Source organism: Peromyscus eremicus, chromosome 16_21, assembly GCF_949786415.1.
Source record: "Peromyscus eremicus chromosome 16_21, PerEre_H2_v1, whole genome shotgun sequence".
NCBI classification, from domain to species: Eukaryota; Metazoa; Chordata; class Mammalia; order Rodentia; family Cricetidae; genus Peromyscus; species Peromyscus eremicus.
This window is the reverse complement of record NC_081432.1, coordinates 55,357,664-55,429,752: the sequence shown is the minus strand read 5'-3', so window position 1 is coordinate 55,429,752 and position 72,089 is coordinate 55,357,664. Positions and strand designations below refer to the sequence as shown.

The following is a 72,089-nucleotide window of genomic DNA, read 5'->3' as shown; positions in this document are numbered from 1 at the left end:
TAAGCTCAGCCTTCTACAGTTTCAGGGCATGGATGAAATATAGACAATTATTTTGCCAGAATGAAACACGAATGACCTCAAGTTCAATTCTCAGTGGTCCTTATTCTACATCAAATTATATGTGAGCAGACTTCAAGTCTCCTCTGTGTACATTTTTATCAGAATTCTGATATTACCAGCTCCCCACAGATAACTTATTATTTCTGCTTGCAGAATTCTAGGGATTCTCTAGACAGCATCTCCAAATTCTCTCAAATACCTCCACAAAACAATAAAAAGCCTAAGGACTAGATGCTCCAATTTATTCACAACAATGGCCCAATTTCTGTGGTATTAGTTTTCTGCAGTAGTGAATTTGGTGCCATTGAACAAATACTTGAGAATAGTAACGAAGGGGAGAAAAAAATCTAACAGGTCTCAGTTTGAGAGGATTCTGATAATCATGATGGGAAGGGTGAAGGAGAGAGATCCACAACAAAATGTTCAAAAAGCACAGACAACAAAACATTCTAACAGTAAGCTGACTTTTTCCTTTTCCTTCCTTCCATGCTTCCAGTCCACAAGAGAGTACCACCCCACTTGATGCAGGTCACTTCTGCTCAGAAAATCCTTCCTGAAAATACATACTCAGAAGTGCGGGTCACCATTCTCCTAACAAAATCCAAACAAGTTCACAATCAAAAGCAAATCTTCACAGACAGTGGGCTGAATAACTAAAAAACCAGTAAGTTCTCTCTACAGTTTTGGTTCAGTTCTTTAACCAGGGACAAAACTGCTGAATTATTATTCTTAAGAATAAAAGCAGCTGTTGGTCTAAATTTCATGAGTTCCCACTAGCTTGATTCAGTTGTCTTTGTAGGTTTCCCCATCATGATCTTGATGCCCCTTGCTCATAGAATCCCTCTTCGTTCTCTTCAACTGGACACCTGGAGCTTGGCCTGATACTTGGCTGTGGATCTCTGCATCTGCTTCCATCAGTTACTGGATGAAGGCTCTATGATGTCACTTAGGGTGTTCATCAATCTGATTATTGGGGAAAGCCAGTTCAGGCATCTTCTCCACTACTGGTTGTAGCCTAAGCTGGGGTCATTCTTGTGGATTCCTGGGAACCTCCCCAGTACCAGGTTTCTCCCTATCCTCATGATGTCTCCCTCTGTCAAGATATCTGTGGAGCCTCCATGGGTCTGGACTAGGCCCTCTGCATAGGTGAGACAGTTGTGTAGCTTGCTCTGCTTAAGGGACCCCTGGCAGTAGGATCAGGATCTGTCTCTGGTGCAACAGCTAGCTTTTTGGAGCACATTACCTATAGTGGAACACCTTGCACAGTCTTGATGCAGGGGGAGGGGCTTGGTCTTGCCTCACCTGAATATACCAGGCTTTGCTTACTCCCCATGGGAGGCCTTACCTTTTCAGAGGAGGAAATGGGGGTGGGTCAGTGGAGGAAGTTTGGGGAGGGGAGTGGAAGGAGGGAAGAAAGGGAGATCTGTGGTTGGTATGTAAAATTAGTAAAAAATTTCTTAATTAAAAAGAGAATAAAATCAGCTTTATTTTCAAAATTGTACAATTATTTGTAGGCAAAAATACTAATTCTGATTGTCCAACCTGATGACTCTTTCCTGTGCATGATATTAAAAACATCACAGTTATTTAAAGCTATTTATCTTCTGATCACACTGCTAATACCCTGTCATCCACACAGCATCGAGAGTAGATTTTTGTCAGAAGTTTATTTAAGGGAAATACTTCAAATTCTCAATAGATTAAAAATTTGAGATATGAATCTTTGAACTTATAGACATATAATTTGCACACTCAAAAAATGGGACACAAAATTACTATGAATACTGAATGGATGAAAATCAGCCATTACCACCATATGTGTTGAAAATAAAGATGGCATCTACAAATCACACAGAACTGTGAACAACTTAGCTGCCCAATTTTCAAAGTAGGAAACTTGCAGAAGGAGAGCAGTTATTAAAACACTGTTGTGTTTCATATGAAATACTTTTTTTAGTAAAGAGCTTTGAAGTTATCATTTCACAGTATTAAGCATAATCTGTCTCAAATTAATAGTAGCAACGCTGCTGTCTATCTTAAATGGTCACCTTGAAGCAGAGTGACTGTCATACCCAACATGCATGTCACAGAAGAACATACTGTTTGAGAGAACTTCAGGATACTAAAGAATGTGTAAGACTAAATTGCCTACCACCCCAGGATTAACCCTCAGAATCAAATAGGGTTGATTCAATAAAATCAAAGTACTATGCTAATCTCTGCATACATAGAAGATTTGGATGCAGTTTTTTAAGTCTTCATTTAAGTATGTATAAATATATCTAGGCATGGGAGGAAATAAATAGAATGAGTGTATCTATCATTAGACATATTTGTTGATCCCAGGAACCTAAACAATTTCTTCTTATAACACTATAGGAAATTAGCACACACACACACACACACACACACACACACACACACACACACACGTTGCATTAACCTTCAATCTCACCTATACTCCAACAGAGACAATACTAAAGTCCTTGAAATTATAAAACAATAGTTAATTAGTAGATTGACCCATAAGTCTTTCTGTTTATCTTTATTATAGTTCTGACCAGTGGTTCTCACCCTTCCTAATGCTGCAACCCTTCAATACAGTTTCTTGTGCTGTGGTGAATCCAACCATAAAATTATTTTCATTGCTACTGTATGAGTATAGTTTTGTTGCTGTTGTGAATTATAATATAAATATATGATTTGCAAGGTATCTGATATGTGACTCCTGTGAAAGGCCATTTGACCCCCCAAAGGGGTTGTAACCCACAGAATTTGAGCTACTAGTCTATACTCTAAGAGGCCAAATCTCCTACATAAATCTCCTTTTTTGTCCCTTATGTAATACTGTTATGACCTAGAAGAAGATGGAGCATGAATCCATGACTGAGTAGCAGTGGTTTCCTCTCCCAGTTTTAGGGGCTGGTAATTTTATTATATAGAGATCATGTGAACTGACCCTGTTAAATGTTCATTTCACCCCTTTCCTTGAATATTTCTTTTCCATCTAACTTAATCTAAAATAAAGATTTGAGTAATTTATCCAAAAACAGAGTCCTGATGTGATGAACAGTATACTATGAGTGAAGTTTTGAAATGTATTTAAATCAAGTTTCTCTGCATGGTAAGCTTGTTGTTTTAGATGTTACTGTTTGGAGAATGGGCTTTCAATCTTCAAGCAGCTAATAAACTGCAATGTATTATCATTATCTTATTTCAATCTACTTTCAAATATAATCCAATTCCAACTTTAGTCCATATTTGATGTTTTAGGATTTATTTATTTTTATTTTATATGTAGGGCATGTTTTGCCTGCATGCATAAGTCTACACCATGAGCATGGCTTGCACCCACAGAGATCAGAGGAGGGTCTCAGAATCCCTGGAACTATAATTAGAGATAGTTGTGAGACAGTACATGGGTACTGGGAGCCAAACCCAGGTCCTCTGCAAAAGTAACAGGTGCTATTAACAGTTGAGCTGCCTCCTTAGTCCTTGATTTTTTTATTTCTGAATATTATGTTCCAGCACAGATACTAAGCTGAATATTAACAGGATATATATGTTTCCCCTTTTAAGCTCACATTCACTTTTATTTTAAGTTAACTTTCAAATTCAGTACTTAGTATTTTAATGTTTAACTTTTCTTAAAGGTACTTAACCAATAGTGCTTCTTTTCCCATAGAAATAATTTTGTTAATATAAACAAACAAACAAATAAAACAGACCAAAAAAAAAACACTGAAAAGGAATGGGAACAGTTGTCTAATAGTCCAGCTGTGTCTGATGAAGGAAAATAATCTGATAATCAAAGAGACTAGTTTCTCTGCTGAAAATTGGCTAATGGCTGACAAAGTGAGACAAGTTTGAACCAAGTATACTGAACTAATTTTTACCATGTTGACAAAGTAAACTTTGACCTCTGTGTGTTAACTGACCCTAAATATTGCTAATGCCATAAAATCCAATAAGTCAACATCTATATGAGTAACAGAATAAATTTTGTTGCTCCTAGTACATTGATTCTCACCATATGAATACCTAGGAGATTACAGACAGTCAGTGAATACCAAAAGAATAAATTGTACAATGTGTTAAATGATTCAAATAATCACTTATGTTTCATTGGATAAAGGAAGTTTATGGACATATTTGAATTTCTGTCACTCTGCAAGATTATTCTTGTCTTTCATGTTTGGAAACATCTAATGTAATAGTCTTTAAATGTACCAATTTATACAAGAACCACGGTAAGTACTGCACAGAGAACCAGATTTTACAATCTGTCATTGTTGAGTCACTGCTTCAGATTTATTTACATAGTACTGCTGTATCTAGCTTTGCTTTGAATAACACATTGTGCCTTGTTCAAAAAATGCAAGAAGACTTTGATAACTGCCTTCATATATATATATACATATGTCACAAATAGTACTATTTTTCCAGACACTTAAGTTTACTGTTTAATATGTACCTTTACAGTAGGAACTCACTGGCATTTCTTTTATATATAATGATTAATGATGTATAACATATAAAAAATTCACATAGATTTCATCAGCTTCTCTGTAAGAAGTTGTGTAATCATGACCAAGTTACTAAACACATCTGCCTTTGTTAGTTGGTATAAAAGCTAACTGTCTTAGTCACTCTTGTGTTACTGTGAGGAGACAACATGACCAAGGCCATCTTTACAAAAGAAAACATTTAATTGGCGGCCTTGCTTACAGTCTTAGGAGCTTAGTCTATTATTATCATGGTGGGGGGGTATGGCAGCAGGCATGGCAGACATGGTGCTGGAGAAGTAATTGAGAGCTACATCCTGATCCATAGGCAGAAAGAGCAAGCCTGGGCCTGGCACCAAAGTCTGAAGCCTCAGAGCCCATCCCCAGTGAAACACTTTCCTCAGAGTCTCCTAATCTTTCTAATCCTTTCAAATAATGCCACTCTCTGGTGACTACGTGTTCAAATATATGAGCCTATGGGGCCATTCTTATTCAAGCTACCACACCAACACAGGTCAGATATCATGAAGCTGCTTGCAAGGACAGATTAATGAATGAATGTACAGGTTTTATAATAGCACCTGTCTTCCTTGCTGTCAGCCCCATTACCCCCATCTCCAGGATTAATGCTGTATTCTTGGTGCCTTCTTGATCCAAGGTAAGTGTCTTGGTATTGAGACAGGCAAATTAAGGGCGTTATTCAATGAACTATGACCCGGGATATGCTGTTTTAGAAGTTTAATATTCCTTTAAATAGCCAAAATTTAGGTCTCAAAAATTTATCCACAGCACAAAGTGGAATAATGTTTTGAAAATAGAAAATAGTTTTGGATAGGGATAATAAGAGATGATAAAACAAGCACCCCATTTGTTTTAATTAAGCAACCACTTGTCATAAAAAAAGATGCATTTTTTTTCTACTTTATGCTATGCCATTTTTGGTATCCTTAAAAACTGAATTTCTAAGCCTTCAATTATATCCTCTCCAATCTGCTCCACCTATCCACACAATGTAAAGAAATCAGTCTCAACAGTCCTCATTTCTCTACATAAATAAGTAGCATAAAAGGTATGCACACCATTTATTTAAGTGAATTGAATGAATCATAGCCTCCCTGTAAATTACCATGTGATGTAGTTAGGGTGGTTCCCATAGCAACCTTATCAAAGAAAAGCTGCTCACCGGAGGGCAGGAAGCTTATTGCAGAATTAAGAAATCTCTGGAATCTTGAAGATAAAAGACTTCATATCCAGGAGTTGTTTCCAGAGAACAGCACATCTCCTGCCAAGACTCTTTTCCTCCAGGCCTTTAGACGCTTCCTGGAATGCATTATGACTCAACACCAGTATGCTGCACTCAGTTGCCTGTTGATTTTCCACAATCCATATTCCTCCCTCAGTATTCCTCTTTGACACTTTTTAAACTCTGCAGTGTTCTAGCCTATGACCCAACATGTGCACTCCTTTCCCCTAGTATCATACAATCTTAAAGTATTCATAGAGAAACCGGCCAAAAACATTTACTATTAGTACATGTACTCAATTTTCAACATATATTTACATCCCTCTCTGAAATAAAAGGGAAGGGCAGTTGCTACCAAGTTTTGTTAATTGAGTTTGATCACCGGAATCCACTGTCATGGAGGGGAATTTAGACATAAAAGGAATTAAATCTTGGTTCTCCTAGTTCCTCCCTTACCAATCTGCAGACACTTAACAGTTAGTAGATAACATCACTGTTACAACTGTCCTCAGGGTTAAGGAGATGAAGCAGTTTTATATCCCTGCACTTCCCATAGCATCTAGGCTCACTCCGCCCTGCCTTGTCAGTCTCTCATGCTTCATCTACCCTCACTCTTCCAAATAAGGTGCTGAAATTTCTGACTCTTGGAGGCCTAACTCCTCTTATTTTGTATTACTATTATATAATCTTCAGTCGTTTTCAATGCCATTCTAATGTAGTCTCAGATGAAAGAGAAGATGAATGTATAAGCTTAAACTATCATTTTGGATAAGCTCTTAAGTAAAATTTGGTACCATATAGATAATTTTAAACTTCCTGAGTCAATAATTTGCATAAATTTAATCTTTTTATCATCCTTGTTTACAGTTATCCTTGTTTATAGTTAAAACTGGATTTTGTATGCTGAGATAATTTGATCTAATAAATTTAACTGAACTAATAAATTTAAAAATAAACACCCAAGCTCACTCTTCATCTTGTAAAGCCCATGATATTTTTGTACTTTCAAATATGTACAGCTTGAAAGAAATGCAAGATTATATCAATACTTAATGAGATGTATATCATATGTCTAACATTACGAACACATTTCTTTTCTTTAATTATATTGCGATTGTTTTTATTTGCTTTGGGTTGCCTATGAGGCTCCCAGCACTAAATCTGCATCAAGTTTCAATCTTCCATTATTTTGCATAATTTCTCTATTTGATGCATTTATCTTCCTCTGTGAAGAAGAAAAATAAAAGCTTTGTTTCTTGAGATATAAGTGGTCAAATTCTCCCCATGTTTCCTTTCCCTGCTGAGGTCTGGCTTGGTCTCTGTGAACACTGAAGAGGTATAGATTCAATCTTCCTGCACTCCTCTGAAGTCTGTGGTTATAATCCCTTTGAGGACTTAAAATGCTCTACCTAAACACCATTTCATGTTGACGATTTGCTAACTTATTTCACAAGCTTTGCTTTTTCTCCCATAAACCCCAAACACTTTTAATCTATGGAATACTGGTTATCTCCCTTTGTTTCTACTAAGATGTTGACAGACATCTAGATATTTAGAAGTGAACATGTTCAAACATTCTATCATTCTAGCCTATGATTCTATTTTAGGTATTTCCTGAATCTGATAAAGCAAAAGACTTTTTCCACTAGCCCAGCTCAAAATTATTTCCTTCTTTCACTGACATATGTTTACTATGGCAGTCAGAAGACTAGCTTCAATTCATGCCCAGGACCATTGGTCATGTTCCTTCTCCTCCATTCATCCTAATTCCAAAGACTATCCTCTCTAGTGATTACATCATCTCTAGTATGAATACATCATTTCTAGTCTGATTACTGAAATAGACACCTGGCTGTCCTGATCCCACCCTTATCTACATAGTCTAGTCTCAAAATATCCTATAATATGGACTGGATTGTGTCACTGACCTCCTTAAGAAAGACCTATCAGTGGTACCTATTTCCTCTTTCTATTTTTATTTGTTTCTTTGTTTTCCTAAACCAGTGTTTTCTTATATAACCCAAACTAGACTCAAACTCATTATGTAGTTCAGACTGAATTCAAACTCATGGAAAAGCTCTTGGGTACTTGGATGGCATTTATGCATCACCATATCTGGTGACACATGTTTCTTTCGAAGTAAAAGTTTAATCCAAGCAATTATGATGATATCACAGATAGACTATTTCCATCCTTTGTGTTGTTTAGCTTTTTTATTGTCAACTTGATACAACCTAGAATCACTTGCCTGGAAAGAGAAATTTTCATTTGGGAAATTGTCCAGATCTGATTGGCCAAGGTCTGTCTCTGCGTGGGATTGTTTTGAGTGGAAAGGGAGTGCTCAGACTGCCATAGAGAGAGCCATACTTAGGCAAATGGCCCTTGCTGTACAAGAAAGCTAGCTGAGCATGAGACAGAGACGGAGCCAGTAACCCTCCGTCCTTCCTGACTCTGGTTCCTGTCTGGAGTTCCTACCCTGACTTGCCTCCAAGATAAATTGTGACCTCAAAGTATAAGCCAAGTAAACCTATTCTGCTCCATATTTCTGGTGGTCAACTTATAATTTTTACAGTCATATGAGGAATCTCAGACAGCATCCTTTCCTCCTGACTCTGCTTTGTCTTTGCTGCTCTTTCATCTTGCTGGTACCGGATGCTTGATACCAATCCTGGAGCTTGACACCCTGTTCTCTCTGCTTGAAATATCATCAAGTCTCTCTGCAGGGCTTACTTCCTTTGCTGTTCTATTTTGATTCATTTCATTGTCCTATTTTAATACCATTTTGTATTTTGCTCTGTTGGAGAGCAAGCTAAGGGCCTTTGAAAAAGTACTCTACCAGTCCCTGCTGCTTACGTTCTTTGCTCAGGCATCACCTTTTCATGATACCTCCTGGTACAGTACATACATGACTCCTCCAACACCATGGTTTTGTGTCATATTTTCTCCAGTGTTTATCTCTCTTTATTGTGCTGTGCCATGACATATTTAGTAGTGAATATTAATTGTATTAAACATTTCATGCATGTAAATAAGATACTTTGGTCATATTCACCCCTTATTTCTCGCTTGTCTCTTCTTCCCTCTCATATGAGCTCCCCTTCCTCCCTTCCCCCAGACTGGCTGCCTGTGCTTTTATATTTTGTAGTTTAAACTTAAAGATTTAAATTCTGGTACTTATCTCCATTTGGCTTATTTGCTTTATTTCCACCCCTTTTCTTGCAAAGGACATAATTTTATTCTTCTTTTCCTTGGGGAGATTGCTGTTGTATACATAGATATGTATATCATGGTTTTCTTTATCCATTCACGTATTGACAGACTCCAAAATTCACATTTTGGTGGTTGTATATCCTCATGAACATAGGTGTCCAGGTATGCTTGCTGCTTGCTAGCTTCAGCAGATATGTAATGGATGATGAGAATTAAGCAGTAAAAAGGGAAGCCTAAGAGCAGAGTGACTCATTACTGAATTCTACCAGACATGTAAAACACTATCATAATGCTGCTGAAATCGTTTCTCTATCCTATGACCCCAAATTATTTTATCTTTACAGAAGCAAGATTCCCCAACCCTTGTGGATATATTCTTGATGCTTCAAACAGGTCCTGGTTTATAGTAGAGTCACAAGAAAATATTATTCATTGAATGTGTGAATTGACAAATAAACACCATGATGTATGTGACTCCTGGGTTTGTGAAAGTGATGAAATAGGGACCCTTATCTGGGCTATGACAATAACTGAAAACAGTAGCTGGAAGTACCTCACATACAGAGGGCAAAATTGTCCCTAAAACATCTGCACCACTCACTTATTCTCCTTAAAATCATTCTAAATATTTGACAATCATGTTGGAAATTGGAAAGGCAAAGTGTGAAATGACAAAGTGAGTACATTTACATGATTAAATTTGTAATATATATTTGCTTTTAACCTCACAATAATAATTTAAAAATTTAGTGCGTTGCAACTTAAAGAACAAATATACTACCCAAAACTCCTAAATAAGTCAACAAGGTCACTGTTCTCTGAAGCTGCTCTTGAGAGAATGCTGCAACCCAAAGCCCTCTGCCCAGTTGGCAGCTTTAGGAAGCACTAGCCTGCCTGATTCTCCTCCCCTCCAGCAAGGTGCTGTGAATTCCTCAATAGCAAAGCTTGCTCTAATGAACACAAACTATACTCCCCCCAAGAGGTTCATTAAGCAGAGCTATTGCTGTTCTCAGCAATTCTCTAAACTTGTATTTTACACTTTAACTCTGAAAAGGAAAAAATGTAAAAGGAGAAAAAACAATAACAAAAATAACTTGGGAGTTTTCAAAAACCAAACACAAAATACCATAGCATTAAAGGGCTCCAGACTTAATTTTCAGAGTTATTTTATAGTCATCAAGACAAATCATGCAACACAGCACTTGGATTCCACACAGTTTCAGAGTTCTTGTTTGTAGTAAGGTTTAGGCAACCATAAAGTGTTCCTGTTTTTAGCTTAACATAACACAGTCTTATTTTTGAAGAGTCCCCTTTTACTATTATCTCTAATTTTTTTCACTCAAGGAGAAACTAGGTGTCTTCATAATACTGCTTGATACTGTTTAAGATATGTCTTGAAAATTACTTATCTTTGACTACAATTCAAAATTCTTTCAAACAAATTTGAAGATGAGTGATGTTAGGGTTTTTTTCTTTTTCTTTTTTGTTTTTTGCTTTCTTCATGAAAACACTGTTATTTAATTGTCATCAAAATTACTTTTTAGTGAAATGGGTGGTGTCTGCAGTGGGGAGTGAGAGGGGAACACATCAAGGTACATTTCAGTGTAAGGAGAGCTAAAGAGAAGGATGGGAAGGAAACAAGAGAAACAATTGCTATGGGATAAAAAATGGGCAGTTGCCAAGCCTACAACTTCTGATGGGATGTTAGAAAGGAGAGTAGAGACGTTAGCTTTCTGGGAAAACATTATACAAGTTTACAAACTAAAATATCTAGTGAAGGTATGAGTAGATAACACTGCTTATGTCTTCAATTGACTTATTTACCTCTTATCTTTTAAAACAAACTTACCTGAAACCAGGCAGATAAGAAAGAAATAATGAAACCAACATTTTAAGAGAGTTAACATCTTTAATAGGATCCTCTATCTAAAAAGTCATAAAATGTAACGCTACTTAGAGTTTTATTTATTTTTTTTTCCGGTTTTTTTCGAGGCAGGGTTTCTCTGTGTAGTTTTGCGCCTTTCCTGGAACTCACTTGGTAGCCCAGGCTGGCCTCGAACTCACAGAGATCCGCCTGGCTCTGCCTCCCGAGTGCTGGGATTAAAGGCGTGCGCCACCACCGCCCGGCTGAGTTTTATTTCTTAAAGCAATCAGTCCAGCCTCGATTCTTTAGCATACAGTATTCATCATTGCTGGAAATTTTAGAAGTCCCTCCCTTTCCCCAGATGGTACTGGGGAAATGTGGGCATTTTCTTATAGCTCTCAGTCTCGGTAACAAAGTTATTTAAGAATGGAATCAAATGGAATATTGAGGACAGTTTTATTAGAATTTAAAAAAAATGGAGAGGGGGCTGTGGCTAGGATGTATCATATGAGAGAAGAATAAATAGAAAAGAAAAAATCCCTGGTCAGCAAAACTCTCAATCCCACCAGATGCTCAGAAGAAGAGAATGGGAGAGAGAAGGTAGAAGAAAACAAAACAAACTAACTAACATAACCTTCAGGTTAAGCCATCCTTGAAATCAGCCAACTGGCAGCAGACAGGCTTGGATTGAGAAGGTGGAGAGTTAGAGAAAAAAAATCAAGAAATGCAAAGTATAGGGGGTTGGAGAGCCCCAGGCTTAGACAGAGCTAGAAATAAGGAAAGGAAAACTTACACTTTTCTGAGAGACACGTGGACAGATTTACGAAGATACATGGCTGTGGCTCATTAAGTCATTGCACTAAGGAAAGGAAAATGTATATTGTGTCATTAAGGAGTCATTTTTCCATTTATGTCTTTAGCATGGCTTGAGGTGAGGTTGCCTTTCCAGGGGTGGCCATGCTTTCCTAGGCAGTGATCCACTGAATCTCTATCTGGAATGTTAGGTTGACTTTTCATCCTCTTCATCAGAAGGAAACCATTTTCCCTTAACTGTTACTTTGTCAACTGGCCATAAATGAAAGATCAAGTTGCAAGTTGTTTGTCTTCATAATGATGACTCTTTATTTATTTTATTTCATTTTGTCTAATGCTTTTTGTGGCCCAAATTGCACTTATGGGCTTACTGAAGGAAAGGATAATACAGGCATAATCTAACAATAAGACCTCATTGCTGCATATTCCTAGAGAATTTATAAGTCAACACCTGCTACTTAACAGCATAGGAAAGAGGCATTTCAACTAAAAAAATGATACTCTCTTTCTCAGACAAGCAGCTTATATCTATAGAAACAGTCTATTAAAAGGGAGGAGAAAGCAATTGAGAAGGAATGATTTATTGGTCTCACTGAATTTGGACACTTGCTGTCGTGTCTACTATTTGCTTCTGCAGGATTGAAGCCTCACTATTTTTGCCCTTCTCCCTTCCTTGTACTGACTTTTTGACTAGGGAGTAGGCTAGCTTCCCTAACTGGTGAACCATTTTAGATAAACTGGACCTTTCTAAGAGACCATGGTCTTTAGCTTTTCTTTCTTGTGAGCTGACTATGTATTGTCCAAGGCATTGATTTCTCATGTGTTGGATTATACTGAAGTACTTTCCTCTGTTCTTAGGAGGAGGGGTTTATCTGAATCAGCATTGCCTTCTGTTGACTGGGAAAACAATTTAACATAAAAGATTCAGGTATAGAATAATCTTGGAAACTCATATGAGGCTTTTATCTGTATTGTATGGAATATTTTTACCAGCTCTATAACAAAAATACACAAGTACATATGAAACAAAAATATATAATGACTGTTGATAGACTTAGGCTGTTGTTGCAGCAACACAATCACAATACAGAATGTTGCATTAATCTCAAAATTCCCATCATGCCCCACAACAATCAGTAGCCTTCCAGTAACTTGGTTTCTGGAAGTGAGAAATCTATTTTTCCTGCTATTACTGGCATTTACAGAACCCAATGAAAGTGAACCATGCTGTACACAGCTATTGCATTTGGTCAACTCTATTTAAAATAAGACTTTTGAGGTAGATCTATGCTGTTGCTTTTATCAATATTTTTCCCCTTCCATTTGTCTGGATGCTAGTTGTTGAATTCTTTGCTGTTTCCAAGACTTAACTTTTGTGAATAAAGTTGCTATGAACAGCCAAGAATACACCTATCTGTAAAAATATGTATTCACTTCTTCTGGGTCAATCTAAACAAATGATATTTTTAAGTGTTCTGGTGGATTTACATTATATTCTATTAGTATCTGGCAAACTTTCTCAAATATTTGTCCCATTTTGCTTTCTCATAAGCTATGCATGAGATTTCATATTTTTATTCACACTTAATCTTAATTTAAAAATATTGATAAACATTTTAATTTTTAGTTCTCTAGTGAATATTGACGTTGAGTCTAGATTCATATAGTTATTCATAATTAGTATTTCCTTTATGAAAGATATACCTACTGAAAATTTCTTTCACCTATTTCATAGTTTCTGTTTTTGTTCTGTGATTGAGTTTTAGTATTTCTTAATACATTTCAAGTATAATTCTGTCTTCATATGTGTTTTCCAAATACTGTCTTTCTTAGTTGCTATTTCTTTCCCATTAGTTAATTAATAGTTAATTTTAAATATCAAGTCATTTTCTCTTTCAGTTAATTTCAGTTTATTGGTATTTTAAATAATTGACATTTTTTGTATTCTAATAACTTCTTGCCTAAGCAAAAGTCATAATGATTTTCCTTTTAGAAGCTTTATCACTACAACTGTTTTATGTACGTCTATGACTCTGTTTATGCTACTTTTATGTCCTAAGAGATGGAGGTGAGATTCTTTTACCCATATGTAATGGTGCACAGGCCACTCACTGAAAAGACACTTTCATCCTATGGAATTACTTCAGTATTTTCACTAAGAAAACAATTAAATGTATAATTATAGATCTATTCATACTATAGTTACAAATATATATTTATTATACATCCCACTGTCTTACTTATTGAAACTGTTTAGTAAATATTGAAAGCAGATAGTGTGTCCCCTAAAAGTTTATTCTTCCTTTTCAAAATTAACTATTACAAGTAGTTTGCACTACTATATATGATTTAAGTTCAGTTTACTACTTATACATTATATACTATAATTTTGTTGGGATTGTATAAAATACATACATATGATTGGGAAGAACTGAATTTTTATAATATTAATTATCCTACAAATGATATGTAACATCTGCGTTCATTACTTACCCATATACTTTCTCTGTTTTCTCCTCAGTACTTTGTAATTTTCAATTGACTGACTATGCACACTCTCCTAGTCAGCCTCAGCTGTCAGCTTGACACAACCCAGAGTTATCTGAGGGAATCTCAACTGGGGGATCTTCTTGATCAGATTTGCTTGTGGCCATGGATGCAAGGCAGCTTCTTACTTGCTAGTTGATGTAGGTAGGCCCAGTCTACTCTGGGCTGTGCCACCCTAGACAGATAGGCCTGGGCTGCATAAGAAAGGTAGATGAGCAAGCCAGAAAGAGCAAGCCAGTCAGCAGTATTAGTCCTTGGTCTCTGCTTCAGTTCCTACCCTGTTGGAGTTCTTGCTCTGATCTCTTATTCATGGATTGTGCCCTCTAATTAAAATAACTCCCCTCCTGCCAAGTTGCTTTTGGTGATAGTATTTATAATGGCAACAGAAAGCAAAACAGGACACACATATGTAGCTAGAGTTTTCCCATCTTGCCCACAGTCAGGACAAATCATGGTCACCCGCCAGTCCCACAGTCAGACCCAACCAAGTAAACACAGAGACTTATATTGCTTACAAACTGTATGGCCGTGGCAGGCTTCTTGCTAACTGTTCTTATAGCTTAAATTAATCCATTTCCACAAATCTATACCCTGCCACGCGCCTCGTGGCTTACTGGCATCTTCATATGCTGCTTGTCCTGGTGGCAGCTGGTAGTGACTCCTTCCTGTTCTTTCTTTTCTCCTCTCTGTTAGTCCCGCCTATACTTTCTGCCTAGCCACTGGCCAATCAGTGTTTTATTTATTGACCAATCAGAGCAACACATTTGCCATACAGAACATCCCACAGCACACATATATCCCAAAATTTAATGATAACTATTTTATTTTCAGCCATAATTAGGATGATTCTTTAAAAGTCAAGTTCCATATACTTTTATGGCTAATCTATCAAAATGCATATAATTGTTTTTATTTACAAACAGGCCAATATGATGTGCTAATGTGCTTTTGTAAATTTCTTTAAATTTTTTTGTCAACAATCATATAATCTGTGAATGAAAACACTTATTTTATTATCAAGAGTATGTATTCTAAATTACATTATCTTATTTAAATATTCAGGACACAAAGATAACGAATAACAAGCATGAAATCCAAATTCCTATTACATTGGAAAAATTTTTTTTTTCAATTAGAAGTTTGATGATATGTTCCACCTGAAGAGTTGATAGGATTTAGCTAATGCCTTTTCCATATTGACTAAGATAGTTACAAGTTAATCCTTTTACACTGTATTTATTTGTTTGTTTAGAGACAGGGTCTCCTGTAGGGAACTCCCAGTCTTCCTACCTCTACTTCCTGAGTGCTGGTATTGCTGGTATGCACCATTGCATCTGTATTTAGCCTCTGATATTTTGTTAACATTGAAAATTGTATTTCTTGGTATTTTGAAAGGCAAACATTTTTAATTTCATGAAATAACTCCACTTGTTTGTATCACATCTGTTTTACATATAGTTGATTCAATTTGCTAAAAATTAGTGTACATTTAGGATATTCTGTCTATGACAGGTATGGGATGATTGTTTTTAATTCTTTTTATATATTTTTTATTTGTTCTTTGAAAATTTCATACGTGTATATAACGTGCTTTGCTCAAACCTACTCCTGAGTCCCTTTTCTCCAATTCCTCCTGTATACTCTATCACATGTCCCACTCATCTTTATATACTTTTCCTTTTCCATGAGTGAGTCCAGTTGCTATTGCTTGTACATACATGGCTGTCAGGCCGTACAGTAGAGCATGGGCAATCTACCTGGGGCAATATCTCTAAACAAAACCTTGGTCTCTCCCCCTTGGCAGCTATCAACTACCAAGACCATCTCAGCTAGGGGTGGGGCTTTGTGAGCCCTCCCTTCTCTCTAGCGGAATTTTGGCCGACTTGATCGTGTGCATGTAGTCACAGCTGCCGAGAGTTCATGTGTGCATCAGGCCCATCATGTCCCAAACCCACAGTTTTGCAGTCCTTTGCAACCTCTGGGTCATAGTCTGTTGACCCCTCTACTGCAATGATTGCTGAGCCTTGAAAAGAGTGTGTTACAGATGTACTATTAGAAAGTTTAATTGGTGCTTCCTATTCTTACAGTATCTTTGAATATTTTTTATACTAGAGTAATGGTAGTTGCATAAGAAGAAAAAAGGGATAGTGTTCTGGTATTGTTTCTTCCTTAAATATTTGCATGATTCTTCAGTGAACCTGTCTGGTAATGTTTTCAACTAAGAATTATATTATAGTTATATAACTACCAAGATATCTATTACTTTTATAACAGTATATTAGACTGGTTAGTTTTTATTAATTTGACAGAGTTCTAGACATATCTTGGAAGAAGGAATTCAATTAAAGAATTTCCTCTCTCAGACTGTTCTGTGGGCAAGTTTGTGGGTCATTTTCTTGATTGATGGTTGATATTGGGCAGGAGGAGTTGTCCCAGCCTACTCTGTGTGGTGCTGTTCTTAGGCAAGTGGTCCTTGGTTGTGTAAGAAAGCAGGCTAAGCAAGCCAGTAAGCAGTGTACCTTGATTTAGTTCCTAATTTAGTTCCTAATTTAGGTCTCCATTTTAGATCTCTGAGGTTCCTGCTTGATTTCCTGCCAAGACTTCCCTCCGTGATGGACTGTAACATAGAAATGTAACACAAATAAGCCCTTTCTCCCCAAGTTGGTATTGGTTAGTGTTTTATTAGAGAATCAAACTGATAACAGCTAACTGTTGTTTTACAAGGAGCTTGTCTTTTTCTCCCAAGTTTCTCAACTCATTGGCAAACAGTTGCAGTACTATTTGTTCCCTACATTTGGGGGATCAAAAATTGCTTCCCCTTTTTCTTGCACTCACTTTTTTCTCCCTTTGTTCAGCCTCACTAAAAATTTTTTCTGCTTTAGTCATCTAAAAGAGTCAGTTTTGAGTTTACTTTTGCTCTTTTTTGTGAGTAAGCTTCGTGAATGTAACAAAATAACTAAAATCATAAACATATAAAGACAAAAAAAGAAAATAACTGTAGTTCACAGTTGGAGCCAATGATTGATGGCCACCATACTTTCAGTGTTGGTGAGTCAGCACATCATGGTAGGAGTGTGTCAGCACAAAATTATTCACCTCATAGCTCAGAAGCAATAGAGGAGTAAGAACGGACTGTCTCACGATCTTTGTTATGAGGATGCTCCCAGTGAACTGAGGACTGTCAGCTAGTCTCCATCTTTTCAAGCTTCTACCTCCTCCTACAAGTGCTATGTAATCTGCAAGCCTGTGGGGAACATCCAGTATCCAATGTTAAAAAAAAAAAAAGCACCAACAATGTTTCTTTTGTTTGTTATGCTTTCTTCATTATCCTGTCCTATCTGCTTTTATGATAGGCGGATATGCTTATCTTCAGTAAAAGCGCAGATTCTTGATTGGTCACCTTGATTTTTGTTTAACGCACATTCTGAACTTAGAATTCTTCAAGTTAGCTGTCCACCCAGCCTACCTGCTTACTTTCTATATTAAAATTATGAATTTTCAGTAGGAAATACAATTTGTGTCTGGAAAGTCTTCCATTTCTTTCTTCACGGTGTTTGTGAAGTTCTCTGCTGTGAGCATGCGGGACATGTTTATCCATGTTCTTCAGCTTCTCTTGTATACTTGTGTTTTATTTCTACAATAGTTTATGTTGGCTCTTCTTTTTCTGCTTTCTATAGGTCATATTTTCCTGAATTACTGAAAATTTGTTCATTGAAGACTAGATGCTAATCTTAGAAAATTCAGTTTTCTGTTGTTAGACTTCGTGTTGGAATGCTGTTAAATCACTTACACACTTGTAGTTCATTTTCATTTTTAGTTATATGTGTATGTGTGTAGGAGTGCACATGAGTGCAGGCGCCTGTGGAAGTCACAGGTGTCAGATCCCTGTGGAGCTAGAATCAGGCAGATGTGAGCCATCTGCCATGAATGCTGGGAACACATCTCAGATATCCATCAAAAATTCTTGTAATCTATGAGGCATCTCTCCAGCCTCCATTTTTTTTTATCAGTGATCCAGAGAAGCCTCTTATCTAAGATTAATAAATCATGCTATTTGAACAACAAAATTCTGTAGATCGTACTGGATATACCAGATATTCTAGTTATTTTCTTAGCTGTCTGAGGGAAAGATAAACTCTTCTCACTATTTTTAAAGCCGGTGGATTGTTTCTGCTTCCTTCTAAGGATGTTTGGTTGACATTTCTGATTGCAATTAGCTACTTTTCATGTATGCTCAGGTCAGTACTCAGCTTCTAATCTGCAGTAGCCATCCTATTTAGAGCTCTGTATTTCAGCTCTTCTCTAATTTCTGGTACTCCATTTTAAAACCTCAGTTTCCTCCAATTCTGATCTCTTTGTCTTCCCTTTAATGAGACTGCAAGGCTCAACCTTTGCTTCAACTTTGAAGCCTACTCATGAAAGCATGTGGTGACTTTGGAAAGTCCACTTCGTTTACTTCTCTTCTCCTAAGAACTGTATCCTAACTTCCTTCTACTCTGTAATGGGTATTTGTTCCTCCTGTGGCCTTGGGGTACCAGCTCCTAGGGTGTGGTCTCTTGGCTAGCTTAAGACCTGAGGAGCCCACACCCCTTCTCTCTCTCTGGCTCTCACTCTTGCTCTTGGACGGTGGAGACCAAATCAGGCTGCGTGAAGCAGCATGGGACAGGTTCTCAGTCTTCCAAGACTCTGAGATTGAATCTGCCTTACCCTGTATAATGTGTTGTTCCCCCCAATATAATCCTTTAATAAATAGTCCTTTTATCAGTAATACGGGTATTTCCTGCATTACTACTCAGTGTCAGAAAAATGTTATTTCACGTATTTTCCAAGTATATTTTAAATGTTTAAAACAAGAGTTTAGGTCTTGCTCTGGTATTCATTTGTTCAGGAGCAACAACTTACAAAATAGAGCCATCTCCCTGATCCTTTCTCCTCACTATCATAGCAAACCTTTCAGAAGTAGGTGACAGGCACCGTGCTAGTTTGTGATCCTATTCAAAGAACCTAATGATGTCTGCTTAATTAAAAAGTACATTAAATGTTTCAACAAATTTCTACCATAGTGTTAGCTAAAACTTTCCAGGCCTTAATCATGAGTGTCAATCTGTGATAACTGAACTCCTGGGATGAGGAATATAGTGGTTGTTTTTCACTGGGAAACTGTCTTTTAATGGAAAGCATTGTCTTGATTTTCTTTCTTCAGAAACATGCTCTGTGCCTCCAAATACTTTGGATTGAGGCAAATATTCTGGATAAATATGAAAGTGTGTAAGTTAACATATAAGATTTTAAATGTGTGAACACATTTCCGGCATTGACTTGTATTAAATCCACTGATGTTCCTTTGATCAAAAAGATAAATAATTTTTTTTAAAAAAGAAAAACAAAGGATATCTTAACACTTGCTAGAATAACGCAGTTATTTTGTGCTCATTTTCATAATCTCTACATTCTTTTTCTTGCAGTTCTTTATTGGCCTCCATCTTCTTCAGAAGGAAGACAAAGTTCCTTTGCATAACATCCAAGGCTGTCTGCCAGTGTTACTGACAATTAATCTCTCACGCAGGGACCAGACTCTAGATCATTTTCATATAAATCATAACTGAAGGAAGAAGGGTGATATTAGGAACACTCTTTTCAAAGAGATTACATTTAGGCTTAAAGTGCTGTCACTCATAAAACTGGCAACTTTATCAACACTTTCAGAGTTCAGGATGTCATTTAGCTGTATTCACTAGTCTTAAGTCTCAGACACTTTATATCTGGAAGATATATAAAATCTGATGTTTCAGAAAATTATTTCCGCAGATGCCTAATTGCTTCTAAATCTATCCCTGTATCCTGTGGAGTTGTCCTAAAATGAACGATGAATATTAACAATCCAAAAATAAAGTTTTTCTCTGCAAACCACTGCTACAATTATCTGACTATTCATAGTGTATTAAGCATTGTGTTAAATACACATTTTGCTTTAGTTCACCCATGTTCATAACAGGCATGAAGTCTGAACATTGTATTTCCGATTTACACATGAAGAAAAAGATTAGAGATGGCCATTGTTTTCATGTTGTCACCCTCCTGCCCCCATCAGGTGGCACTATTTGGAGGTGCTGGGGGCCTTAATGAGGTGGAGCCTCATGGAGGAAATTTAGACACCAGGGAGTTATATCCACCCCAAAGAGTACTTGTTACCCTGGTCGATTCTTGTCTTTTATCATTTTGTGGGTCCAATGTGGGGATTGGCTCCTTTTAGCTGATGGCTCCACTGAAATATAATGTGTTCCACAGGACCAAAGCCACAGGGCCAAGTGATCATGCACTAAATCCTCGTGACAGTCAGGCCCAATAGTCTTTTTCCATTATTATGGTGATTATTTTGCCTAGCTATGGGAAGCTAACAGAGAGGTCCTTGAATCACCCTGGGGGATTTCCCCTGGTCCTTCTTTTTCCTCCTTTCCTTCCTGGCTTTACTGTGAGGACTTTTCTCTTTACCAGGCAGCACCCTCACTAACTTCTGACAGCAACAAGTGTTCTGTCCACTCGTGGCCACAACCACGAGGACTGTGAGCCAAGCAAAGCCTTTTCTCACTATAAGTTAATATCAGGTGTTTTGCTATTGTCACCAAAAATTGGATAATACAGAAATAATAACTAAATGAAGTGCTCCCTATGATGGACCCTAGATCTCTTCTTATAGTCCAAATTGCCAGTTTGGGCTCCTTAAATCATATTGCTTTTGTATTTCTATATATAACAAATTGTTGTAACTGTTTTCTTGGCTTAGATGCCTTGGCACAATTTAGAAAAGCCCTCTGTTCATGGTCTCATGAAATTACAGACCAACAATTGACAAAAATATGGTATCATCTGTAGTTAAAGGTGCCCACTCAAAGCTTTATGGGCTGTGGAAGGTTTTGACATTTTAATCTGAGATTACCAATCTCTCGCTGGCTGTCAGCTTTCAGAAGCAAAAGATGCTCCGCTCTTCCCACGTTCTTCCTTAGTCTGTGACTCACGTGAAGCAGGATAACTTGCAACCTTCCAGGCTAGCACGACTTCAGAAGTCTCATTGTTTTTGGAAAACTGTAGCTGTTTGTGTCAGGATAATTCTACAGGATAAACTCCTCTGGTTAACTCAGAGCTGATCTACTAGGGCTGATAATTATGTCTGTAAAAGCTTTTTGGTCCTATTCTTAAAATATAAGAGAATAAATTCATTATTTTTACAGTTTCCTCTCAGAGTCCCTGATACAGAACTAGAAAAGAACATTTATCACTGTGGGTCATCTTAACACTCTTCGCTCCACATGGGTCATCTGTCTTCAAGCACAACTGATGATGCATATCAGTAAAAGGCACCTACCACTGGTTATCTGTGGGGATGAATGAAATCTGCTGTCTTTTTCTGATCCTTTCTTTGTTTTACATCAGTGTAAACGCACATCTATCTTTGTAATGACCATTTAGATGGGAGAGTGGATCTGGAGGAGAGAAGAGATAGCAGAGGAATATGGGAGAAATAGAGGGAAGGAAAACTGTGGTTAGGATGTATTACATGAGAGATGAATTTATTTTCAATTTAAAAAAGTTTCACAATAGTAGCTTTTCTCAGTATAAAGAATATTGGCCTGGAGAGATGGCCCAGTGGTTAAGAGCACTGGCTGCTCTTCCAGAGGACCTGGGTTCACTTCAGAGCACCCACATGGTAGCTCACAAGCATCTGTAACTCCAGTTCTAGTAGATGCACGTTCTCTTCTGGCCTCCCTGGGCACTGTGCACACATGGAGCACAGACACACATGCAGACAAAATATCCACGCTTATATGATAAAAATAAAAATCTGAAAAATAATTAAAATATGAAAGAATAAATGGAATGCGTAATGGGAAAATTCTAAGGAAAAAAAATGACCACATCTGGGATAAAATATTTGGAGATTAGACAGCACATTCCACACAAAGGAAACCTTTAATCTAGGATCATTAGTTTGAAGTTATAATTTTAAAAATTATCAATAGAAATGATACATACTATGCAAAAGAGTAATCCTTTATAGATTAGTGTACCAGTGTACTTCTTATGATCAAATTTCTGAGGAAAACAAAAACTTAAGAGAGGAAAAATTCATCTTGGTTCATGATTTCAAAGACTTCAGGCATAGTTGCTTGAATCTATTATTTATGAGCTTGTGGTCAGGCAGAGCCTCATGGCAGAGAGAACAGAGTGGGGCTGAACTTCTCACCACACAATAGACAGCAAGCAAACAATTTCAAAAGAAATGAAGAGGAATTAAAGCTAGGAAGGACCAGGGACAGCACATACCTGCCCAGACCATGCCCCTGGTTGCCTTCTAGCCTGACTTTCTTTTCCACCAGCAGCACAAAATAACAACACAGAGACTTATTACTAATCATGGAAATCCAGCCTTAGCTTAGGCTTGTCCTACAGCCCTTAACTTAAATTAACCCATTTATATTAATCTATATTTTTGCCTTGTGGCTTTTTATTTTTCTTTCATTCTGTATGTCCGACTCCCTCTGTGTCTTGTTGGCATCTCTCTTGCACTCCTCGCATTATCCCTAGTTCCTCTCTCCCCTCCCCCTCCCCCCAGAAGTCCTGCCTATCTTTCCTGCCTAGCTACTTGCCATTCAGCTTCATATTATACCAGTCACAGCAACACATCTTCACACAGTGTACAAATACCCCACAACATTCCCTATTTCCTATAAATAAACTACATTCATAGTTCTCCACTAGCCACCATAATGCTATTATTTTATGAATGTATGAAGGAATTATTCCATTAATTAGCTAGAGCTCTCAGAATCCACTTGCTTCCCCCAAATCTACAAGGTTGAGATTTCAGATTCAAATCATAATTAGTCTATAAATGTATTAAATCCCTACAAAATTGACAAGGTAACTTTTACTCAAGAAAACTAATTTTAACTGTTACATACAAATCCTGATAAGAAGGAAGGAATGTCCTTTTAACCAATTCTAAAGTGCACGGTAAACTTAAGCAATTAAAATACTCTGAATGTGTGACTAATATACAGCTCCTGGACTCATAAAGACCAAAACATAAAAATATACAAGTGGTACATTAATAAATCATAAAATTGATTTTAGTCACAAAAAAAACTACATGAAATGGAGTTTCTTGTGGGTATAAAGGTGTAGATATATACATGTAGAGTTCAGAGACAACCCTGAGCTTTGTTCCCTAAGCACTTACCCCCTTTTTAAAAAAGGGCTCCGTTCCTTACCAACTGACTAGGGTGGCTAATGAGCCCCAGAGAATGTCTGTCTCTACCTCCTAGTGTCCTATTGTTGGGATTACAAATGTTGATCAACAAGCTTGATTTAAAACAGAACAAAACAAGATAAACCTGGACTCCAACTCAGGTTCTTGTGTTTCAAAAGACAAACACTTCACTACTGAACTATTGCTCCAGCCCAGTGGATAGCTTAGATTTTTCTGGATCATCAGTCTGGATGGCAATGAGAAAAGTTACTAATTTCACTGCTGAAAACCTGAGATAGACAAAGACAGACAGACTGATAGATGGATGAATGATAGATGATAGACAGAGAGAGAGATAGATAGATGATAGATAGATAGATAGATAGATAGATAGATAGATAGAGAGAGAGAGAGAGAGAGAGTTAAATCCAAAAGTTAAACAATAATGTAAAACTAGACAAAATACTAACACATGCACCTCAATATAAAACATTTTATTTAGTTTTATATTTTATTATTCTGATTATATGGATGTTTTGCCTATGTGTATATCTGTGCATCACATCCTTACCTGGTACTCACAGAGTCCAGAAGACAGCATCATATCCCCTGGAAGTGAAATTAAATGTAGTTGTGAGCTGCCTTCCATGTGGGTGCTGGGAATCAAAACCTGGTCCTTGGGAAGAACAGCCAGTGCTCTTAATAATTGAGCTATCATCCTGGTTTTCTATGATTATATCAAGAAGTCTCAGAGACTAAAAATTGTGGTAAACGGTTATGGTAAATTATTGTTTACTGTTTTAAAATATATCATAGCTAAAGATAAGATTAAATAAACAAAGTAGGAGCTATGTTATCTAGAATAGACAAAGCATTAGAAAATATATCATTAATATTTATAAAAAATAATAAAAATGGGAAACATGAACTTGAAGCAAACAAATTCAGATGTTAACAAACTCTAGAAAAAATATTCCACTGGTAATACATAATTACATAAATAAATAGTAAGGCCATATTGATAAATGAACTTTGATACTCAATTGGGAAATTCTATTTACTTTTTGTAATAATGGTTTGGGAAAAATCAGATGGACAGTTTCAAACACAGAATATAGAAATTTAACAGGCTGGGCGGTGGTGGCGCATGCCTTTAATCCCAGCACTCGGAGGCAGAGCCAGGTGGATCTCTTTGAGTTTGAGGCCAGCCTGGGCTACAGAGTAAGTTCCAGGACAGGCGCAAAGCTACACAGAGAAACCCTGTCTCGAAAAACCAAAAAAATAAAAAATAAAAAATAAAAAAATAAAAAAAAGAAAGAAAGAAATTTAACAGAAAACAATTGCTGGGGAGGCAAATTATGCCAATGCACAGAATTGTTTGGTTTTAGAAAGTCATAGGTCCCAGCATGGTCAAGTTAACAGTGATATGATTGGCTAGCCAGAATGAGACTGTGAAGTAGCCAGCACAAATACCATTCCTCTAAGTTCTGCACAGGCCTGTTCTTCAGATGGTTTTAGAAAATATAGTTTGGGTGGGGCTGGGCTTGAAAGATGGCTCAGGGGTAAGGAATACATGACAGTGTTGCAGAATACCCTAGTTCAGTTCCCAGACCCCATGTCAGGTACACACATGCCAAGTGGTTCACAACTGATTTTTAACTCCAGCTTTAGGGATCTGACCCCTTTCTGACCATCATGGGAATATATTCACATGGACACACATATAAATACATATTTTTGAATTTTAAATACATGATGAGGTTATGGACATTTGATATGAATATAACTACATTTTCCAAAGATGATTTGGCAATGCATCTCTATCAATGAACTTTTGTCTTCTAATAAACTTTCCTATAATTATTATCATATATATCCATAGATATAACACAATACTTTCTTACAACAATACTGAACATGGCACAGCCTGGAAATAACCTAAAGGTAGCTAGCAAAGTACTGCTCAAATCATTTATTATGTATTACTCTAATAGAATATAATATATAACTGTTAAAATAGCTGAGTGGATCAATATATGGTAGCATGGAAACATCACTACAAATTATAAAATTTTAACTAGGAAAGAAAGACTTGTAAATCAATGTTTCTCATATAAGGACCTTTGAAAGCTTATATACATTAAGACAATAATGATGTGTTAATGTAATAATGTATTAACAAGTACAGCACCTTGTATTGAAACTCTGAACAAGAAACTGTTAAGACATTTTTTTTTCCTGTGGAGGTGACTCAGAATCAGGAGTAGGAGGGACATTTACATTTTGTCAGGTATCCTTTGAATTCCTTAGATACTTTTTAACAAGTGCATTTGTTACTTTCTATTTGAAACAAAAATTGTCAGCCCATGTCAAAATATACATACAAGTAACATTGTGTGAACTGAGCAGGTTGTATTAAGTATTTGTGTATGTGTGTGTGTGTGTGTGTGTGTGTGTGTGTGTGAGTAAAACAACAATTAATGAAAAGAGAGACCATTTGAATTTGAGAGAAAGCAAAGAGAGTTATGTAGGAGGCTTTGGAGGGAGGAAAAAGAGAAATGATATAGTTATAATCTCAAAAAGTACATATTAAAACCTTATTATTATAATATTAACTTTTAAAATAATATATTACAGAATTTTTGCAGAGACAAAAGAAAAGAAAATGTATTTTGAAAAGATTAATGTGTATGTGGCTAGAACAGCCAGTGATGAACATAGTACTGTACAGGCAGAAGAATATTAATATTTCTATAATTAGTTTGGTTAATGTTCTAGACAGAAGAAGCTATCACGAGAGGATCAGAATGGCTTCTGAAGGTGGCTTTCAAGACAGTCTTTGAGAGATAAGGGACACAGGGGCAGAGATCAAGGTCAGGGTACTGGACTCCAGGCCTGCACAGACCACTCCCTCTCACAAGCTTCAGTTTTTATCTAAAACAATTCATTTTGTGATTTTTGTATTAGGTGGTTGAGAGATCTATAGACAAGGAGAAATTTGAAAACTTTGCAATCTATTGTGTTCATCTAAAGATTCTTCTCCGACAAACAAGCCCAGTTGTTAAACACAGTTCAGATCTGGGGCACAACGTGGGTCCTGGAGTGTGATGTGATTGCCAAGCACAGGAGAAGAATGCTGAGTGGAGAGATGCGAGCCACCAGTAGTGAAATTGTTTTTAAATTACACTCTTGCCTGGAGAGCACCTGGTGTTCCGAGTTCAATTAGCCTTCTTTGTTTTGAGATTATACTATAATTACAACACTTCTCTGTTCTCTTTCAATCCTCCAAGCCCCCCTCACCCCCTTCATCAAAGAAATTTCTCTTTGCAAGAGACAGTAGTTTTACTAGGGAAAACTACAACCAATCAGCATGTAGAATGGTGGTACCAAAGGCTACATCTACAAAAGGCTCCCACACCTAAGGCTTAGAAAGCATTGCAGAAGAAGAAAAATTGTAAGAACCAGAGGATCAGGGAGTTTGAGTGAGGTGTGTTTCCTAATAGTGTCCATTTAACCTTTTGAACCACTTGGTTAGTGGTGCCACAGCTAGGTCTCTGAGGACAGTACGTTGAAGTTCAAGGGAAATTCTGGCCCTCCTCTATGGAAACTACAAGTAAAACTCTGCTTTCCTCTTAATTGCACAGTCAGAGAACATTGGCAATCAGTATGAATGCCCCATGGCTCCCCGTGCAGTCATTTCTTCCTCAGCACCTGAGGGACTGCTGATACTGTGACTGTTATCTTTGCTCAAGTTGTGCTTTAGGGAGCACTAAGGTAAACACAGGAGCTTCTGGGCTTCATTAGGTCCAAGTAAGCACACAGACGCTGAGCACATTCCTATGTGAGATTGGGGAAATGCAAGGCTGTGCCTCCAACTTCCTCTTAGTGTTACAAATAGAATCAAATGCAATGGGAAACCCAAGAGGAGCCTACTATTAAGATTCGCTTCATCAACAATTGACTGCAAAATTGTAGGAACAAGCAAATTCTACTATAGTGGTTTGCTGAAAGATTTTAAAAGTAATGCTCAATGGATTCAAATATGTATTCACAAACAAACGTCCTTAAAACATGAGGCCATGCTGAGATGTAGATGTGACAAAATTCTTTATAGAATAACTTGCAGCTATTGGTTTATCTGAATTGATTTTATATAGCAAATATTATCAAAATAAGTATCCCAGTCTTTGATAATAATAATGCAAGAGTATAAAGCTGGCTATCAAGCCACATTCCAAAGTCTTAGAGCAGTGAGACAAAACTGGCAGTGTCTGTCTCTTTGAAAAGTTTTATTGTTTCAATATTTGAAAATGATTTGCTCCTGACACCAGATTGTAAACTAAGATATAGTTTCCTGTCTTTTAAAGGGAGAGGTCTTAATACAGTAATGTAGCACCACATTCAGTACGAGCTTCACAGCTTCCATAAAAAACTCTTCCAAACATTTATTTAAATTCAAGATTAATCTTCACAGCTGCAATTGGTTAAAGATGGCCTAAATATTTTGTACTTTCTGCAGTAAGAATCAGTCTAATTCCTTCTCCTTAGTGTTAGACTAGTAATAACTTACAGTCTGTAGCCGAGGTGACATTGTGATGTTTCCAAGGCTGTCTTAAGAAGCTCACAAATTCCACACAAGCACACAGGGCTCCTAAGACCCCTGGGAGCCATGCAAGAGACCTAGGAACTTTTACAGAGGGACCCCATTGAGAGAGAGCCCCATTGAGGCTCTTCCATTAACAATTACAGTTCCACCTAACTTTGTAGTCATTTCTACCAGGCACCTGACATCTGTGTGAAGCCATGGTGTGTCTCCAAGTCACCCTGTATATCAGTTTCATACATCTGTGTATCTTTACCTAATGCACTTGTATCTTGCCTGACTTTCCAGGTCATGAGATCTTGTGATACAACACATGAATTGTTTTTAAACATCGAAGTCTGAGATATTTAGATTCACAGCAACAAATAATTTGGACAATGTCTATAACATAATGTGTGTCATCATGGTTATCAATTTAATTGTGAAATTTATATGACTGATCAGGTAACTAAGGAAAATGGAAAGTAAATACAACTTAGCTGTGTTGTGTGTGTGTGTGTGTGTGTGTGTGTGTGTGTGTGTGTGTGTGTGTTTCTGCCTGTGTTTGCCTCTGTGTGTTTGTATGTGTGTGCATCTGTACATCTCCCTGCTAGAGCAGGGAGAAAGAAAGAGTATGTTTTCTGAAGAGACATAAAGAGGGACAATGGCTGTGTTGATCTCATTTTCTAATGTCCATATCTTCTAAGATGCAGGATGTGACTCACCTGCTCACATCTCTGATGCTACCTATTCCATAAAATATAAAAAAAAAATCAGGCTATTTCTGTAAGAGGCACTCACCTTTTGAGATAAAATTTGATCTGTGAATAGAACTCACTGTTTTCCAAAAAGGAAATATTATTGCCAAAAAAGAAATTTTTATGCAATCATCGACTCTGTATTTATGAGAAAACTTGGTAGTTGCATTTCTTGGGAAATTTATTCAATTTTATATGACCATGCCCCTCCTCAAGCTGTACCCCTTTTCTTTTCTTTATAATTCTTTTATTTTTGTTGGTTCCATTTTCAGATTTGTTTTAAGTCTTTCCAGCTAGAGACCTTTGTTTGACAGTAACACAAACAAATCATAAGCAGCATGTTCAGAAACAAGTAGAAGCCAAGCAAACTGCCCCACTGTGTAAGAGGAAACATCGAGTCCTCCTTGGAATTGACTTTTGGAGCTCCCTGGATGACCCGTGTGTTTTTCTTTGGTCTTCCCCTGCGCAACCTCCTTGATCAGTTCGTGGAGTCCAGAATAGTAAGTTCATACCTATTCAGCAGTCTATCAAAAAGTAGTGTTTGGTTTCCATAGAGACCTTCATCTCTTCCTATTGAATCTCAAATTATTCTCTAGCAGCAGGGGTTAGTGCTGTCCCTGTGATCTACAATATTTGAGAAATGCATGATAGTAGAAAATCTCAAGGATGATGCTCAAACAATTGGGGATCAGTGTTAGGGTAAATGCTATGATTTCCCATTCATCGTGTGAACAACTCTAAGTGCTGTCCTGTGACAGGCTCACATTCTCCTGTCTGTCTGTCTCCGTCTCTTACTGCCGTTTTAGCCTTTTCTTCTCTTCTTTTTTTCTTATATATTTATTTATTGCACATATATGTAATGTGTGTGTGTGTGTGTGTGTGTGTGTGTGTGTGTGTGTAATATATATGCACCACATGTGGGCAATACCCAAAGAGGCCAGATTGCTTTGGAACTCCTGTAACTGGAGTCATAGATGGTTGTAAGCCACCATGTGGGAACTGGACACTGAACCTGTGTCCTCCGCAAGAGAAACAAATGCCCTTAACCACTGCAATTGGTTTCTCTAATTTCTTAATTTTGGATTTCTCCTCTTGTTTCATAGACTTCATCCAAAATAATGTTTCTGGGCCTAATTATTATTATTATTATTATCCGCCTGCCTCTGCCTCCCGAGTGCTGGGATTAAAGGCATGCGCCACCACCGCCCGGCTCTGAGCCTAATTCTTACCTATCAGCTTTATTTTAGGAAAACAAAACCTATAAGGTATCATTGAATGACCTCATTTGGAAGATATTCTATATGGTAAATGATAATACCTAGTTATTATACTAATTTAGTATTCAGAGATTAGTTCCTTTTAAGATAAAAAGAATGATTTTCATTTGGTTTTAAATAATTCTCTTATTTCTAATAAGGAGGAGACAGCTGCATTTTGAACTTATAACTTAGGTTAAGAACAGTATTATGTACATTTAGACTTTAGTGGAATAAATATATCAGCCTTATAAATACTTTATTGCAAATACTGTCCTAAAAAGCTTGATATAAATACACTGTTAAGGTTCAAGATGTAGTCTTTTTTTAATAGGGCCATTGCTGAATCTGGTATCGATCAAATGGCAATGCTTTTCAAATGTCATTAGGGACTCAAGCTCTAGTGACAGAAGATGATATTCCAAAACTGAATTAAAAATAATGAGCCAACCTTGCAAAGCCTTGATGCAGAGGAGAGGGGCTTGGACCTGTCTCTACTGAATGTACCAGGCTCTGCTGCCTCCCCATGTGAGGCCTTACCTTTTTGGAGGGAACTGGAGGAGGGGTTGAGGGGAATGCTGCGGGGGCAGGAAGAGGGAAAAGAGGGGGATCTATGGTTGGTATGTAAAATGAATACAAAATTCCTTAATAAAAAAATAAAATTAAAAAAATAATGAGCCAATAATGAAATGTTTCATAATTACATCTGGCACCAAAAATATCAATACCGAGCCCTAATATATTCAATTTTAAATGTTTCTCTCTTCAGCCAAGGAATGAATTGTGTGCTATTTAGTCAGACCAAATTAAATCCACCTACTCAATTACAGTCACTGTCCCAAATTAATGATAAAGAAAAACAACAATTACAATACAACAAAATATTAGCTAAACAAATGGCAAAATGTGTAGCACTAATAAACTTTATGAAAATAAGAAAAATGGTGAAATATTACTCTTTATGATTTGTATGGTTAATGCCTAATAACCAAGAAGTAGAGGATATTCTACAATTCTCAACAGGTAGAAAAATGCCTTAGGGTTTACATGTTCATACTAAAGTATGAGGGAAACTTCTGGAATGTAAATAAATACATTCTAGATAGTGCCATAAGTACAATGAAACCGTTGCTCTAAGTTAGGGTCAGTGGTGATATTGTTTATCTTTGAAAGTTTTACTCATTGGACACACAGGTTGAACCAGCTTGATGGATGACTTCCCAAGAACTTCTTAACAAAGAGCTGTTGAAACAAACTCACATAAAAATTCTACTGCCCTTTGGATATACACCTGATATTTGAGTTTGTGGATTACATGTTAGTTATATTTTTAATTTTCTGAAGAGTATCCATACTATTTTTATAATGCCTATGAATGTAATTCTCACCATCAACGGTTTATGTGAATCATTTTCTTAATACATTTATAAATAGCAGTTTTCTTTTGCTTATTTTGATAATATCTATTTTAACAGATATGTGGTATTCACTGCAGTCATTACTCAGGGTTCTCTAGATAAAGAACCAACTTATCTAGACATGAATTTTTAAAATGTGGTCTATATATAAAATGCAGCGTCATTTGGCTATACAGAAATGAAAAGTCTGCCTTTTGAGACATAAACAAGCTTTCAGGATATTATATTAAGTGAAATAAGCCTTGTGTGCAAAGAAGCATCACGTGATCTAGTGTATATATTGAATATAAATATGTTGGTTCCAATAGAAGCAGAGAGCAGGACGGCAGTAACTAGAGACTGGTAGAGTTTGGGGAGTGAGTGTGGAGAGATATAGATCAAGCAATCAAGACTCTCTGTAGGAGGAAGTTATTTATACCTCATGGCGACTGTAGTTGATAGAAATTTGCTGTGTTTTGAAAAACAGTGCTGGTAGAGTGGATGCTAAGTATTATCATCATGAAAAATAGCTCTGTAAGGTGGCACGATAGCTATCCACATTTAGTTAGTTCTTTCTCTCTCTGACTGCCTGTCTTTCTCTCTCTCTCTCTCTCCACATATTACGTATATATAAATATACTATGTGTATGTGTATGTGTATGTATATATTCTTGAAAATGGCACATTTGTCATTTGTACAAAATAAACATAGTTCTCCATGGTGTGTAATCATGTGTATATGACTATGTGTATATTGTACACATGTGCCCTGTGCCTGGAGAACAGAGATCAGCCTTACATATTGCCTAGGAAGCCATCTGCATTGCTGCCTTGTCTTATGAGAAAGAGACTCCATTGTCATGGTGATCAACAGATTCAATGGGACTTATACATAACAACAACCACAGATTAGATATAGTATAGAAATACTGCTTAACTTCAAATACTCTTCTAACTGTAGTGTCTACATTCTTAGTAGTTCAACACATTGCCTCTGCTGCATTAAGGCAAATCTCTTTCGACATGCCAGACAGTTTTAGCTGCAGAGTGTCATTTATACAGTACAAATATTTATAGCTGAACATTATCTATACTCTAAGGAAGTATGTGGGAAAGTAAACTGGGAAGAGAGTAAATAGTGTTTTTTCCTTTTTATTCCTACAGTGTTCCATTCACATCTGTCTGATGAAGCAACCTAGGAAGGAGAAAGTGGAGCAAACTAGAAATAAGTGAGAAGATCTGAGGGAGGAGGGCAGGAGGGGATCCGGCCTGTATGGTCTTCCTTATGATTGAATTTTAAGTTCCTGGCTGTCTCTGGGGAACTGACATTGTACTCAACAAGTAATCCCTCTGTTCTTAATTGCAGATAATAGAGAGCATTTGCTTGCAAGGGGATTGATCCTCCAAGGAAAACTTTCTGTTACAGTAAGAGAGGGAAGGCTCAGTTTTTCCTCCTGTTTCTCCTTCAAAGCTTTGCATTTGCCATGTGACCTGTAAATATTCATGCAGTTCATTTACATATGACCTTTACCAACACTGATCTATGTTCTTCTCTATTGTTCTCTTAGCTTGACATTGAAAATATGATTCTAATTTCTGTTTTGCAGCCTTTTACTAGTCAAGTTTTGTTACTTATCTGTAATTAGTAACAGCTTTATTGTCTCTCTTGTTGCTGTGATTAAATTCCAGCAAAGTAGGAACTTAAGAGATAAGGGTGTATTTGGCTAAAAATTTAAGATGCCATCATGTTAGGGAAGTTATGGCAATCAAAAGCATCAATGGGCTGACTACATTGGCTCAATAATCAGGAAGCAGAGAGATGAAATCCGGTGGTCCACTTGCTTTCTCTCTGTAAGGTTGACTTTAACGTATGGAATTGTGGCCCCCACTATTTAGGGTAGATTTTATTTCTCTAAGTTAAAGTTTATTTCTCTAAAGTTAAGCCTTTCTGGAATTGCCCTCATAGACTTACTCAAAGGTGTATTTCCATGGTAATTCTAAATCTCCTCAAGCTGTCCATCAAGTTTTACTGTCACCACAGCTGACTAGCTGCTTAGCATTTCAAATACACCATGCTCTGGTTTCTGGGTCATCAGCATGTCCACTGCTTCACTTGGCCCTGTACTCTGACAGAGTTGCAGTTGAACTGTTACAGGCCTGATGTCTCATTTGGAGACCCAACAATTCACATAGGACTTGGTAGAATTTGGTTCATCACAGAATGAACTAAGGATGCCAGTTCAGTTCTTACTTGGCTCTTATTTCAAAGCTGACCCAAGAATGTTCCACATAGGACTATCCAGCAGAACAGTGGCTTTGTGACTGTGGAAGTAGAGAAAAACCTAGACAGAGTCTGTTAGGAAGATGGCAATTCAAGATAAGTGATGATTGAACATAGACAGAATCTGTTAGGAAGATGGCATTTCAAGATGGGTGATGATTGACCACACACAGAATCTGTTAAGATGGCAATTCAAGATGGGTGATGACTGACCATACACAGAATCTGTTAAGATGGCAATACAAGATGGCTGATGATTGTATTAGTTACATATATTGTTGCTGCAATAAAGTAGTGACAAAAGCAGTTGGAGGAAGAAAGAATTAATTTTGGCTTATGGCTCAAAGTTATAGTCTGTCATGTGGAAAAGTCATGGTAGCAGAAAAATGAAGAAATTTATTATGTTGTATTTGTAATCAAGTAGCAAAGAGTGGTAAATGCTGGTGCTCAGTTCACTTCTTTTTATTCAGTCTAAGACCCCAACCCATGAATGAAATGGCATAACTTCATTTATGACTGCTCACTCCACTTCAACTAACACTATTTAAGCACTACCTCACAGACATTCCCAGAGGTTTGTCTCCTCAGGAATTAAAGGTCCTATCATAACCAATATTAACCACCACTATGGTAATACAAACTATGTAGTAGTTGTCCACATACTATATGATCACAGTGCCAAAACAAAAGAGCTCACAAGAGTTTGGGCATTCAGAGAATGTTTTCAATTGCATTTGGGACTTTAATCTGACAATGAAAAACATAACCAGGTACAATGATGAAAAAGACTATAATCTCTGCACTTGGGAAGTACAAACAAGAGATTTGAAAGTTCAAGGTCATTTTAAAATAAATGTACAAACAAGAGATTTGAAAGTTCAAGGCCATGATGGGGTATATAAAACTGCTTAAAAAAAGCAAAATAAAAAAAAACCACATATAACCAAGTAGAAGGGGGAAATACATACACTAACACTGTGTTGGAGGAAGAAGCAAAGGCAAAATTATGTGTATTAATTCAGAAGGATGCAGGGAGTGCTGGACTACTGGAAAAAGGTGCTTATTTTGGGAGCCAGTAATAATTGTTTATACACAGAGAGCTTTCCACACGCAGTAGAGTACTCCAAATATTTTGTGTATATCAACATATTGGTATTTATTACTTTTCTAATTCTTGGGACCAAATATATGATAAGCAACTTAAAAAGGAAAGTTTGTTTACTCTCCAGGGACAGAATCCATTTTGGGAAGAAAAAGCATAACAGCAAGAACATCTAAGGTCAGGAGACAATGAGAACTTGCTCAAGTGTGGCTGAATCAGGAAGCAGAGAGAGCTTTATGCTCAAGCTCAGTGTGTTTTCTCATTTTCCCCCATTTTCTGGGACTTTAGCCAATAGTATGGTGCTACCCATATTCAAGATAGGTCTTTACTCCCCATTTAAACATCTCTGGAAATGCCCTCACAGACACAACTAGAATTGTGCCTCCTGTTTACTTCCAATCCAGTCAAATTTACAATGAGGAAAAAACACAACTCCACTTCTTTTTACCCAAGCATTTTACATTATAACATTCAAACCATGGTTCCCATAGTCACATAATCATCTTGTAGGACAAAATGCACCCAGTCTGGATTAAAAATTTGTCACAATCTTAGCAGTTTCCTCACTGTTCAACATTCAAAGTCTCAAGACTTTGATTCAAGGCCATCTTTTATTCATGAGTTACTATAAAGTAAAAAGTAAGCAGTATACTTCCAACACACAGTAGCACAGAATGATTCTCATTCCAAATAGGAGGGATGGTTGACTAGCTATGAAAATTTTCTCAAAAAGAAGTCCAAAATCTAGGATGGCAATATCAAATCTTATAATTCCATGCTTAGCATTTGAGAATCATGATTGTATCATCTGGGCTCTAACAGACTTAGGTAGCTCTGCTCCACTGATTCTGTCTCTTACAGCACATATGGCCTCTCTTTTTAGATTGAATCTACTTTCTGTGTGCAGGTTCCTCAGTAGATCTTCCCATAGCACCAGTATCTCTAATATGCTGCTGTCTCCATTGTAACTTAGGCTTCCCCTTGACAGTTTCGCACATGATTCCTATTGACTGGATGCACCAGCCTTTTGCAACCTTGATTCAGTCCCCACAACTCTTTCTTCATTCATGCCTGCAAACCCACAGTATGTGAAAATCTTCAATTTTGAACTCATTATCCTTTGTCTACCAAATTGCACATTTTCTTTTCATAACTTTTGCTTTCCCTCACTGTAGATTTGACTAGAAACAGTGAGTGATATATGTCAGTCTCAGTGTTACAGTCTTGAATTTTTCTGTTAAAAGACCTTGTTAGTTGCTTTTGAATTTAGCCTCACTCAAAAATTTCAGGTTAGAGACAGAATAACGACAAATTCTTGATCAGTGTATGACATGAATAGCCTTGATTCCAGATAACAATAGACTCCTCATTCTCCTCAGAAATCTCATGGTTTCATTTTACTAAACTACATTTGTATTTATATTCTGATTTGCTGAATTCACGATCAGAATGACCCATAATATTCTGATCATAGCATTCTAGAAATTCAATAGCCTATATATCTCCAAACTCTTCAGCATTCCTTCCGACAAACAGTCCAGAAGACCTAATAACCACAGCCAGCTTTCTCTTAGCAGGGATATCATTTCTTAGCAGCACATCTCTGTACTTAATGCTTTTCTTATTGGTGAGTCTCAATACTTTACAGGAAATGGGTTGAGGAATGAAAGATTCACCTCAATTTACAGTTCAGGGAATGTTACTGCAGGGAAGACATTTTGTGGCTGCGGAAATTTGCTTGTATCTGAGTGTACCAGAAAGAGAGAGGAGTAATAGTTCTTAGTTTGATTTCTCCTTTTTTTCAGTCTAAGATCTCATACAGTGGAGGGGGGTTGTTATGCATATTAGATGAGTCTTCTTTCCTTAGCTAAATCTTTCTTTAAATAACCCCTTCTCCAATTTTCACAGGGTTGAATCCTCTAAATTATTCTAAATCTGCCTAAATAGGTAATGAAGATTAACCTTGACAATGCATACTCCTTAAAGTAGATTTTAGAAAAAGACAATATTATTCAGTCTCACTCACAAAAAATAAAAGTTAGCTCTGGTTATATAACTTTCAAATTAGTAGGCTAGTAAATGTTAGAAATTGAATTCAGTTCCAATATTCTGGAACCACAACTCATCGTCGTAAGCTAGGGTAAAGCACACACACACACACACACACACACACACACACACACACACACACACCAGGTTTCTCTGTAAAGTCCTGGTTATACTGAAACTCACTCTGTAGACCAAACTTGTCTAGAACTCAGAGATCCAACTGCATCTACCTCCTGAGTGCTAGGACTGAAGGTGTGTGCTACTACCACCCAGCTGCATGTATATATTTTAAGGAATGAAACTTCCTGCAATTTGCACACACACACACACACACACACACACACACACACACACAGCATCTGCTGGTTATAATCCTATAATCTCAGAGAAGCCATAGAACCTATATGCATTCACTTACCGTCTTTAGCATAAGAATGAGATAGTCCTTAACCTGTGATTGTGTGCTTACTCACGTGTGGGAGTATGGCCATGCTGATGCTACAGACCACAGGTAGAGGTCAGAGAACAAATCCCAGGATATGATAAACCTCATGTCCTTTTTATTCAGGAAAGAGAACATGCATTGGCCACCATGAATGATGTGTATAAAAACCACCCAGTTCATTTCAGCAGCACCACATTGCCAACATATGGTAGGTAACTTAGTGATGTTTTTCATTTTACTTTTCTTGATAGATTTCAGTATCATATAGATAGGAGTGGATAATTCAAGAATGAGACTATCTTAGGTTTTGCTAATTCATTTATTAATGAATAGTGAAGAAGTTAATATTTCCATATCAGATACTAGGTAACAAAGGCAAAAAGCAACAACCATAAGAAAATGCTATCTTCTTTTAGACAGAATTTAGATCATAACCTAAATGTTATCTGATAGAAGAAAGATTGGTTTTTACACTATTCAATACTAAATTAAACTATAGATTACTGAAGATATCTAAGTGACCCAAATTCAAGTTCATTGCAATTGCTGCATCAAACATAATGATGCCTCATATGGTAAAAGAATTTAATTAAGTCAACAAAATATAATGACTTACACTCATGCTTTGTAAACTCAAAAAACAGACATTGTTTTTAAAAATAGATTTTGTTGTGTAGCCAAATTGAAAAGAATGCACAGAGATGTGCCGTATATTCTTCTCACCCACACATGCATAATCTTCCCCAATTTCAAAATTCTGTACCATTGTAGCATTTTTTTAATGTTGAGCCTAGATTTTCATACTATTTCCCCTCTGAAGTTGATAATTTACATCAAGGTTCATTCTTAGTGTTATATGCTAAGTCTGGACCAATGTATACTGATATGGATTTATGACTTACATAATCAAGAGTAATTTACTACCCTAAACATATTCTGTGGTCAACTATTTATTACTTTCTTTTTTCCTTCTCTAAAGATCACTTATGTTTTAACTGTCAATACTATTTTGCTATTTTCAGCGTCTTATTGTGAGAATAATACAGTAGGTAGCTTTTTTCAGTAAGCAATATGGGTGATTTCTGTAAGCAATATGCCTTTAATTTCCCCCTTTGTTTGTATATGGCAACTCATTTGTTTTCAAGACTGGAATAACATTCCATCCTCTAGACACAGCAAACTTTATTTATCCATTCACCTACTGAAGAACATCTTGGTTGATTCCCAGTTTTTGTAGCAATGAATAAAGCTGCTATAAACATCTATGTGAAGGTTTTTATGTAGACATATGTTTTTAACTCCTTTGGGTAAATTCCAATGAACATGATAGCTGGTTTGTACAGTAAGTATATATTTAGCTCTGTGAGAAACTGTTGAACTGTCTTCCAGAGTGACTACACCATTTTGGATTCCCACTCACAGCGGATGACAGTCCCTGTTACTCTATATCCTCACCATCATTTGGTGTTTACAGGGTTCTGAACTTTGGAAGTTCTAATAGATGTGTAGTGTGGGCTGATTTTTTTTTTTTTCTTCTTTTACTTTCCCACATCATGGTGTTGCTTTTAAATTGATTCTATACTTCCTGGCAAATTTTCATCTGGCATTCTTAGAAAATCAGAAGAGGAATGACAAAGGTAGACTAATGAACACTGACAGCATTTGATCATTTTTTTTTTCAAATTTGTGCTTGCCTTCCCTGCTTGTACATCGATCTCTCTACAGTTCTATTATCAGGTGTCCACATTTTCTAGTCCCTTCACTTCCAGGATTTTGGAGAAATTTCACATCTGACCCAGTGCTCAAAAGGGTCATTACATCAGACTCTGATGAAAGCAGCAGTAGCTGACGCCTTGTGAATGCAGGGCTCTGGGAAGCCCTGGCTTAATAAACTGGTTTTCTTTTATGGTCTCACATCTACTTTAGATGTACTTGTAGGAAGCTTCATGAACCAATGTATCTAACAGCTTACCACATGGGCTGATTGGGCATTCAGATGTGCATAAAACACCTATCCTGAATCAACTCATTCATTTTTTTTTTTCTCCTGAATTGCTTGTTCTTTGGTATTCCCATCTCGGTTATGACACAGCCTCTACTTAGTTACCTCAAACAAGTATTTAATCATCATGGAATTTTCCTTCTAGTTACTCAGTATGTAACCAGTGATTTAACCATGTCATCAAAAATGTGCTGCTAAGTCTTTTCTTTTTGCATAGATGTATCCTCTGGGTTGGGTATGAGCATTGCTCCGTTAAGTGAGAGCAATGTCTACCTGTGAGACCTTCATGAGATCTGGTCCATTTTTTTTTCTTTTAGGAGAGAAGACAGGTTCATGGGGCTCAGAAACCTCAGGGTTTCACCAGCCACCAAAAGATCCCCATAAGGCCCTTCCCATCCCTGAAGTTATAGAAGAGTGAAAAATTTAATGAAAGGACAGGTTTGTAGTGTTGGTCCTTGTAAATTAACAGAGAACTCTTAACTGGTGTAGCTTTTTGTGAGTCATTCATGCTGCAGCTGGGATTTTTCAGTGGCACTCCTACAAATTAATTAACTAGTTAATTAATTAATTTTAGATTCCAGCTGCAGTTGCCCTTCCCTTGTCTCCTCCTATTCCCTTCCCCCAAGCCCTTTCTGTTCCAACCCCCAAAGTCCATTCCTCTTCTTCCCTTCTGATCAGGAAAGGACAGGTCTCCATGGATATCCACAAAACATGGCATATTAAGTTGCAAGAAGACTAAGTACCTCCCCATGTATTAAGGCTGGGCAAGGTGACACAGTGTGAAGAGTAGGGTCACAAAAACCAGTAAAAAATCAGAGACAGCCCCTTCTCCCACTTTTAGGAGTCCCACAGAAGACTAAGCTACAAAACTGTAGTATATGTGCAGAGTGCCTAGATTTGTCCCATGCAGGCTCCCTGGCTGTTGGTTCAGTCTCTGTCAGTCCCTATGAGTCTATTAGTTGACTGTATGAGTGTTCTTATGGTGTCATTGACCCCTCTGACTCCTACAAGACTTTATCCTCCCCTTCTGCAGGATTCCCTGAGCTTCTTCTCTGGGTCTCTACATCTGTTTCCATCAGTTGCTGGATGAAGCAAGCCTCTCTGATGACAACTGGGGTAAGCACTAATCTATAAGTAGAGCAGAATATCATTAGGCATCATTACATTGACATTTATTTTTCCTCCAATCATGTTTGGTTCTATCTCTGGGTCATCCAGCCTTTGGGTCCTGGTGCTTCAAGCAGCGTCAGGTGTTGGCTTACTTTCCTGGCATGAGTTTAAGGCTAGACTAGTCATTGGTTAGACACTCCCTCAATCTGTAGACCACTTTTACCTCTTGGGCATAGATACCCAAAGGGTGCTCAATCATAGCATAAGGACATGTGCTCAACTATGCTCATAGCAGCTTTATTTGAAATAGCCAGAATCTGAAAACAACCTAGTTGTCCCTCAACCAAGGAATGAATAAAGAAAATGTGGAGTATTACTTAGCTGTTAAAAAAAAATGACATCATGAAATTTTAGGGCAAATGGATGGAACTAGAAAATATCATCCTGAGTAAGGTAACCCAGGCCGAGAAAGACAAACATGGTATGTCCTTTCTCATAAGTGGATATTAGCTGTAAAATAAAAGATAAGTATGCTACAATCCATATACCCAGAGAGTCTAGGTAACAAAGAGTGATCATGGAGTGGGGAGGGGATGCCTGGATCTCCCTGGAAGAGAAAATAAAGAGATTTCATGAGTAGACTGTGGGCAGGTCTACTAATTTCCAGTCTACTACTGGAAAGTGAAGGGCGGGGGGGGGGGGCAATTTGGGGTCAGGTAAAAACCTGGCACAAGAGAATCTCCTAGGAATCTACAATGGTGGCCCCAGCCAAGATTCATAGCAATATCAGATAAGTAGCCTGAACTAGCTATCTTCTGTGACCAGGCAAGAATTCAAGTGGAGGGAATGTAACATCAACCCAGTCATATAACCTTCAACCTACAGTCTGGCCTGCCTATGCCATGTGCTGGTGCCCTACTCATAAGTTATCTATTGGGCTTCCTGGTAATGTAACTGCCTTAGAGCCAGCCGTGTGCCTGTAAATCACCTCCAATAAACTCACTGATCAACTGGACTGGACTTAGACTAAATCTCTTCTCTGTCTTTTCAATAGCCCCACTATGTAAGGTGAATGGGCAGTTTTAATTTTCATGTCTCTCCAGAGCATGTCACATGACTACTCAAACATATTAAGATCCTATTTCATTGTCGTATTCCTGCTGTGATACAAGTTGCTATTGCTATTATTCTTGGGCTGATCTTAGATTCTGTGGCCTTCCTCTAGGCTTCCCCTCTAGTTCTCTTACAGTTCAGTTGTTGAAACACCACAAACACACACACACACACACACACACACATACACACACCCATACACACACACACCCATGTAATTTCTTAGAGCATACATCAATAATCGTCAAAGCTTACAGAAAAAAATACAAACACTTCAATATTAGCATTGAGACTCTATAAACTGGCTCTTGTTCAGCTTCTTTAAGAAATTTTCATGTGGTTCCTTTCAGTATCCAGTCTTGAAAGGTCCTCTGTGTGAAATAAAATGCAAGGTGGAAAGATCTTGTAAGAATGGAGGGGGTCCCATTTATTAATTGCTGTTCTCAGTGTCTGTGCTACTGGTGTTATATTTAGGAAGTGGTCTCCTGTGTCAATGAGTTCAAGACTACTTCCTTCTTTCTCTTCTATCAGGTTCAGTGTAACTGGTTTTATATTGAGGTCTTTGATCCACTTGGACTTGAGTTTTGTGCATGGTGATAAATAGGGATCTATTTGCAGTCTTCTACACATTGACATCCAGTTGTACCAGCACCATTTGTTGAAGATGCTTTCTTTTTTCCATTGTACAGTTTTGGCTTCTTTGTCAAAAATCAGGTGTTCATAGGTGTGTAGGTTAACATCAGGGTCTTCAATTCAATTCCATTGGTCCATGCTGTGGGATGTTCTGTATGGCAAATGTGTTGCTAATTAGTCAATAAATAAAACACTGATTGGCCATTGGCTAGGCAGGAAGTGTAGGTGGGACAAGGAGGAGAATAAAGCTGGGAAGTGGAAGGCTGAGTCAGAGAGACACTGCCAGCCGCCATGATGACAAACAGCATGTGAAGATGCCGGTAAGCCACAAGCCATGTGGCAAGGTATAGATTAATGGAAATGGATTAATTTAAGCTGTAAGAAGAGTTAGCAAAAAGCCTGCCACGGCCATACAGTTTGTAACCAATATAAGTCTCTGTGTTTACTTGGTTGGGTCTGAGTGGCTGTGGGACTGGCAGGTGATAGAGATTTGTCCTGACTGTGGGCCAGGCAGGAAAGCTCAAGCTACAGGTCCACATGTTTTTATGGTAAAATGGGACTTCCTGAAACTGATAAGCTTCTGTAAGGCAAAGGACACAGAAAATAAGACAAAACGACAGCCTACAGAATGGGAAAAGATTTTTCATGAACCCCACATCTGACAGAGGGCTGATCTCTAAAATATATAAAAAACTCAAGAAACTAGACATCAAAATAGCAAATAATCAAATTAAAAAATATGCTATAGAGCTAAACAGAGAATTCTCAAAGGAAGAATTTCAAATGGCTGAAAGACATTTAAGGAATTGTTCATCATACTTAATTATCAGGGAGATGCAAATCAAAATGACTCTGAGAAACCATCTTACACATGTCAGAATGAATAAGATCAAAAGCACTGCAGAAAGCTTATGTTGGAGAGGATGTGGAACAAGGGGAACACTCCTTCACTGTTGGTGGGAGTGCAAACTGGTGCAGCCACTTTGGAAATCAGTATGGCAATTTCTCAGAAAATTGGGAATCAATCTACCTCAAGACCCAGCTTTACCACTCTTGGGCATATACCCAAGGAATGGTCAATCATACCACATGGACACATGCTCAACTATGTTCATAGCAGCATTATACATAATAGCCAGAACCTGGAAACAACCTAGATGCCCCTCAACTGAAGAATGGATTAAGAAAATGTGGTACATATACACAATAGAGTACTACTCAGCAGAGAAAAATAATGACATCATGAGGTTTGCAGGCAAACAAATGGAACTAGAAAATATCATCCTGAGTGAGGTAACCCAAATTCAGAAGGACAAACATGGTATGGAGCCACTCATAAGTGGATTCTAGATATAAAGCAAAGGGTAATCAGGCAACAACCCACAACTCTGGAGAAGCTAACAGGGAAGACCCAAAGAGGGATGCATGAACTGCCCTGGGAAAAGGAAATAGATGAAATCTCTATGAGTAAACTGGGGAGGAGGGGTGGACAATGGAGGGTAGGGGATAAGGGATGAGAACATAAGGGAATGGGATAGCTGAGCTGGAACAGAGAGGGATGGGAGAAGCAATGAAAGAAATACCATGATAGAGAGATATCATGAGGATAGAGAGAAACCTGGTGCTAGGGAAGTTGCCAGGAATCCCCAAGGATGACCCCAGCCTGTATTGCTAGCAATAGTGGAGAGGGTGCCTGAACTGAACTGGTTTGCCCAGAGATCAGACCTGTGAATACCCTAAGAGTCAGCACAGAGCTTTTCTCCACTGACTGATGGAAGCAGATGCAGAGATCCACAGCCAATCACTAGACAGAGCTCAAACAGTCCAGTCAAAGAAAGAGAAGAGGGATTCTACGAGCAAGTGCATCAGGATCAGGATGGGGAAACCTGCAGGGACAACCAAACCAAACTAGAGGGAACTCATGAAAGTTGGATCAATGGCTGTGGAGCCTACACCCTTTGCATGTTGAGACAGTTGTGTAGCTTGATCTGCTTGGGGGGACTCCCGGTGGTAGGATCAGAATCTATCTCTAGTGCATGAGTGGGCTTTTTGGTGCCCACTACCTATGATGGGACACCTTGTGCAGTCTTGAGGCACGAGGAAGGGCTTGGACTTGCGTCTACTGGATGTGCCTCACCATGGGAGGCCTTGCCTTCTTGTGAGAGGGAATGGGGGTTGGGTTGGGAAGGAGAGGCTGGGGGGCAGGAGGATGGAAGAGTGGGATCTTTGATTGGTGTATAAAATGAATGAAAATTTTTTCTTAATAAAAAATTAATTAAATAAATAAATTTAAAGAAAAGAATGAAGAAGAATCCCAAATAAGGATATTTTTTACCTAAAATTTTATGATTTATATTGTTTTGAATATATAGCATTTTATTTTTGTGATAGCATATGAATATTTTCTGTCAATAAGCATATAAAGAAATGTTCCAAAGAAAATTAGTCTCATAACTTAAGAGCCAAGGTCTTTTGGCTATACGGAAATCACAAATGTGTTTTTTGTGTTCTTTCTGTGCTTAGTTTGGGTTGCCAACATAACTTTATTTGTATCTTGGCTTTGTGGAGTCAATTACCTTTGATTCTGATTTAAATAGTGGCTCAAGCTACTTATCAGCCAAAAGACCTTGGGGAATGTGCTCAGTCTTTCTGGTTTCTGCTTATTTGTGGAAAAGTTTCCTCATATGTATGCAAACTTCCTAAATGGGGCTCCTTGTGATGTTTTGAAGAATAGAGTCTGGTTCACAGCAGGTGCCTGATAATTATTTACTGAATAGACAGAAATGAAATATAAGCTTAACTTAGGCTTGAAAAGGCATTTGTAGTTCAACAACAATACATGAGTCTTGCCATGCTGAATACCTCCAAATTTCCTTTGGTCTCTCTATTCAGAGGGAACATTTCAGTTACTACACAGGGTCTAAAGTTCATGGGTACCTGCTCAAATCTCACTAGATGTTTGATATTACTGCTTTTACAGAAGGAAGATGCTACACTTTCTAAAGTCAGCACTGCCGATTAGTGAGGTGAGTGGAAATGCCTTTGTAGTAGGAATGTTTTTGAGGGCTCTAGTTAGTTCTCCATCAAAAGGCATGAGAGAACTCCTCAAAGGGAGGAATTAAAGGGCTCTTGATTTCATATTTTTAATGTCACCACGTTGGTACAGGCACAGCAGAGAAGAGCAGGTTACAGGATGACTATCAGAGAGAAAAGACAGAAAGTCTGAACCTCTCTTCTTTTCTTTTTCAGTATTTTGTGAACCCAAGGGATGACACTTTTGGTATTTAGGGCTTGCCTTCCCCTTAAGTGACTTTCTCTGAACGTGTCCCCACAAATAAACCAGAAATGTGCTTTACTAATCTCTTAGATACTTCTTAATTCAATCATGTTGAAAATCTAGCGAAACTGTCATATCTATTGGGTATATTTCCAATTGTGTGTGTGTGTGTGTGTGTGTGTGTGTGTGTGTGTGTGTGTGTGTCTGTGTGTCCAACAATAGATCAGGAGTGTGCTCTTTGGTTATCCCCGACTACTGCTTTTCTTTTTGTTCTCTCATTCATTTGTTAGAATCACTGTGTTCACAGACAAATCTGCCTAAGAGTTTTGGACAACTCTCTTTGAATCTGGTGTAAAGCCTCGGAGTTTGGTCTCCAGCAATGTACTTTTCCCAGACTCCTCTCTGAAGAGCACTAAGAACTGAGGCTGATACCTCTCCTTTTCTCTCTGAATGCTCTCTGGAGTCAGCCATGGACAGACAGTGAGTTCTACATTCTAAGATATCCAGGGACAGTTTGACTGCGCCAGTGGTCCAGAAGGCCCTGGAACCACATGAGATAGGTTAAATGGAATTTCAAAAACACTGCAAGAGGTAAACATATAAAAATAAATTAGGCACACACAAAGCCCATAATGGTAATGAGTCAACAGTTTCTTTAAGACACGAAGGGGAAAAAAAGAATAAGAAAAAAAAAAAAAAGGACATGCAGTCTCCTACTATTTCCAAAATGTTTTGAAAATCTAACAGATACTGCATGTTCTCAGCCATCTGCTACATTTTCATAAACATAAACATACCCATTAATAGGTCTCCATGGGACTTTAAAATTTATTCTCCTAGAGTCTAAAATTCTGTCTTTCACTTTTATGCTACTACATTAACTTATCCTCTAGCTTTTGTATTTTAGGTTTTTAGTTTTTCATTCTAGCGTGAGTGTTTAGTTTGCTGTGTTATTTGTTCTTCTGGATATGAGAATAAAACTGAACATGCTTATCTTTTGAAGACATATTTGTTCTGCTATATTCTGTCCCGGCAAAGAAAAGATAGTGTCATACACAGCTGCAATCCATAGAAATGCTCAAAATTTATACCAAAAAAAAATTGTAGTATTGCCCTTCTGCTGGCAAAGAAGAGCCACCAGGAAAGAAGAGACAAGTCAAAAAGGAGCCACGTTGTGCTTGCCTGATATACATGCTGACACACTAAACAATTAATCCCTCCTCAGTAATTTTAAGGTGGGAGCAAAGACAACAAATCCCACCATGACACATTGCTTTCCTTAGAAACTATTTGGGGATCATTTCTGAGGACAATTGCTGGTTTTCACTATCCCAGAAGGAGATTATCTAGTATAATTGTGAATGAGTCAAATTGGCTGCAACATGGAATTAAGGGTTCGAGAGAGAAGGCTTTCTGTTCTTTCTTGGGAAAGCTAAGGAAGAAATCTATCAGAGCAAGAACAGTTAAAAAAACAATGTTGCTTATCGAAAAGCTTTTTGTTCCAGCCCCACCACCCCATTCCCCCATGCTCCCATCCCCCATACTCTACCCTCCATTGCCCCCCCTCACCCCCAGTTTACTCAGGAGATCTCATGAATAGGGACAGAGTAGGAGAGCAATGAAGGAGATATCTTGATAGAGGGAGACATCATGGGGATAGGGAGAAACCTGGTATGAGGGAAGTTCCCAGGAATCCACAGAGATGACCCCAGCTTAGACTACCAGCAGTGGTGGAGGGGGTGCCTGAGCTGGCCTACCTTGGTGATCAGATTGGTGAATGCCCTGTCATCATAGAGCCTTTATCCAGTAACTGTTGGAAGCAGATGCAGAGCCATGGCCAAGCACCAGGCCGAGCTCTGGAAGTCCAGTCAAAGAGAGGGAAGAGGGAGTCTATGAGCAAGGGACATCAAGACCATGATGGGGAAATTTACAGATACACCCAAACCAAGCTAGTGGGAACTCACGAACTTTGGACAGACAGCTGCGGAGCCTGGGTGGGACTAGGCTGGGCCCTCTGTGTGGTCGAGAGTTGTGTAGCCTGGTCTGTTTGAGGGGCCCCTGACAGTGGGAATAGGATCTATCCTTGGTGCATGAACTGGCTTTTTGAGCCCATTGCCTATAGTGGGACACCTTATACAGCCTTGATGCAGGGGGAGGGGCTTGGATCTGCCTCAACTGAATGTACAGGGGTTTGCTGACTCCCCATGGGAGTCCATACCTTTTTGGAGGAGGGAACTGGGGTTGGGTGAGTGGGGGGCTGTGGGGGAGAAGGCTGTGGGAAACAGGAAGAGGGATGAGGGGAGATCTGTGGTTGGAATGAATAAAAAAATTCTTAATAAAAGTAAGTAAATAAAAGCTCTCTGAATGCCTGACTGGGAAGGCATTTGTAAAGTAATGTAGTTCAGCTGAAACAATGCATGAATGGTGCAAGGAGAACTCTCAGCCTTGAGGCCCCTGGGTTCCCTACTTCATATTCATACTGTTCCCTGAGGCCTTTAACAACATGGAGGGTCTTTCCTCCCCATGTAACTACTGAGTTCATATGTTACTCTTTCACTTTTTAAAAATCACTTTTATCTTCACCTTTACCTAGGAAATGCTAATTCCTAAGGCTTTGCTTAGTGTTCTACATTCCTCCAGTTTGTGACTACAGGAGGAAATTCTCTCTCTCTCTCTCTCTCTCTCTCTCTCTCTCTCTCTCTCTCTCTCTCTCTCTCTCTCTCTCATACAGGCTTATATTGTTTTTATGTGGAGGCCAGAAGTCAGTGCTAGGCATTGTCCCTAATTGCTCTCACTTTTTGAGGCAGAGTCTCTCACTGAAAACAGAACTCACTGATTGTTTTGACTAGGTGGTCAATGAGTTCCAGGGATTCCCCCACCTCTGCATCAAGCCCTCTGCCCTGGGGTTACATATCCTTGTCACTTCACCCAGCTCTTAAGACAGGGATATGAACTAAGGTCCTAGGGTACTTCACAGGCTGAGTCTTTCCCCTGACTCCACTAAATACTCATATTCCCACATTTCTTCTCATTGTCTGTACATATAACATGTAGGAGCCCATTTTCAGGTTCCTAGTGGCTTTACTCAGCAGATCTGCATAGAGGGGATGATTGGACCACAGGCCTGAGTACAGGTGTTTGAGATGGTCTGCACTTGGCTGTGCTGGGGGGAGATCTTTTGCTCCATCCCTTGGTATTTCTATAAATACCTTAGGGCAGAGACAGTCAGGGCCTGTTGGAATAGGTTCCAGGCCCACTCCAGGCTATCCTGTATTTTCTGTTTATCTCCACAATCTAAATCCTTCTATATAGTCTTTCCTGCTGTTCTCACTCAAGAAAACTCTGGGGAAGTGTAGGGTTGGTGGGCAAATGCCCCGCAATAACATACAACTGTCTTTATAGTTGATGACATTTAGAGTTTGAGGGTAATTTTTCACAGAATTTCTTTGTAAGCTGCTGTTTGGTTTTACTTTTATCACTCATTTTTCAAAACAAGTCATGAACTACTCAAGAGGCTAAGTATAGGTTTCTGAGTACCAAATCACCTGCTTCAATCCTGTGCATGTCAAGGTCAGTAAACAGATGTTTATTTTTAAACTGTTTGTGTGGTTTGTCTCTTGGAAGGAAAATAAAGGTAAGGTAGATACACTTTTAATTCCTCACGACTCCCTCTATAGGAAAGTTACTTAATACCTGTTAGTCTTAGCTAGAAATAATACGCATTCCTAGTCATTTAATATTTGTTTCATAGTATTTAGAAAACTGCCTCAGAGTTTTCACATAATTCAATGATTAACTTTCATTTTTATTCATCATTTGATAGTATGAAAAGTTATATGAAAACATGGCTCTGATATAATATTAGTATAGCAAAAAAATCTCAGTTTATTGAATGTTGTTTTTCTCTTATAATTGTAGGGGGTGGTACAATTATAGTCTGGCTTTTTTGAAAAGTAATTTTGCATCCAATTACATAAATTACATATTGATTTCAATCATTGAAGATCTAGAAACAAAATAATAAAAATAGGCCATACTCAGCTGTCTCATAACTTAAGATTCATTATATACACAAGCATAAAATGGCACCTGCTCCTTCTGCCATGGCATGAGGCTGAAGCAGAAGAAGCAGTGTCCAAACAGGCCCATTAGCTTAGCCTCATCTCATCTGTCACCACAAGAACACCCACTGGAATATCTCCTCTAATGTAATGAGGAGGTGAGTCAGCACTGCTACACGAAGGGAGATGGCCTGGGCCTACTTTTCTTGTTGATTTACTGTCAGCTTCTATTTGAATTGTGCTGAATACAAAATGCAAAATGAACCTAATTCATCCCCGTAATGATCATTTCGAGCATCCTTGGCAGGCTATTCACCGCTCAGGGCAAGAGAAGAGAGAAGAAATGGATAAACAGCAGAAAGAGTGCTGTACACACATGTACATACCCCAGACCATGCACCCCCCCCCACACACACACATTCCCTACAGATTCCAGAGTGCACTGAACTCTTTTAAAGAGTATAAGTACAACAGAACTTCATGATATAGGAATAGGAAGAGAACTCTGCCAAAGTGGTTCCAGTTTAAGAAACCCAGCAGCTGAATGTGTGTGTGTGTGTGTGTGTGTGTGTGTGTGTGTGTGTGTGTGTGTTAACTTACTCACTATTCTTCTCATACAGGGAAGTAAAATCAAACTAGATGGACCAAACTTGATTTTCAAAGGTTACCATATGGTCACAGGAATATTTCTAGTCCTGCATGCTTTTCTGTGCCAGTGCCCTGTAGTTTCTGCCTTGTACTCAATTGTTTCCCTCATTAATACACAACTGAAATAACTGTGTCCACCTTTTAAACCCAGAACCTGAGCCTAAGATAGAATAGAACTTCAGAATTTCAGACTCTCTCCCTCTCCCTGCCCTTCTCTCTATATACATTTATAGTTTGGCCGTCACAGGATAAAGAATAGTAAAATGATGCCGGGCAGTGGCGGCACACGCCTTTAATCCCAGCACTTGGGAGGCAGAGCCAGGCAGATCTCTGTGAGTTTGAGGCCAGCCTGGTCTACAAAGCAAGTTCCAGGAAAGGCACAAAGCTACACAGAGAAACCCTGTCTTGAAAAAAAAATAGTAAAATGTCCCACATGGAGGGTAACTGAGGTGTATCACCCATAGAAGTGAGAAAGGAACCTTCTGAGGATTTTCACCCCCAACCCTACTATCTTCCAGCTTACCTCACAGATAATGAGCAACCAGAAAAACTGCTCCTGCTGAATTCTATTCAATCTCATGATCATCAGAAATAAGAGCACAATAAAGGACCATGCCACTCCATTACACTTGCGAATAATTTATACAGTCAAAGGAAACAGATGTTGGTCCCTAAAAATAAATGACTAAAGTCAAAAAACCTGAAATGGCTCTTTGGGAGCACGTGATGAGCAGAACTAGAGTGAAAAGATTGCTAGTGGGTGCCTGAAGGCCTCTGCTATGGATAAAGGTTTCAGTCTGCTCTCCAAAGTCTCACTGTGGAATTCTTAGCTCCTATAATGGTGGTTGAGGAGGTCAGAGCTTTGGGGTGTAATTAGGTCATAAAAGCAGAGTCCTCAATAGTGGGATGGTGCAACTTAAGGACACAACCAGAGGGTGGCAGAAAACAGTGCCACCCCAGTCACTGGATCTGGCTTGACTTTCTAGTCTCCAAACTATGGGAAAGTAATGTATCCTACTCCTAACTGATACAGTTCATTTTGAGGCAGCTGCAAAGTTGGCTAAAGAGACACCAGAACTGTTGACAGAAGTCATGAGATTCTACACTGAATCATGCCACTATAGCACAAGATACAGGGAAACAGAGGAGGATGGCCATTGTTCTTCACAGAACGAGAACTCATCTGTTTGTAGCTTCATGTGAATCAGAAGCCCCCAGTGAGCTCCTGAGTCCACGGCAGGAGGTTTTCAAGCAGAATTTGGATGTCTTTGGCTTTTCCCAATGACTAGGCAAAGCGTAAACAGAGTACAGCTAGAGAACAGCCTCTGTCTTCAAAATGATTTTGTAAGTCATACAGAGGACGCAGAACTGACTGGGTTTGATGAGAAATTTTTCTTATTCTTTCTCTTCAATGTTCTCAAGGTATGAAAGACTTCATAGTGAAGATAAAATTTATAATATGGCTCTCACATGTTTGCTACACTCTCAGAAAAACATAAATGTGTGGCTTTGCGGCACTCAGTTAGACACAGGCCAGCCCTCTGAGGCTCTTCAGGCATCCTCTCGGCCTTCAAGGGTTGAGAGGGCAGAGCCTCTAAGGAGGTCTTTAAGAGGCTAGAAGCTGCATTCTTTCATGTAACACTGTCAAGAAACTAATGAAAACAATCACATTGAATTATAATCTTCAGTTTTTTCATGTTTTAAACTTGATTTTTATTATAATTTTTCTTTATTCTTGAGAATTTTCATGCGTGCATACTATAGAATATGATAATATTCACACTCCCAGTTCCCTCCTCCAACTGTTCCTGAATTCCTTCCAACATGTCTACCTTCTGACTGTGTGACTTCTTTTTCTTCTTCTTATTATTAATTATTATTATTTGACAATCCAATAACTCTAACTAATACTTCCCATATGTCATGGGTATGAGGGAATCTGCTGGAGGAAAGTCCATCTGCTAGAACAAAGTTCTTCTTCCAAATCAAGTTTTAACTGGTAATGACATATAGAATCACATGATAAGAGATTCTAAATGAGGGATTGCCTAGGTTATGTCAGACATCAACATGTCTGTGGGATCTGACTTGATTGTTAATTGAGGTCTTAGGACTCACTGTGAGTGGGCCTGGCATGATTTCATGGGATGGACCCTAAACAACATAAAATGAAGAAAACCAGCTCTGCATAAAAATAAATGAGAGAGCAAGATGCATGGGCTTATTCTCTATTTGCTCTTGACTGTGAAACTGATATCTTAAGTTCCTGCCTTAACTTCCCTTCAATAATTTACCCAAAATTGTAAGAAAAATAAATACTTTCTTCCCTAAGTTGCTTATTGTCAGGGTATTTGTTATAGACACAGAAATGAAAATAGAACACTAAGATAACAGAAATATCTGATTATAATTATTATTAGGCATTCATACCATTAGTTAAGCACTGAATTAATACAATCCATTTAATTTAAATAATATGTCAATAGAATGAGTTCTTAAAATCTAAATCCTAAAAAGTGTGCTTGAGTTACCTAAACGTTTATAACTTTCACGCTTATGCCAAACCACTAATAATTCACAAAAATATCAGTGACAACACTCTCATCACAAACTTTTCTTTGTGACATGTTAATGTAGCAAATTAAAGTTTTCTATATGAGTGGAAAAATAATGTAGTAATGAGAGTCAGGCTGAAGGAGTTCATGGCTTCCTGCTCAATAACATTAAAAGGTTATGTAGAGGGTGAATTAAAAGTAAAAATACTTTTTTTTCTTACAAAGAGATCTTTAATTATACTTCAAGTGAAATATGGAAATTAGCAAGTACTTTTTCCAAATGTATAATCTTAAAATCATCTTTCTGTTTAATGATCTAAATTCTCTTTCTTGAGGAGTTATAAAAAGGCAAACCAGGAGAGAAAATAATTTAGCTTATTTGCATAAAAAATTTCCATATTTCTGAGCATTTACCTAATGTCCTTGACCAATATGAACTTAATCAGATCCTCCTTGCTATTGGCTGCCCTTAGCTGGCCTGAGATTACTTGGTTGCCACCCAGGTACTGCGTAGGCTCTTCTTGAAGACAAGAGGGCATCTTTATATTGGGTAAAAATTAAGCTTTACCTTTCTGTCACCACCAAGTGACATTGCCAAAAGCAAGTTACATGTATTTAGCTAAAAAGTCACTGTAACCTTTATATGGTTTCTCACTTTGTGATTTTCCTCCTTGGACGAGGCAAAAATAAGATTCAAATTAGTTATTACCTGGTCCCAGCATATGTGGTTAGTAACAAAGGCGGCCAAGGACCAAAACTGATCTCATATAACTTTAAGATGCAGGTGCTTTGCCCTACAGTGGTTTTAGTAAAATGCATTGTACATTAACAAATATAATGGCTGGAAAGAGAGTACAGTTGGTAAAATATTTGCTGTGCAACTACATGGACATAAATTCAAATCCCAGCACTCAAGTCAACAAACAAATTCATGAAGCAGGTACTGTGCTTTGCATTTGCAATATCAATATCAGGGAGGCAGAAACAAGAGAATCTTTATGAATTGGGGTTGCCACTCTAGTCAAGTCAGTGAGTTCCAGGTTGATGGCAGAATTTGCCTCAAAAAAAGATGGAAGTTACTGAGAGGGAAGTAAAAGCTGCTGCCCTCACAGACCATCTGGGCATGGGCAGCTTTATTCATGCTGCATCTCCTTTAAATGTCCTGATTTTCTTTTCTCCAAACCACAACTAAATCCTATGTGCCAATATAAACAGTTCTCAGCAGTGTCGGTTGTACTCTTCAGTACTCTGACCAGCTTCATCATTCTGTCTTTCTACCCTCCGATCTCCCATTAAGAGCAACTGGTTGGCTGAAATTTTGCCTTATTCTATGGGTGTTTAAAAGTATGTTTATTTTAATGTGGGCAGTATCAGAGTGTTCATCAAACTAGGGGATCACTGGTGCATCCTTACTTCACTTACCAGTGTCATAGGCTGTTTATATGTATCAGTAGAGTTAATCAATAAAACACTTCATTTGACAATTCATTCATTCATTCTTTCATTCATTCTTTCATTCATTCATTCAGTACTGTAGCAAGTACATGGTCCTTTGTGCAAAACAGTAGTCAAAGAAGTAATGTATTTTAATTGTTGAGAGAAAAAACAAACAAACCGTGAAGTTGAGGCAAGAGGACTGCTAATGTAAGACCAGCCTGTGATGCAGAGGAAAATCCTGACTCAAAACCCAGAAAACAAACAAACAAATCACAAAACTATGCAAAGAAAAGAAATGTCTTATGGCATAAAGAATATTACTATGTGCTTAAATGACCAAAAGAAGTGAATGAGTTACAGTGGTAAGGGGTTTAATACCCCATGATTTTTATCATGTTATTCCTGTTGAAAAATGATTAACAATTTATTTTCCTTCATTTTTGGAAGTTAAACTAATTAGCATGAGAATAAATCAGCCCACATCATTTCTGTGTATGTTCAATACATATTTCAGAGTTTACAGTCCAAATGCTGTGCCTGTGCTTCTTTCCTTAGATGCAGAATTGCTCCAAGTGAAGGATAAATTGGACATCAATAGAGTTTAAGAGACCTGTGGAAATAGGACCTTTGGAAGAAAGAGTCTTTTGGCGGCGGATACAATATTGGAAATACTGTTAGAAATCTGTATTCTCTTCATTACCAATTTCTACCCATTGCAAACTTTAGAAATTTTTGGTCTCCCACATTCTAAACTGCAAACAACCTTAAAATATTAAACATTCAAGATTACATGGTAAAACTGAACCTATCTGCATGAAAATTAGTAATAATAAAATTAATAATTGCTTTAATTTCATTTTTTATTAATGATAAAGCTGTTCCATTTTGTGTATCTCCTTTTCTCCCTTTATTCTGCACATCTTTTGGTCAAGAAACTGATACAAGTTACAAAACTATAAAAATAATCTTGGAATTATTAATATGATAGTTTCTTATGTCATAATTTAGGGAAAAAAGTATACTCTGGTAGTTTACTTTTAAAATTTCTTTTTGTCCAAAAAATGTGAAGAAAACATACTCTAAATACAATTTATAAATTTGTGTACACGGTAAAATAAAATTTGTGCTGAAATAGCATTTCATTCCCATTCTTTCCATTTTTCTATATTGTCCTTTGCCATGTGAATATCTGTATTTCTCTAAACATCAAAAAGGCTTTTTATTTTACCTTATTATTTTTATTCTGTGAGAATGATTTTATTGGACACTCAGAAAAATAATGTTTTAGTACTTCTAACTTGCACACATTTTTCACATTGGGACATTTTGTCCAGTATAATACTTAGAATTACGAACTGGACATGGCACCACCTCATGTTTGAATCACATGTTGGCCATTATTTCTTTCCTAATGGCTGGAATTTAAGCCCTTCTGTCCCTAGAATTTGGAGAAGAGGGAAAAAGACAAGGATAAACGTGCCCTGCAGAAAATGAAGTCCACAAATGGCTCCCTTACCCAACAATGCTTTTGAGACTGCAGTAGCTCTCTTGATTTGGGTGGAAGTGGCTGAAAGAAGCCACTTCAATACTGGAAAGTCATTTGGGAACTTCCCCAGGCCCAGGTTTTACTTATATTTCTTGTTGCTCATGTCTCTCTGTGGTTTTACAGGTGTCAGAAGTGATCACACATTGCCTTTCCTTCTAGATGACTAATAACGGGCAACTTGCAACCACTTTGATCCTATGATCTTGTTTTGCAGATCAGTCCCAACCCTCCAGTGTATCCATTGCATGAAATATGAACCAATGGCTGAGGGGTCACCAACTGGATCAGGCCCTCTGAGTGGGTGAGACAGTTGATTGGCCTGATCTGTTTGGGAGGCATCCAGGCAGTGGCACCGGGTCCTGTGCTCATTGCATGAGTCGGCTGTTTGAAACCTGGGGCCTATGCAGGGTCCCTTGGCTCGGCCTGGGAGGAGGGGACTGGACCTACCTGGACTGAGTCCACCAGGTTGATCTCAGTCTGTGGGGAAGGCTTTGCCCTGGAGGAGATTGGAATGGGGGGCGGACTGGGGGGAAGGTGAGGGGGGCGGGAGGGGGAAGAACAAGGGAATCTATGGCTGATATGTAGAACTGAATTGTATTGCAAAATAAAAATTAAAAAAAAAGTGAGGAGAGACTAGCTTTTCATTTAAACACCGAAGATGTGCTTCAGGTCAGGCTCTGAAAGTGGCAGAACTAGTCTTTACTTCAATTCCAAAGCTGTGTTTTCTTCTCAGTTGATGAGAACATTTTCCCGTGATTTTTCTCATGAGATAATTTGATTTCATCTTTGTTTAGATTGGTTTCTGAATAAGACATCATTATTTTAAAATATCAAATCAAGCTCTCTTTGATTTTGTGATTGTGTCTTCTGAGGAAGTCATTGACATTCAGACTACACAAACTCTCCACTGTTCTAAATTTTTTTCTCAAAAAGTTTTATTTCTTTATTCCTGAGAAAAAAAAAGCACAGTCTTGTGGTCCATTAGCTTGTCCTCTTCTCCAGCATCTCTGCTATCTGACCATCTGACCTGAATGAATGCAAGTTGGGGTCCCCTGATATCCTACTTGAGGCTTGCTTTCATCCCTAGAGGTGAAGATGACCTCATTACTATAAATCCAGTTGTAGCTACATATAGACAAGGATCAATTTCCTAACTACACTGTAGAGTATTATCATGGCTTCTCTAAACACACTTATTTTTTCTATATAATAATTGGTCAGCCAAATCATATATCTAGAATTTGAACAATGACACCTCTGTCCTACCTACTGCTCCAGTGTCTGCTTTTTAAAAAATAATAGAACAAACTGTTTGAGTCTGGAGTGCTTGAGTTTGTGTTTGAGTCCATGCTTACTCCTAGTCTCTGAATTCAGTCCATCACCCAGCATTAACTTCTTTGTCTGGCTATATCTTGAGTCCATTGATTTCTTTGCAATCTCAATATCAGTCTAACCACTATTTATAATGTTACTATTGTACCAGCTTCTAGTTCAAATGATCTTAACATGGTCATTCTATCATCTTCAACCTAATATTCTACACTAATGTGAGACATTTCAAAGAAATTAAAAATATTTTCTTTGTACAAAAGTCTCCATTTACCTTCCCTTTTCATTAGAACAAAGCTTATTCACCATGAGATGATAGAGCCAATGGGATGCCAATTTGCTCTCTTATTCCAACCCTTCGTAACATACATTCTGCCTGTGCTTACCCATCTTCCTTCTCTTTTGTTTATTTTTTTCTTTTTCCCAAGTATTTGGCTACTCTACTGTTTGTTGTAAACCACACATTGCTAGCATCTTCATACATACTCAAGCATTACAACTTATCTACTTTGTCTGCTAAGGTTACATCTGTGTATTATCCTCAGGAAAAGCTTCTGTACCTCAAACACCTTTGATCTTACTACCAATGATGGAAATCTTCCCACTCTTCTCATTCCTGTCACTATCTTAAATGCGCAGATAATTCTGATTTCAAGGAAATAGACCATGTTCACCCCACTCATCACTAATAGGTCCAACATGTAAGCAGTGCTCCACATGATATCTAAATATATACGGTAAAATCACAGATTTTACAAGAGTATAATTCAAAGCCCAGAGCCTTGACTAGGCAAGGTAGTAAACAAACAAGTAAATAAAACTAGTATTTGATGCAGTTCCTCATTAGAGGACTATATAAATGTTTCCACATGAGAGTTTAAAGTTCTTCTTATTTTATTCCAGGTGACATGTGGCATTTGGAAACTAGAAAAACACAAGAATACTGTATCATCTTGTCTATATAAGACAACTACTCACCTCACATCATCATATTTCACAGCTCCTATTGTGTTTATTTCATTGATTACTACCAACCAGCTAGAGAAATAAAGAAGAAACACGAAGGAAAAGAATATAGTATTGCTAGATGGACCTCCCTCTCAGGTGGTAGAAAGAAGTTGCGGAGAGTTTGTTGCTTACACTTTAAAAAAAAAAAAACATATTTATAACTCACGTAATATTATAATCGTAAAATATCACTTCAGTAATAAAGTTACCCTATCAGAAGGCTGATAGACACATATATTTAATTATTCTACAATTCATTAAATGTGTTAGGTCCTTGCATAGGCTTAATTTTATCATTTTTATTTTGAATTTAAAGTTTCAGACATTTATCCCTAAAGGAATCCTAGTAACAACATAAGAAATTGAGGTATTTATTTTTCTTCTGATGCTTTTATGATCTGGAAAAATCAGAATTTGCTATACTGACATGCATTAGGAGGGAAGCTTGGCAATATTATCTGTCAGAGACCATGATCCCCAAAAGAGAGTCTGTGAAACCATACCAATGGTTTCCTATTTATTGTGGCCCATTTCTTGCTGTAGTATGGACCACTGAGTCACACAACTTACCCTTTAGTCCATTCATCTTTACTTGCAAGTTATCATCGCCACAAATCATTGGTCTGGTTCCCGGCCTCTGCCTTCTGCTATGACACTGATAATGGGCTCTCACTGGGGCTCCTCTTGGATATCCTATTGTTGCTCTCTGTCATAGAGATCCTGAGTTTTGGATCTGTAGGTTCATCCCCTTCACCTGCTCCAAGAGTTCACAGATGAGGTGGATCTTGGAGTGAATGAACTCATAGCCCTAGCTCTGGGCCCGAGTAGTAGCTGGGTTGGTCAGCCCACCAGGTTACCCTCGTTATCACTACCAGTGCAAGCTCTCTCCAATACTGCCTAAGCTAGCTCACCCAAGGCATCCTGCAACAAGGGCCAGTTCTCCTGCTCTCAGGTTGTCATATCCAGGTCACCCACACTCACACCACCAGGCCAGGTCTACTGTTTTGCCCTGGCGAGATGCAGGGCCCTCTCTCCGGATTGCTGTAGGGGAAACATGGGGGGAAGGGGTTAGCTCTTTGCTCTTTTTTTTTTTTCTTTTTTGTTTGTTTTTTTGTTTTTCAAGACAGGGTTTCTCTGTGTAGCTTTGCGCCTTTCCTGGAACTCACTTGGTAGTCCAGGCTGGCCTCGAACTCACAGACATCCACCTGCCTCTGCCTCCCAAGTGCTGGGATTAAAGGCGTGCGCCACCACCGCCCGGCCCAGCTCTTCTGCTCTTCTGCCCTCAGAGTTGGTTCATCTATGCACCCAACAATAGGGTCAGCTCTTGTGTGCTGTCCAGGCTAGGGTGTAGTGCCTGCTCTCCTGGTGCTGCAGCAGGTGAGGGGCAGTGCTAGTTCTCTCACTCTGGTGACCCTGGGGCCAGCTCTCATGCCTGCTGCAGCTAGCAAGGGATGGAGAGGGAAGGACATGGCCCTCCACAGCAGCCCTGGCCAGGCCCCAGGTGGCAGTGCAGGCCACTCAGATTGGCATGGCCCCTGCGGCACCATGGGCTAGGCAGGTTTTGTAACATAACTTGTTGTTTCCATCAGCAATCAAATTGATTACAGAACAAAAATCAGTTCTTTAATTTTGATATTCAGAAACTCTATGTGGCTAAATTACACACATATATTACTTATCTGAAAAAATATAGAGTATAAGTAAATAGAATTCTTACCAGATTAGTATACACTGTATATTAATACAGACAATGCTAGAAAAATTAGAAAGGACAGCAAATACTTCACAGACTAAAAAGTTACCGAATTGTGATCCACAGTTTAGGTCATCTAGTCAATTAGTTTCAAATAATACTATTTCTACTACCAATATAGTCTGCAACATGAATTAAACATAACCAGCTTCAAATCTTCATAATGTTCAATTCCACTTCCCAGTAAAGAAGAAACAACAGCAGAAAATGAGAGCACACAGTGTAATGACTGCAGAGATAGCCCAGTGGTTGAGAGTGCTTGCTGCTCCTGAGGAGAACCTGAATTCAGTAACTGGCCCATGATTTGTGGCTCGCAGCAGCCTATGATTCCTTCTTCTGGTTTCTGCAAGAGCTTATGTGCACATCACAGGCACACAGACACATGCTTAATATGTGGATGTAAGTAAATAAAATGTTTAAGAAGTAAATAAATAGGATAAATGCTCTTTCAGACTAAGTATAATTTATGAGTATCTTATAAAATACTTCATTAATATTTATTTATGTTTTATTTTATATGTATGAGCATTTTCCTACATGCAGGTCTGTGCACCATGTGTATACATGTTGCCTGCAGACACCAAAAGAGAATACCAGATTCCCTGGAATTGGAGTTTCAGAAGAAAGTATATTCTTTTGTGTTAGGGTGGAATAGTCTGTAGATATCTACTAAGTCCATTTGAGTCATAATGTCTTTTAGTTCCCTTATTTCTCTGTTAAGGTTCTGTCTGGCAGACCTGTCCATTGGTGAGAGTGGGGTGTTGAAGTCTGTCACTATTCTTGTATGGGGTTTGATGGGCAATTTAAGCTTTAGTATTATTTCTTTAACATATGTGGATACACTTATATTTGGGGCATAAATGTTCAGAATTGAGACTGGATCTTGATGGGTTTTCTCTGTGATAAATATGTAATGTCCTTCCTGATCTCTTTCAATTGATTTTAGTTTGAAGTGTATTTTATTAGATATTAGGATAGCTACACCAGCTTGCTTCTTAAGTCCATTTGATTGGAAATTCTTTTCCCAGCCTTTTACTCTGAGGTAGTGTCTGTCTTTGAAGTTGAGGTGTGTTTCTTGTATGCGGCAGAAGGATGGATCCTGTTTTCATATCCATTCTGTTAGCTTGTGTCTTTTTATAGGAGAATTGAGACCATTGATATTGATGGATATTAATGAACAATGATTGTTAAATCCTGTTATTTTTTTGGTGGTAGTGTTGCGTATTTTCCTTCTTTGGTATTTGTTTGTGTGAGATTATCTATTGCCTGTGTTTTCATGGGTATATTTAAATTCCTTAGGTTGGATTTCTCCTTCTAGTGCTTTCTGTAGGGCTGGAGCCAACAAATCAAAACACAATACAAATGTGCAGGAAATTTGGGACACCATGAAAAGACCAAACCTAAGAATAATAGGGATAGAAGAAGAAGAAGAAGAATACCAACTCAAAGACACAGAAAATATATTCAACAAAATCATAGAACAAAACTTTCCCAACCTAAAGAAGGAAATGCCTACAAGGATACAAGAAGCATACAGAACACCAAATAGACTGGAACCAAAAAAATGTCTCCTCACCACATAATAATCAAACCACTAAACACAGAGAATAAATAAAAAATATTAAGAGCTGTAAAGGAAAAAGGCCAAGTAACATATAAAGGCAGACCCATCAGAATAACACCTAACTTCTCAGTGGAGACTCTGAAAGCCAGAAGGTCATGGACAGACAGACATTATGCAGACACTAAAAGACCATGGATGCCAACCCAGACTATTTTATCCAGCAAAACTCTCAATCGCCATAGAAGGAGTAAACAAAATATTCCATGGTAAAACCAGATTTAAACAATATCTTTCCTGGAATTGGAGTTTCAGATGGTTATGACCTGACATATGTGTGCTGGGAACTGAACTTCTGTCCTCTGCAAGAGCAGTTCATGAACTTAACTGCTGAGCCATCTCTTCATGATGTGGGATTTTTAAAAAGAGATTTGGAAGAATGCTTTGAAGGGGGCAATACCATGAACACCGTGCTCACCTGGAGCTCAAGGTTGGAGCACATAGCCACATGAATCACTCTAAGGCTGAGAAGGTGAATGCAAGTCTAATCATGTCACTCAAACTCATTTTTACTCACAGTTTCAAAAACAAAACAAAACAAAAAACCAGGGATTTTTGGATATCAAACTTTTATTGTCATAAATGAAGCTGCAGAAACTTATTTTTCAGATCCTTTACCATCGCTAAGAGAAATGTCTTCATAAGCATTAGGGAATATAATATATGTATGTATGTATATATATGTATTTGTATATATGTATATATATGATTTCTATATGTATATATACGATTTGTATATATGTATATGTATGATTTGTATATATATGTATGCATATATATATGGATGTGTTCATGCATTTATTTGTATATATACATATGAGTGTGTTGTTTGTATGTGTGTAGATATGTAAATATGTGTGTATGTGTGTGTGTTGTGTGCATGCATACATGTACATATATATGTTTGTGTTAGTACATTAGATAGGTAGACAGCTATACATAAATTTGGATAAATTTAGGACTGCCTATAATAAATGGATTATTATTGTTGTTTATTGCATTTAATTGATTAAAAAACGTCTTGCAAGTAATTGTGAAATTATAGGTGGTGGTTACTATTTGAAAGTACAGGTGAAAAGAGTGATAAGGAATCATGATCTACTATAATCATAAAATTACATGAAATGATTTAATCAGGACACATTAGAAATGGGGAAGTTCAGGAACATTTGCTTCCTCTGTGCATCTTCATTAACTACCATGGATGCTACAGTGTCTCTCTTTTAAGTTAATTTCTTTCAGAAACTCCCACTAAAAACAAAAAGCCTGGGCAGAAAACCAATAAACATTTGTGAGCACTAAAGAGAATCATGTCACAGGCACTGATCAGAAAGGGAGCTTCTTAGTCCTCTCTGAAATGACAGCTTTTCTATCTAGAAAGTGTAGCATAAGTGACATTTTAGCTCCTGAGAACATTGTATCAAGACTAGGCAGTTATTCAAATTAAACACAATTTTTAAAATGTGATTTGAAAAAAAATATTACAGTGCTGCAATTGTCTCTATATTGTGAACAGAGGAAATCCTTCATATTTTTTTATATGGGATAGAATTGTAGAGGAAGAGGGACATAGAAAGAACACATTAATCATACAGAAGTTTATATTCAGTTTCTATCCAAGTCTGCTTATAGTATCAAAATAGCAATAAGAAATCATTTGTTAGTATCAAATTTAGTGTTCTCCTTTTCACTGGACATATGAGATACTTTTCTAGACATTGAAATGAAGCAATAAATGATATTCATTTACGGTAAGTGGTATTTGGCTTTGAGAGGCTTACAGTCTGGTAGAATGAGACAAAGGGGAGTAGTAGCAAATGTCGGTGGTTCTGAGAACTCCGTAACAACTATGAGACCCTCATTGGCACGATGTCTCTTAACTAGTCTTAAGGGTAAAATAGGCATTTTTTTTTAAATCAGGACTATGAGGTGGAATGTGTCAGAGGAGTGAAAAAAATTAGTGTAGGAAAAAAGAGTGAATGGAGAGACCAATTTAAAGGCTTTGGACACATAATTAGTGACTTCACCATTACTTTCCCTTAGCTAGGAAATAAGAATCAATTTGCCTGTATACTGATGGTTAATATGTATCCTTCAAAAGATCCTGCATTTCAGTTCATGGTACCAAAAACCAGTTTATAAGGCATGGCTGTTAATACATATGTGGATATGGCAGTTTGATTGAGAATGGCTCCTGTAGGCTAATGTTTGAAAGCTTGGTCCCACCTTGGTGGGACTGTTTGAGAAGGATTAGGAGATGTGGCCTTGTTGTGTGTGTGTGTGGCCTTATTGAAGAAGGTGTGTCACTGGGAATGGGCGTTGATGTTTCAATAGCTCACTCAGGCCTGCTCTCTCTCTCTCTCTCTCTCTCTCTCTCTCTCTCTCTCTCTCTCTCTCTCTCTCTCTCTCATTGTGCTCCTCTGTCTCTGTCTGTCTCTATCTTCCTGTCTACGTAAGTATGAATGCATGTATGTATGTATATATACATGAATCTATCTATCTATCTATCTATCTATCTATCTATCTATCTATCTCTGTCTCTCTTTTTGCCTCTCACTAATTGCTGCCTATGAATTAGGATGAAAAGGTCTCAGCTACTTCTCCAGCACCACGCCTGTTTGCTTCCTGCCACAATAATCAGGGACTAACCCTCTACAAATGTTAGGAATCCACCAATTAAATACTTTCTCTTATAAGAGTTGTCTTGATCATGGTGTTTCTCCAGAGCAGAGAACAGTGCCTAAGACAGTGGAACAAATAACCAGAAGGAAATATATAATGTAAAAATGGAAGTGAGTGAAGGAAGGACAGAACTGTGGAAGCCATGGCAGAAGGGATTTGTGAACCAGGCACTAAGAGGAGTGATGGGGTACCAAATGTTGCAGTTGAAGTTCAGTAAAATAGTATGGGAAACCCTTTCAGAAATTAGGAATTCTCTGTAATTGTAACTGAGCTTTATACTTTTTGCTTAAATGAAGCAGGAGAAGGGGGCTAGTTGAGAATACATTTGTCCTTAAATTGTATTTTAGAAAAATAGAGAAGTGTAAGTGAGGGTATAGATCCACTGCTGAGTGGTTTGCTGCCTCTCATTTTGTATGTGGAAAACAATTGACTACAGACATGGAACTTTAAGAAGGAAAAGAATGAAGGAGTAGAAAGTAGAAATCAGAAAAATTAGAAAAGATGGACTTCAATTTAGATTTTCTCTGGTTAAATGTACACAAACTCGTAAACATCTAAGTGCTGATGTGGAAAGGTCATTTTAAGAGAAAGGAAAATGTGGAAAAAATTTATAAAAATAGAATAGTAAAACCTGTCTGATCCTTGTTCATCTAAATATCCAGATAATTTCATATAACATGTAAAAGGAAGTCATAATTAAGTTCATTATCAGCTCTTAATTGAATTAAACCACAAAAATCAAAAGTAAATTATAAATATATTGGAAATCATTTAAAATTTAATTACAATTTGTGATTCCATAAACTAATTTAAATCCATCACTTATGTAAAATTGGTTTATATTTTATAAGGTAGCCTCTCTCTCTCTCTCTCTCTCTCTCTCTCTCTCTCTCTCTCTCTCTCTCTCGTTCACTTTCAATTCAAATTCATCCTTCACTTGCTAAGTATGATAAAACATGTTCCAGTAAAGTAATTCTATGTCTTGGCAAAAGCTGAAGCTGCAAATAAGTGCAACGCAAACCTAATCTGTTCTGTTTACAGTCCCATTGTCACTTCAAGGTTCTTTGGAACACCATATGGGTCTGTTGTTGCTTGGTTGGAGTTTACAAATAAGGATGTGCAAATAATGTGGGGGATTTCTGTAAAGGGAAATTAAGTTGGATGCAATGTCAAGTAAATGATACATTTTAAAAAGGAATCAAGATTTGTTATATTTGAAGAAATACGATAAACAAGCCTGCTTACATCTCCATATTCCAAATCTCTCACTTATTTATGCATCATCATAATAATAAATTAAAAATTTAAATTAATCATTTTTCAAAGTTAGTGGGGTTTTTCCACTGTCCCCAATTGATTTTATACAAATATAGGAATGATTCATGTTATGCTTTCCTAAAGTAAAAATGCTGGAGAGATGGCTCAGTGGTTAAGAGCACTGGATGCTGTTGCAGAGGACATAGGTTCAATTTTCAGAATCTACATGGCAATTCAGAACTGTCTAGATTCCAGTTCCAGGGTATATGATGTCCTTTTCTCACCTTTGTGGGCCCCAGGCAAACACATGGAATACCGGCATACCTACACACACAAAAAAGTATATATGAAATTAAAAACAACTATAAAGTTCCGAGTTAGATAACAAGGTGACAATTGACAAGTCTATATTTCTATTAACAGTGGAGTTTTTAAGTCAAATGAACTGCCTATTTTCAAAGAAAATTTAATTTATACACAGGAAATAAAATGACTAAAGTGACTTAAGAAATGTTCACTCCAACGTATGTGTATAGGAAATCCAAGTACAGGTATACAACTAGATAGATCACCTACTAACAATTCATGTAAACATACATTACTGAAAAAAGTCATACCACAGAATGCACATCTCAGCAATGTTTAATTTTAATAATAAATCTATTCTCATATTTCATCCATTCAATGGAAGTAAAGAATAAATGTGCATGAAGATCTCTTTCCTGGCACTTGTTTATATGTTTTGCTGTCACAAGACACTGATTAATTTTGTTAAGAAACATTTCCTATTTCTGTATCAACCACTATGACAGATTGTTGGTCGTTAGGTCATCATCAACACTGATAATATTTTTATGAACACATCAGTTCTTATTTGTGAGAATCTTCTCAATTTACAGATACATTTAGATATACTGCCTCATTGACTTAGTGAAAGTCAATGGAGTTAATGGAAAAATCACATTTAAAAATTGCAGAGCTAGAGGCAAGGGGGTGAAGTTGTATCCCCTGTCCTTGAGGAGTTAGAAGCCACAATTTGATATTTGATATCAAGATGCTACTCTTTTCTTTTTTTAATTAAGAAAATTTTTATTCATTTTACATACCAATCAAAGATCCCCCTCCTCACTCCTCCCACCCCTCCAGCCTCCCCCTCCCAACCTAGTCCCCATTCCCTCCTACAAGAAGGTAAGGCCTCCCATGAGGAGGTACATTTAGTAGAGGCAGGTCCAAGCCCCTCACCTTTCCTCAAGCTGTGCAAGGTGTCCCATCATAGGTAGTGGGCTCACAAAAGCCTGCGAATGCACCAGGAATGGATTCTGAACCTAGTGCCAGAGGCCCCTTAAGCAGATCAAGCTACACAACTGTCTCGCTATGTGGAGGGCCTAGTCTAGTCCTATGCAGGCTCAACAGCTGTTGATCTAAATTTCATGAGTTTGGTTTGTCTCTGTAGGTTTCCCCATCATGATCTTGATGCTCTTGCTCATAGAATCCCTCTTCCCTCTCTTTTACTAGACTCCTGGAGCTTTGCCTGGTGTTTGGCTTTGGATCTCTGCATCTGCTTCCATCAGTTAATGGAGAAAGGCTTTATGATGACAGTTGGGGTATTCACCGATGTAATTACTGGGATGAGCCAGTCCAGGCACCTTCTCCACTATTGCTAGTAATCTAAGCTGGGGCCATCCCTGAGGATTCCTGGGAACTTCCCTAGCACCAGGTTTCTCCCTATCCCCATGATGTCTCCCTCTATCATAGTATCTCTTTCATTGCTCTCCCACTCCATCCCTGTTCCAGCTCGACCATCCCTTTCCCTTATGTTCTCATCTCACATCCCCTTCCCTCCATTGCCCACCCCTCATCCCCAGTTTACTCATGGAGATCTCATCTGTTTCTTCTTCCCAGAGAAATCTATACATCCCTCTTTGTGTCCTCCTTGTTAGCTAGCTTCTCTGGAACTGTGGGTTATAGTCTGGTTATCCTTTGCTTTACATCTAGTATCCACTTATGAGTGAGTACATACCACGTTTGCCTTTCTGAGTCTGGGTTACCTCACTCAGAATGATATTTTCTAGTTCCATCCATTTGCTTGCAAATTTCATGATGTCATTGTTTTTCACTGCTGAGTAGTACTCCATTGTGTACATGTACCACATTTTCTGAATCCATTCTTTGATTGAGGGGCATCTAAGTTGTTTCCAGGTTCTGGCTATTATGAATAATGCTGCTATGAACATAGTTGAGCTTGTGTCCTTGTGGTATAATTGAGCATTCCTTGAGTATACACCCAAGAGTAGTATGATGCTACACTTTTCTATAGATAACAATTTTTGGCTTCATCACATTTAGTTATCTTGTTTACAACTTTTGGCTTCATCATAGTCAGTTATATGAATCATACTTAAAAATGGGTATCAATACACTGGTTTTGCAATTTTGTACTTTAATAGTTTGAGTAATGAAATGTCTTGCTACTTGAACAATGCTCATATGTGAAAATTCTCATATCCTACTAAGATCCAGGTGATGTCTGACCTCTGTGACAGTTTGGGATACTGCCTGTTTCTACATTCATCACGTTCCATCGGTTCTACTGCAGTTTCATGAATTTTAGAGTGCCTAAAACATTGTATACAACTTAAATGCAGGGCCTTGTAACTCAGTCCATCCCCTCCTGAAGTTCATATTAAGATTTCACTAAGTTTTTTGGGTAAGAAGTCTAAACTGAGAATTCAGGGGATTATTCTTCAGATATACAAAAGACAAAAATTAAAGATTAATGAAAATGGTAATTCCCTATTGTCTTTTCCTGTGCATTCATTTTATTTGGGGATGGAACAGTAGACTAATCAATCTTTGTTTAATTTCCTAGTGTACAAAATTTACTTAAAATTGATTAATTTCATCTACAGTGGTTAATCACCAATAAAAATGTGTAGAACGCATCCTATTTGAGGTAAACAAATATACTTAACTTTATGACTCCCTCTCCATAGTGTGCATGAAAACTTTCAGTAGTTTTCAGTGTCATGTAACTCCTTTGTCTGCACCCAGCCTACCTTCATACACAGCATTTTAGGATCTCACTTCCAATAAACATGAATTTCTATTAAGAAACATTTTACCAGGAAGGTTGAATTAGCTGTAGTTACCCTTATAATTGACCATTGCAAAATGGCTTCAACCCCTGGGACTTGTAAACACGACCTTAGTTTGATAGAGACTTTGCTGGCATAACCAAATGAAGGATCTGCAGACAGAGAATAGATCTGGAGTATTATGGTGGACTACGAGTGCAGTCACAATTATTCTTAGAAAGATGGGCAGAAAGAAATGTGGCAAAGAAAAAGGGGAAAGGCAAAGGGTTAATGGATACAGCAATTAGAGTGGTGAATGGTGGCAGGCTCCAGAAGCTAGAAACGGAAACAGAGAGACCCTTCCCAGGAGTCTGTGAGCATGTCTTTGCTGTCACCTTCGCTCTGGTACTGATATCTGACTTCTGCCTCCAGGACTGTCATGGAATGACTTCCTGCTCTTTAAATCTGCTGCTTTATTCTAACCACTCTTTGCAGTCACCGCAGGAAACCGGTGTGCCTTCTTTAAACTCATGTTGGTCTCATTGCCCTGCACAAATATAATTATATGGAAATCAAGATCCAGGAGGCCCATTATATAACTTTTGAATAGCATTCCTATCAGCGTATAAATACCCAGACAAGAATTCTGATTTTAGAACACTCTTTTTTTTTTAATAGTCATAGTAAAATGAAAAGGAATACAATTTGGTATTCATAGATGAATGTAGGAATCCCTGAAAAATAATATGAGAAATAGAGGAAATTTCTTCCTTCTACCCTTCACATCAACTAGGTTAATTCTGGTCATATGGATTATTCTTATGATTCCATAGTATGAGAAATTAGGAAATTATTGGCCATTTGGAATTACTTTTCAGTTGCTTATGTAATATTAGTTTAATTGCATTGTCTATGCTGAAATATTTTTCAGTATTTGTAAAAAGCAATTTCTTAATAGCAGTCTTTCTAAAGTAGTTTCTGGGTTTAGAAAGACTTATGTAATACTGGTAAAATCAAATGCCTCATACATATTACAGTTCTAGTTGTATGAAACATCAGATCTATGGTTTATTCTAGTACTTGCTATATGAAAGTATTCTGTAGGGTGATTTTTTTGGAGGGGATAAAGTTAGGTTTTGGATATAGCTAAGTGGTAGAATGCTTGCCTCGTAAATATGAGGCCTTCGATTTAGTCCTTAGTCTTGCCAAAATTAAACAAATAAAAAAGATAGGATTAATATAACATAGAAGTTAGCTATATTTTTGCTTAGGAAAAGGGACTGAAAAGTCTTTCTTAGGGTAAGAGTTTTCCTGCTTTCTCACTAGCTCTATGAAGATGTGGTAAACATAGATATCTTTATATTCATATAGTCCTGTTAATGCATATAGAGGAATATTTTAGTGTTCCTACTCTAGGTACAAAAGGGTGAAACTGGTAGGTGTTATGGTGCTGAACCTAAGAAAGGGACTGCTCCCCAATTATGGATATTTCACTGCAGAATTGTATTGAGTATTTAAATTTATGATTGCACAGTAAAATGGTATTGAGTTAGTGTGGTTCATATGACATGACATCTCAGTGAGTTCATCATGGGTTATTCTCTGGCTAGAAGTCAGCATTTTTTACAGCATTAAGAACCCAAGTTTTCTGTTAAAAATAATTAGAAAACTCATGAAAATCCCTACAAGTATAATTTATCAAGTATAAGATGAGTATCAGTAGTTGAAGATAAAGTAGAGAAAAAAAAAACACATAAAATAAATATGTAAGAACTCTGGTACACCAAGAATACCAAATCTTTGAATTATAGGCATAGGTGAGGGGGAAGAATCTAAAGTCAGTGTCATAGACCAGATCTTCAGCAGGATCATAGAAGAAAACTTCCCCAAGTTAAAGAAATTTATATCCATAAAGATGCATGAAACTCACAAAACCCTATAGACAGGACCAGAAGGAAAAACACCCCAAGCATGATATAATGAAAACAGTAAATAACAGAACAAAGAGAGGGTACCAAATGCTACAGGAAAAAAAAAATCACAAATCACATATAAATGAAAATGTATTAAAATAACAGTGGATTAATCAATGGAAAATTTAAAAGCCAGAAGAGTTAGGAGCAATTTCCTTTACTACTACAAGATCAGGCTTGACTATCATATGTAGAACAACTTTCTGCTATAATTGAAGGAGGAAAGGAAAACTTTCCATGACATAAACAGCCTAAAAGAATCCATGTCCTCCAAACCAGCCTACAGTGACTACCACTGAAACACCAAGCTCCACTCCCACCCATGGCTGCTCCAGTTGCAGGACAACAGAAAAGACTCCTGTAGGTACAACTCCCCACCAGTATCCCTCATCTGACCCTGAAATCTACAAGACTCATTCCCCACCTCAAACCCACACATCCCCCTGTGACATAAGCGGCTCTCTGAGATGCAGAATCCTCCATCTCTGATTGCACCAAAAGGTGAGTGACTCTTCTCCCACCCAGAGAGTCCTGCCTCTAAGACCTAGGCCAGGTGTACTCCCACCCCTACTGATCACTGCCCTAGTTGCAGGCCAGCAGGGAAGGCTCTCAAGGGCAGGCCTACCCACCAATACCCTCCCATCAGACCCTGCAATCTACAAGACCATCTCCCTAGCCCAAACCCACCCATCCCCCGCGACTTCAGCAGTTCCCTGAGACACAGAATCTGCCAGCTCCAATTAGACCAAGAGCTCCCATTGGACCAAGAGTGGTCCCCTGACATATAAGCACAGCAAGCACAGATTGGACCAAGAGCAGCTACCTCAGACACAGATACCTCTTGCACCTATTAGAGAAAGAGATGGATAGACACCAGTGCAAAAATATATACAACAACATAAAGAGCAATATGACACTGTAACAACAAGACCTAAACATCACAACATAGAAGAAGCAGAAGAAAGTTGCCTTAAAAATAACTTTATGAAGATGATAGAGGTCTTTAAAGAGGAAATGAAAAATTCCCTTAAAGAAATTGAGGAAAAGACAAACAAAAAATTGGAAGAAATCAATAATTCCCTTAAAGAAAGCCATGAAAACCAAGAAAAAGCAAATAAAAATCCAAGAACACATCAAAAAAATTACCCACCATGATCAAGTAGGCTTCATCCCAGGGATGCAAGGATGGTTCAACATATGAATATCTGTCAATATAATACATCATATAAACAAACTGAAAGAAAAAAAAAACCACATGATCATCTCATTAGATATTGAAAAAAAGTCCTTTACCAAATCCAACACCCCTTCATGATAAAGGGCTTGGAATAATTAAGAATATGTGGAACATACCTAAACATAATAAAGGCAATTTACAGCAAGCCAACAGCCAACATCAAAGTAAATAGAGAGAAACTCAAAGTGATTCCACTAAAATCAGGAACAAGACAAAGTTGTTCATACTCCCAATATCTATTCAATATAGTACTTGAAGTTCTAGATAGAGCAATAAGACAACAAAAGGAGATCAAGTGGACACAAATTGGAAAGGAAGATGTCAACTATTCACTATTTGCAGATGATATGATAATATACATAAATGATCCAAAATTTTTTACCGTGGAATTCCCACAGCTGATAAACACCTTGA

General features: G+C 37.8%; 1 long non-coding RNA gene across 1 annotated transcript; it reads left to right on the top strand.

Moving 5' to 3' along the window:
* Positions 1-40,391: 40,391 nt before the first annotated feature.
* LOC131926242 (uncharacterized) lies at positions 40,392-55,001 on the top strand. Its single transcript, XR_009383455.1, has 3 exons — positions 40,392-40,477; positions 45,198-45,243; positions 54,751-55,001. It is a non-coding gene; the product is annotated as an uncharacterized LOC131926242 (long non-coding RNA).
* Positions 55,002-72,089: the final 17,088 nt, after the last annotated feature.